The sequence below is a fragment of the Fringilla coelebs genome (assembly GCF_963513975.1).
Source record: "Fringilla coelebs genome assembly, chromosome: 18".
Lineage (NCBI taxonomy): Eukaryota > Metazoa > Chordata > Aves > Passeriformes > Fringillidae > Fringilla > Fringilla coelebs.
Genome location: NC_140044.1, coordinates 6998014 through 7054666, shown reverse-complemented (window position 1 = coordinate 7054666; position 56653 = coordinate 6998014). Strand labels below are relative to the sequence as shown.

Sequence of the window (56653 nt, the reverse complement as noted above, 5' to 3'; positions counted from 1 at the left end):
CTGCAGACCACCATCGCCATCCTCCAGATGTCTGAGAGCTGTGATGAAGCCTCTGACCTGTGTGGATGGACGAGGACACTGTGCTCAGCTGGGAGAGTGGCTCTGCAGGTGGCAATGCTAAACCTGACCCTGGGTGAGGCTGGAGGGGCCACTGCCAACCCCAGCTGCAGTGCCACAGGATCACGGTGCCACTGGGACCATGATAGCCCTGGAGTAAGAGCCTGCCCCAAAGGGGTGCACTGGCTGCAAGCCCCTGCCTGCCTCCCTGGCTGCTTTTATCTAGGGTAGGTAAGGCATGACCCAGAGGGATCTGTTACACATTAATGACGCATATTAGAGACTATTGTGCTCTCCAGCAGTAGCAGCTAATGTACTGTAATTGGTACTGATGAAGAATTGTTAATGCCACAGTATTAATTCATGCTAGATTAAAATTTAATTTAAATTATCTGCACCATCGTGTGTCGAGCTGTCTGCATTCCTTGGCTGCACAGCCACCAGCTCCGTGAATCCTCCCAGTGCCCTGGCAGTGTGGCAGGGAACGGGATGGCAGCTGCCCAGGACGACAGGGGCACGGTGGGACCTCAGCCAGCCCTCGACTCTGAGACACGGGGACAGTCCCTTATTGCATCAGGGCCACCGAGAGCGCACCGAGGAGCGAGGACATGCCAGCCGCACAGGTAGGTGCCGGCCGAAGCTCTAGGGGGAATGAGGCTGCGAAAAAGAGCTGATAACTGCTTTGCCAGAGCCCCGCGGGGAACCTTTTCTTTCCCTTTCCCCACCCGCTTCCCCTCCCTTGCTCCTCTGCTGCCCGGTATTCCCGTGGGTGCCACCGGAGCAGCGCACAGGGACGGCACTGGGAATGTTCCCGTGCTGGGAACAGCTGCTGGTTTGTCTGACACTGCACAGTTCAGACCTCTGGCATTCCAGACACGGTGTGTCCCATCCCTGTCACCCTACTGCCGACGGAGGATTTCATGGCACTCAGGGGAGCTGCAGTTCTCCGAGCACGGCGTGCCCAAGGACACCCTGGGACATCCCACTGCAAACACACTGTGTCCAGGTGGTGCCACAAATGTCCCAGCAGTGCTCTGCCTGCTCCTGAAGCTGGGATAAGGAGGACTGGCAAAACGGGAGCAGGAGAAGGCGAAGAAAACAAAGAGCTTTGGACAAAAGAGGAAAGAAGCAGAGGGGAGGAAAAAGCGAAAAGAACACAAAGGGAGGAAAAAGAAAAGCAGAGTTCGAGCTCAATCCTGTGTTACCTGGAAGAGCCCAAGGCTCCAGAGCCGTTCCTCCTGCTGGAACACCTTGGAAGGATTGTGGCAGGGTCTGGCAATACCAGCATTGAGTCCCAGCCTCTGTGGCTGCTCTCAGCACATTCTACCTGTGCCAGGTGCCTGCCAGTGTCCCTCCCCTGTCCCATTTCCATTTGAGTCTTCAAATACCAGGCTTTGATTTGGAAAACCCCCAAGCTGCATCCATGCACCCCAGGGGCCAAATACAGACCTGGTGACCCAAGGGATGAGGAATCAGGACTGTGTGCTGGTCAGCAGAGACTGACCCCCTCTTGACTAACGTGTGATTATACCTAACAAAGGATGTGAACAGCTCTCCCACACTGAGCAGATGCCTCCTCCCACACAGGTACAACTCCACAGGTTTGGATCCTGCACATGGTTCTGGTGGAGAAGAACAATCAACCCTCCAACATCTCCTTTCCTCACCCCCAAAAATTTCCTGGAAATACCATCAGGACAAGGCTTCTCAAAAGAACTGGTAACTTTTGGAATAGAATCACTCAAAACTCAGCACTGCAGCCACACTGCTGCTTGAGCCAAGAAGGGGGAGAGAGAACCCCCCATCCTCTCTGCCCACTCCCTTTGCCCCTCCAAGCCCTGGGTGATTCTTCTGCCAGGATTGCAGGCACAGCATCATGGAAATGAACCCCAGCAGAGCTCTGGACAGCTGCTCATGGGCTCTGAAACCACTCAAGGGACAAGAGGGACCTGCAGCCATGTGGAAGCTCCCCAAAATAACACAAGTCCAACCACAAGCCACTCTCAGCAGTGCTCAGGGAGTGTTCTTAAACTGTTGCTTTTGGGGGAGCAAGAGCGATGCCCTGATTGTGCCCACGCAATGGAAGGGGGATGGCAACCCCGGCAGCCCTACCTGCCGCTGCTCCCCGTCCCGCCGAGCACCCGCTTCGCCAAGTCAGGACGGCTCGTGGCTGATGGGTGTCCCTCCACGGACGTCAGGCTGTGCCAGTCATCGGTGGCAAGGCCACACTGGCAGGTAGCCCCACGGTGCTGCCCGGGTTGCCCACCGGACTCGCCGCCGGCTGCCTCTCACCCCGCTTTTATGGCCACGGAGTCTCCTCCTGCGGCGGGGCCCGGCTGTGCGCGGCGGCAGAGCCAATCGGGGCGAGGGAAGCTGTGAATAATCAGCCCCGCAGCATCCCCGCCACCTCCCGAGCAGGCTCGCCCGCACCGCCGAGGCCTCCCCGCAGCCCCCGGCCGCCCCGGGGATCGGGGTGCACATCCCACCACTGCAGCTGCAGCACTCGGAGACAGCCGTCGTGCCCGGCCTCGGTCCTCGGGGCCAAAACGCGTGCCCCAGACAAGGAAGGTGGCAGAGGACCGGGATGGGGTCTGTCCATCTTCCCAGACAGCTGCGTCCCAGACGGGTTTGGCTGCTGGGGGTGTGAATCCCCTGGACCGAATTCAAATTGTGTCCAAGAAGGGTGGAGGGGGAAAGATGAATCCGTGACCTGCTCTCAGCCTGCTCCCCGGCTCGGGAGAGAGAGGCACCTTCCTCGTGGAGAAGCTGGGGAGAGAAGTGAGCCCATCCAGAGCTGCTGGGAAGGGAGAGAGGGTCTTCATGCCCTGGCAAAGGGAAGTTCCCAACCTACCCAGCCTAGCTGCTGTCAGTGAAAAAGCCTTTGCACAGAGACCCCCCCAACCTCTGCAATGCCAGAGCTCAGAGCCCAGCTGCACATCTCCCCGAACCCCCTCCTCATGAGGGCAAACACTGAGATGAGCCAAAGAGGCAGGGGGAGCTGGGTGGGGGGAAAAAGACAACCCCCACTTTCCCCACTCAGCTGTGATTCCTGTTCTCACACATTTCCAAGTCTGCTTTGGGGATAAAAGAGAACAGCACTGGGGCAATGACAGGCAGTCCCTGAGCCCCTGCACCTCTGTCCCACTGCACCATGTCGCAACAGACGTGTGGGATGGGGGTCTGAGGCACAGACCCCACAGGACATCCTGCACTGGCCCCACACCCCGGTGGGTGCAGACACATCCCCTGCGTCGCTGGCAGTGCAGCCAGTCCTCTCGCCTTGAAGATGGAGCTATTTTTATCGGAGCTCAAGAGGGATGTTTCCCAGCAACCTGCTGTTCTCCCAGCTCGAACACCAGCGGCTGGACCTGGTGCCCCCTTGCTCAGCCCTCCCGGCACTGCTGAGGGAAGTGGGGACCATCGACACGGCTGGGACCCTCTGCTGGGCGCCCAGCAGCCACGGCAGCCTGTGCCCGTGGTCCTCCGTCAGGGCTGGTGATCAGGTCCCCCCGCTCCTTGAAAAGCAGGCGGGACCCCACGGCTTTTATCTGGAGGTGGATTTTAACTCATCCAGGCTGGGGCTGTGCCAACACGGAGGGACCAAGGGAGCAGGGCATGGGGTGGGGGGCGAGGGCAGAGCCCCGCATTCTCCTCAGGGCCAAGGGAGGAACCCACCCCTCCATCCCCGGGGCTGCAGCGAGGGGGGATGGAGCTCCGGCCCCGGAGGGGCAGAGGGCGGCCACGGCCCCGCCTCGCTGTGTCGGGGTGCGCTGGGCTGTGCAGGCTGAGAAGAACAAAACGCATCTGCAAACGACCACAACACCCTGGGCGAGGGGCTGTGGGCAGCCCTCGGGCAGTTTAACCCTTGCTGCTGGACTCATGGCCTGGCCGTGCGGGCACCACAGACACGGCGGGGTGGAGCATTTCTACACCAAAGACATTATTTTTATATGAATATGTGTATATGTATATATGCACCCAGCGGCCTGGGGTGCAGTCACCTCCCCGCACAGGGTAATTGCACACGAGGGAGATGTGTTAGAGACTGAACAAATCCCCAGGACGCAGAGGGAAAGTCGTTTGGAATAAGGCTCCTTCCCTTTGCTCCGGGTGGGAGGTCGAATTACTCCTGTCCCCAGAGCAAAGTGCCAGAGATCTACTGAGCTGGGTAACAGGGTCCTCCACGGGTCCAGGGCGTGGAGGGTGACAGGGTCCCCCGGGAGAGGAGTTGGAAGCCAGCCCACCCACCAGCAACTCAACTTAATATTCATCTGTCTCTTCCTAATGGGAAAGTGTCTCTGAGTCACACTGACATTTCCCTGGGACAATGGTAATTAAGTACCTGGGTAAGTGAATTGTGCGGTAATAGAAAAGTTAACTTTTCCTAACTACATGAGTGAAAGGCGCGTTCGGCGAGGAGGGGGCCGAGCGTGCCAGGCACCCGCGGAAGCAGGTGGGAGTTAATGCCAGCTCGCGTCACACGGCGATGCCACTCTGTCCCTGAGCCCCCAGGTCCCCCCCCGAAGGACTCTGCCCCAGACCAGACAGGGCTCCCCATGCCGGGGGGGGATAAATCGCCCCTGCAGCTGGTACAAGCTCTGCCAGCCGCCGGGGCTGTCCCCAAAGCAGAGGGACCGCGATCCAGAGCTGCCGGCGGGAGCTTCCCCAGGAAGGCAGCGGCTACACTGCGGGTCCTCCAGCGCGGTCAGCTCTATCCCATTCAGGGACAGGGCTTTCCCAGAGACTCCCACAACGCTGGCACTCCTGCCTGGCCTTGCTGTAGGAGGAGAGGGAGGTGTTCAGAGGCGGGACATGGGGAGAAACGCGGGGTGGGCGATGCCCGGGGTTCTGCTCCAAACCGGCCGCGGAAGCTCCGATCCAGCGCGGAGCGAACCTCCGCCAAAAGGAGCGCCGAGCAAGGGGGCCGTCAGCGCTGCGGGCACACGGCGACCTCCCTGCGAGGGCAGGAGGCACAAGTGCCACTCCACGGCGGTACGAGAAGCGGCGCTCTCGTAAACACGGCGAGTCACGCCGCTGCCACCGTCGCTCCGGGCTGCCGAGCGGCACCGGGGGCACGGAGCTGCGGCACTACCCCCGCAGCCTCCTCGGGAGGCGAAGCGGCTCCATTTAAAAACAAATTGAGGTCAAACCACTTGCAGGAGCTGCAGCCGGCGCCGTGACACCGCAGGGCAGCCCCGCAGCTCCGGGGGTCGCCGTTCCTTCCCCGGGGGGACCGGCGTGACGCAGCCGGGAGCTGCTGGGGCTGCGTGATGGCAGCGGCACATGGCTCAGCAGTGGGTCAAGAAATCTGGGAATTTTGTGAGTTCCCCCGTGAACCGGCTCTGCAGACGCAGTCTTTGACCGGCCGCAGTGAGCGCTGCCAACGGCACCGCGCGGGGGGCAGGAAAAAGCGGGAGAGGCGGCTGGAAAAGTACATTTGGGTTGGATCGTTATTGCCTCCCCAAATCCACCGGGAGCGGGACGGCGGCGTGCAAAGCCCCGAGCCCGGGGGCTGCCAGCAGCGCCAGGAACAGGATGAGACCTCCGGGCAGCCCGGAGTGGACGGATACTGGCGATGCCCACGGCCCGGGGAGTGAAAAGCAATTTTGGGACGGTGCGTGGGCCAGGGACGTCTGTGGTTCACCCCACCTGCTCGCAGGAGAAATGCCACCAAAACAGCCAAGACTCAACCCCGCGGGGACACGGCCATCCCGGGGGGACACACTGCAGCCCCGCGGTCTCCCCCGGCCCTCGCCGCCCCTCGGGGTCCCGGCGTAGGGCGGTCGCCGTGTCCCGCTCTTGGTGACCAGCGCCCGTCCCACCACGCGGACACTCGGTGGGTGCCGCGCCACCCTGGGGTACACCCGAAACCCTCGGTGCCGGCCCGCAGGATCCTCTCGGGATCGCAGCCACTTTCCCGGGGAACTTCCAGTTGGAAACTCCCCGGTGATCCCTCGGGGTGGGCGCGGCGCCCGGAAGGGGCCCCCGAATGCTGCCGGGGCTGTGAAACGGGCCCCGAGCCGCATGCCCGCCCTTCCCGAGCGGCAGCACAGCGCCAGCTCGCCGAGCATCCAGCACCGCGCGGCTGCCGCCGGTGCAGCGCGTCCCGGGATTTACCGGGTGCCGAGGATTTATTTGGTCCCGGGGCACCACCCCCTCCCCGGGGAATCACCTCCCTGACGGCATCACCTCCCCGCCGGGTCATCACCTACAACGAGTGCACCGCCCCCCTCCCCGGTGCACCGTGTCCCGGAGCATCACCCCCCCCTTGGGTATCACACACAGCCCTCTCCGGTTCACCCCAGTACCGCACAGCTACCACCGGTGCACCCCCTTCCCCCTAGCCCATCCCGGGGCATCCCGCCCTCCCGGTGCACCGCCCGTCCCGGGGCGGTGGGAGGGGGCTGCTGGGGGCGGGTCACCCCCCGCCGTTACATAAGGGGTTACGTCAGGGCGCACGGCCCCGCTCTTATCCCACCGCCGCCGCCGCCGCGGCTCCCCCACCCCGCCCATTCACACGCCGCCGCGCAGCGCCCGGTCCGGAGCCCCCGCCGCCGCTCCCCAGGTGAGCTCCGCGGGCCAGGCCCGAGCCCGCACTGCCTGCCCCGGGCCAGGCCCGGAGGGAAGGGACGAACGGGGGAGACCCGCGGCGGACGCCGGGGCCCCCCATGACCGGCCTGTTTACACCGGCGCGGCGCGTACCACCGTGGCGGGGGAGCGGGAGGGGCCTGCCGCCGCGCTGAGCCCCAGCCACGCCGAGCCGCGCTGGCGGCGCCGCGACCCGGTTACCGCGTCCGGGGCGGCAAACCCGGACCTCTCTTTCCGAGTACGGGGCCGGCACCGAGGAGAGGCCGAGCCCCGTCGCGGCGGCCGCCGCCCCCCCCCGGCGCCGCGGTGGTTCGCCCCGCGCGGCCGCGATTGGCCGAGCGCTTAAAGGGGCCGGCAGCGCGCGCTTTTCCGCCCCGCGGCGCGGCGGCGGCATCGGCGCGTGCCCCCTCGCCCGCGCGGCGCTGCCCGGCACGCGGGGCGGGGGGGGCCATGGACGGCGGCCGCCGCGGGACACAAAGGATGGGGCGGCGGCGGCGGGCGACGCGGCGCGGGGCCATGGCGGCGGCGGTGGCGGCGGGGCCGGGCATCGGCGGCGGCGGCAGCCCGCGGTACAGCCTGCTGGCCGAGATCGGCCGCGGCGCCTACGGCGTGGTGTACGAGGCGGTGTCGGGCCGCAGCGGCGCCCGGCTGGCGGTGAAGCGGATCCGTTGCGACGCTCCCGAGAACGTGGAGCTGGCGCTGGCCGAGTTCTGGGCCCTGACGAGCCTCCGGCGGCAGCACCCCAACGTGGTGCGCTTCGAGGAGTGCGTCCTGCAGCGGCACGGCCTGGGGCAGCGCATGAGCCACGGCAACAAGCGCAGCCAGCTCTACCTGCGCCTCGTCGAGACCTCCCTCAAAGGTACCGGCACCCCCGGGGCAGCCCCGGCTCGGCCCCAGCGCCCTCCTGGGCCGCCTCACCCACCCGGGGCCTCCGGGGGCCCTGTCCCTGACACCCGTGCCACCCATCCCCGCCCCTGAGCACCTGGATCTGCCAACTCCCTGCTGCCATCAGTGACCCCCACAGCCAGATCCTCCTGCCCGCTCCCAGGTTACACCCCCAGAGCAGGTGGCTGCTGGGGTGCCCCATGCAGGACATCCTGGTTTTGTCTCCTTTCTTCATGCACACCCTTCCACAGTACCCACGCCACAGTGCCCTTCCTTGCTACCCATCACCCTAATGCTCAAATCCTTCCTGGGCATTGCCTGCACTTAGCAGCACCCAAAGCTCCCCCTTCCTTCCACAGCTTTCACAGTGCCCTTCCTCCCACCTTGCCTCGCTGCATTTCCAGTGTAACCACCCCAGGCTCTCCCCACTATGCCCCTGAGCACCCATCACCCCTGCACACCTGGGGTCCTCTCTGGGGTATCTGCTCTAGGATTGCTCCATCACCCGTCTCTGTCCCGTCCCTGCAGGGCTCCCTACAGGGTCCCTTTGCTGCCACTCACCCTGAACACACCTGAGGGACCCTTGTTCTGGACTCTATCCCCCCACGCTGTGCCTTCCCCTCCACTCTCCCTTTCCTGTATGATGCTCCCAGGAAACCATTCCCTAAGCCCCACCCATGTCTTGCAGCAGTGTCAGTGGGGTCCCTCCATGTGCCCTGCAGTCCCTCCCCCAGTCCTGAGGGGCCCTCTTGCTGCCTCCAGGCTCAAACCTAACCCTTGGGGGACATCCCTGTGTGCTGGACCCCTGGCCAGCACTGACTTGTCCTCCCTTACACCCCAAATCCTGAGGTTCCATCTGCTACCCTGGCCTGTGCCACAGCCCACACCCATCCCCTTGGGGACCTTCACAGCCTGTGACTGTCCCCAGTCACACCAAGGGGACATCTCCCCCCCTCTGCCCACTGTACTGTCCCATCTCTGAGCACCCCAAGGCTGCAGCCTGTTATGGCTCAAACTCTCACAGCTTTAGGACTGTCCCTGTGTCCCCCCCATTGGTGGCTCTATGGAAACAGCCCTGGAAGCACTAATGCCTGTAGCCTGGGCGGATACCTCCACTTTCCCCTGGGGGTCCCTCAGCAGCATCACGGGGCTGTCAGGGGTCACCTTCTCCTGTCACAGTCGATGGTTGTGATGGTGACATCTCCAAAATGCTCCCTCCCTCCCTCCCTTTGCTCCCTTGGCTGCTTGTCAGACCCAGCTTTGCCAATGTGCTGTGAAGATGTGGAAAAATACAGGAGCCCTGTGCCCTCGCTGCCCCTGTGCTGCTCAGCCTGCTGTGAGCAGAGCCAATCCCCCCAATCCTTCCTTCCCCAGCTTATGTGCCAGGACACCTGTCAGCTCCTTGGGGTGCTCAATCTCCCTGAGCCCCCAGTGTAGGCAGCCCCCAGACCCTGTGCCAGGCACAAAGTTCATGCGAAGCTCCTGAGATCCATCTTCTGAGCAAGCCTGTGGCTCTGACTGTCCCTACCTTCCCTGTCCCCTCTGTGTCCCTGGTGGGTGGACATGTCCAGACGTGCCTGGCTCTCCCCATGCATCCCAGCTCCTGCTCCTTCTTCACACAACCACCCAAGGGAGGCTCCCTGAGAAGGGCAGTGTCCAAATTCCTGTACAGCCAGGGCACACAGCTCCCTGGGAGAGGAGCCAGCTCTTCCCTTTGGGTGTGTCCAGCCGTAGCAGAAATGGGGCGTCCTGCCCCCCTCTGTCATGTTGCATGCTCTGAGGAGAGGTGGCTTGGCTTGGGGAGAGCTCTTGGGTAGCTGGAGCTGCCCCATCTCCAGGTGGGGAAGGAGACCCATAGGTGCCCCATCTCTGGGGGGAGGTTGAGCCCTCTGACTTCCCAGCAGTGGGGGGGGCTTTGCCTGCCCTGGTCCTATGGCAGCCCCTCAGAGGGGAGCAGAGCTGGGCTCTGCATCCCCAGCCTGGACAGGAGTAGTTGGACTCCCAAAACCAAGCTGGAGCACATCCTCCTTCCCGTCTGCCTGGCTGCCCTCGGGGCTGCGTTGTGCCGGGCAGCCTGTGCTCGCTGCCTTCCCAAGCCTTGGGTCTGATAGATGTGGATAAATATTTTCAAAACAAAGGGCTGGAGATGGATGAGCCCTGCAGGTCTCCTGCTCTCCCTGCCTGGCGGTGGCCGTGGCGCTGTGCTCCGTGCCATTCTGCACGACCGCAGCTGGGCTATTTACGGGCCAGCGCAGATGCTGTGCCAACGTGCCGGGGCTCAGGGCACCGCCAGGATTAATCTGAGACTTTCTGAATTGGGAGCACAACTGTCGGGATACAGGCGGGGTTTGCTCTCAGCTATGGCGTAGAGGCTGAGCCTTTACCATTTTAACGAGATGTGGAGTAATTAAATTTAAGGGCAGGGTGTGAAAAGGAAGGTGGAAGCTCGGTGCTGAGCTGGAGAAGAAGCACCCGTGCAATGTGCTCAGAGCCCTGACGCAGCAGCACCTCCAGGGCTTGTGCACATCACATGCCCCTCTTGTTCCTAACCTAGAGCAGTGACAGAGCTTCCTTAAGTGAACAGGTATAAGGTGTTGCTTCCTGTTCCTCCCATGTCATCTGTGGGGCCAACAACCTGCCACCAGCACTCAGCTGCACTCATGGGCTGCCCTGGCATCACCTACGTGTGTTGCCATCATTCCAACTGCCTGGAATTCCACGCTGCCAGCTCCCATCTCTCTGGTGCAGCCTCCTTGCACAGAGGGAATCAGAGGTTACATGTCCTGGTGGGCACTGGGATGCTGCTTCTGCTCCCACTGGATTTTCATTTCCCCTGTGAAGCTAAGCAAATTAGCACACTGTTAATGAGCTCCCCAGGATGGAGTGGGGGAGGTGTGTGTGTGCTGCTGGAAAGATGGAGTGTGAGTGTGTGCCATGCTGTGTTTGGGCAGGGAGCACATGGGGATGCTGGCTTGGTGATAGAGAACAGGTCCAGCCTGTCATTGGCATCTCCTCAGCTCTTAACTGCTTGTCTTCAGTTTGCTAACATCTCATCTTTAGGGAGCATCTTGCCAGCTCTTTATGTTTAAAGCTGTTTGTTTTGAAGGCAGGAAGATGATTTAACAACTAAAACACTTTCAGATTATAGAAAGAAAATGAGGAAATATTACTTTTGGCTTATGCCTCTACTCACAATGCTCCACCCAAGGTGAAGTGCCTGGTGCTTACAGCTACTGCTGGATCCCTGTCATCTTTCCTGCGTTTGCTGATGTTCAGGGGCCAAGTTTTAAGTCAGACCCTTCCTTATGCTAAAAACAAACCTTGGCTTGTCAGAGCTAACAGGTTCTGGCTGCTGCTGAGCCAGTGTTTGAGCCACTTCCTATGGGAAGGGGCTGCCAGCAGTGCTGTGTGGATGCTCCCACCTGGCTGTGTGTGAGGGATGTGGGGCTCTGCCATGCTCCCTGTCATGGTTTGATTCCTGCAGACAGACACTCCTGCTACCTGTGTTGGGGTTGTGTGGCTGCAGAGGGGAGCAGGAAGGCCAAACCCTGTGTCCTGCTGTGATGTCGCTGAGATTTAACAAATCAAAGTGATGGCATCTGTGTGAGCTGGGGCCATCCTGGCTGTGCTGGGGTCTCTGCTCCCATGGTGTCATGTCAAAGGTGGCTTGCACCAGAGAAGCTGCTTTTCCTGGTCAGCATTTTGGTCTCCAGAGCCAAGCTGTCCTGTGCTGCTCCCAGCTGGTCCTTGGGCTTATGGTGAGCCTTCTTCCAGCCAGATGAGACCCCCAGAGTACACCCAGTACCCTGTGTAACTCCACCCTGTTCTTTCATCCCCTAGATCTAACCTTCAGACCTAATCTCAGCAAAAGATTGCTGAGGATGGGGAGGTGCAGCCAAATCCTTCTGTTGTGCATATTTCCATTTCCATAGCAGTAGCCATGGATACAGACTGTTTGTGCAAATAACCAATATTCCCACCCACACTGACTGCTGACCAGTGCAGCCCAGGGCTGGGTGGCCCTGGTAGTCCTTGGCTTTACCTGCTGCTGGAAGTTTTTTGCTTTCCCAGATGCTCTCTAGGGCTTTGCTCAAACAAAACCCAACTTTGTCAAATGGGTGGAGTTATTTAACTGCTTTCAAAAACACTTGAGTTCAGCTGTGGGACTTTTTAGCTGTGGCAGAGGTGAGTGGTATCCTCCAGCTTCTCTCTTATGGTGCTTGATGATAGGAAAATCAATTTCTAGGGCAAAATGATGCTCTGGTGGTGTGTGCAGGCTCTGCCAATCACCTGGGTGCTCTCTGGAGGAGACTTGGGGTCTGACCCTGGGTTTGCATTTCTGGCATCAGCTAATGGAGATGGGTCTGTTGCCAATGCTCCCTGGGGCATCCTGGCATCCCTGGGGAGCACCAGTGGCAGACTTGGCCCCATTAGCTGAAATGATGCTGTTGTGTTCTTCACATGTCTAATTGATGTGCAAGAGAGTCCTTCCTTAGGCAGGAGTTTTATGGAGTAAAGCCTGAGATGCTCTGAGCTTGAGGAGTGAAGGAAGAAGCTGTTTGGGGTGTAATACTAAGTAGTAGGAGTATTTATAGTCACAAGCATGGCTGAGGTTACACTCAGCAAACATTTTGCAGCTTGGACCTCCTTCTTTTCATTAAAGACTTGTTGGCCCTTAATGAAATCTGGATGAAGTGGCAGAGTTTCCCCAGCACAAATGCAATCCTTAAATGCCCAAATTTGTTCTGGGAAGACCCAGTGGGCCATAGGGCTTGGACACTGGTGTGACCACTCTTGGCAACTCTGTGCTGGCAGTGTTAAGGGCTGTGATTTACTCCCTGTGTGCAGTTCCAGTAAAGTGTATGGAGTGAGCCAGCCTTTGCTTCCTGCAGCAGAGCTGAGGTGGGAGAGGAGGCATTCACAGAAGTGATTTTTTTTTTTTTTTCCTGTAGACTCACTGCTAATTATGCTTTTAGCCTCTGCTACTTTGGCTGTCAGAGCCTGGGGAGAATGGCCTGCTGGTAGGACTGAAGATGATGTGTTCTCTGCACTTTGCTGGGAGGAGCTGGTTCCCAGCAGTGGGTTTGGATAAACATGGTGCTGGTGTGTCCTGCTCAACAAGATCCCAAAGCACTTGAAGCCACAGCAGTGCCAGCATCACTGCTGGTGCTCTGCTGTGCAATAGGTCCCAGTCACATTCCCAAAATTTTTGTTGTCTGTATAAACCAGACCTGTTCCTCAGCCATCCTGGGTTAGTGTGGACTTTGAAAGGTGTCTGAAAAACCCGCTCTTTTATCCCTTTTGATCAGGTGAGAGGATCCTGGGCTATGCAGAGGAGCCTTGCTACCTGTGGTTTGTCATGGAGTTCTGTGAAGGAGGAGACCTCAACCAGTACGTGCTGTCCCGAAGGCCCGACCCTGCCACCAACAAGAGCTTCATGCTGCAGCTGACCAGTGCCATTGCCTTCCTGCACAAGAACCACATTGTCCACCGGGACCTGAAGCCAGACAACATCCTGATAACTGAGAAATCTGGCACCCCTGTGCTCAAGGTGGCTGACTTTGGGCTGAGCAAGGTCTGTGCTGGCCTGACTGCTCGGGGCAAGGAGGGGGCGCATGAGAACAAAAATGTGAATGTGAACAAGTACTGGCTGTCCTCAGCCTGTGGCTCTGATTTCTACATGGCACCCGAGGTGTGGGAGGGACACTACACTGCCAAGGCTGACATCTTTGCCCTCGGCATCATCATCTGGGCCATGATTGAGAGGATCACCTTCATTGATGCCGAGACCAAGAAGGAGCTGCTGGGAACTTACATCAAGCAGGGGACCGAGATTGTGCCCGTCGGGGAAGCGCTGCTAGAAAACCCAAAGATGGAGCTGCACATCCCTCAGAAACGCAGGACTTCCATGTCTGAGGGGATCAAGCAGCTCTTGAAAGACATGTTGGCTGCTAACCCACAGGATCGACCTGATGCCTTTGAGCTTGAAACCAGAATGGACCAGGTTACATGTGCTGCTTAAATTCAGGGCAGGGCACCGCTGTGCTTTGCAGCTGGGTAAGTGATTCGCATTTTTTGTCTCAATTCTGTCGCCTGTACTGGCCCAATAGTGCACTTTGTAGTGACACAAAGGAGTCTTTTATGTTCCTAGAGCTATTTCTATAGTGACTCATCAGAGCACTGCTTCTGAGGTTGTTTTCACCTATTCTACTGCAAAAATAGAGGTGAGAAATAGAATTAGCAGCTGCACATCCTGTTGCTGCCCAAGGGCCCAATGGAGCTGAAAGGTCTGGGCAGGAGCCTTGCTCCTCAGAGATCCTGGCCGGTGGCTGAGACGGGCTGGGGCACAGCAGAGACACCTGCAAGCACTTGGTATAAGCTTTGGTGACATCTGTCTCTCTCAGGGTCAGGGAGGGATCTGCCAGTTCTGCCTCCTCTGCTGTGTGACGTAATTTCCACAGTCTGTGCTGGAGCTCCCTGTCTAGCACCATCCCCCTGCCCTGTGACACTTGGACAGGACACCTTGGGGCCCAGCTGGCTCACTGAGTAGGCACCAAGTGGCACATCTGTCTTGGCACAGAACTCTCTGCTTTCACCTACGAGGCACATGGGTCCATCTTGTGGCTCTGTTTCATTTCCCTATTAAAGGCAGGACTTCCCTTTGATGTGAACGTCAGTGCCCAAACCCAGGAGATGCTTTGGTCTCCAGCATCTGTGTTTGCAGACCTGTGTCTGCTAAGGAAGGAAGCTTAAAAACAGCTCTGTTCAGAATGAGCTCAGCTCTGTCCAGAGTCCCCTCCCTTCTCCCCCCCTCTGCTAAACAGTCTCAAGCTCAGAGGTCCTGATCCTGAGGCCTGGGTGGTCACACATGGTCTGGAAGGACCCCAGGGATGTGGTTTAGCTGGCAGTGTCCCTCACCAGTGACACAGAAGGACTGGGAGGTGTTGCCTACATGGCAAAGCTGTCTGTAAACAGAAGCTGTTACTAAGGATTCTCCCAGCCAAACATTTCAATGAAACTGAAGAATTACAGATTACCAGGGGTGAGGCTGACATCTTTCCAGCCCACATCCTTTCTCAGGCTCCTGCAGAGCTGCCTGCCCATCACTGGTCCCAGGAGATCTTTGACAGCCTGCCTGTGTCAGGTGCTGGCATCACAGCTTGGGCCCAGCCCTCACTTCACCCCAAAACCACACACAGCCAGCCGGACTGGAGCTGACCATGGATGCAGGAGGGCAAAGAGGGAGGAAATTATGTTCCTGGCCAGCATGCACCAGCCCTCAGCTGATGGCTGTGTGCTTGTCCAGCTCTGAGAGCAAGCCCCCACCAGCAGAGGGGAAGGTGGAGGTATTTTGGCAGGTTTTGCTAAATCCCCTAATTGCTGCCACCCGAAGGTTCCTGAGCTTATGGAAAAAGCTGTGGGGCCTGACCCCCCTCTCTGTGTGCCCAGGTACATTCTGTGCTGTTTGTAGAGAAATAGGGATAGAAATGAAAAGACCCATTGGGTGGGTCTTGTTCTTCTCTGTTGGTCTGTCCAGACTGGTCCACAGACCATCCCCCCTGCACTCTTCCACCCACAAAATATTTAACACCCATCTCAAGTGCCAGTAGCTGATTCAAGCACTGCTGCCTGGGGCTGGATACTGGTCCCAGTGCAAGTGTGGGCTGGGGATTAGGGTGGGGGAGTGAATCTGTGGAAATGAGAGCCCTTAAGACGGGTGTGCTCCCACCCCGGGGCAAGAGCAGACACCCTGCCCTGTGCCCCGGGGCGAGGCGTGGGGCCGGTGGGGCTGTGGGAGCAGCTCAGCCGCACGTGGAGGGTCAGGCCGGGCTCTGCCATCTGCGCTGGCTCTGTGCTGACACGATGCTGCTGCGTTATGCAACCAGCCCTCTGCCCTCGGGGGAAAATTCATCCTGCGCAGATCTGCGGAATAGTACATGAAGGGATAACAAACACCGAGGGGACAGTCCTACCCCGCGGCTGTTTGCTCAAACCCAGCTGCCTTCTGCAGCCCCCACCCCCCCCACCTCAGTCCATCCGTGAGTCTGCACCGATGGCTCTGTCGTGACACAGCTGATGCAGCCAGGGATGCTCTTACATAACCCAACCTGGCACATGGAGCGTGGTTGCCTGGCCCAGATAGAGCCCAGCACCAGCCATATGTTCCTGCAAACCCAGAGTGTTCCTCTGCCTCACTCGTGGGGCAGCCAGAATATATGGTGCACTTTGCTGTGTGGTTTTCCTGGTGTACTTGTGTATTCAAATCAGCCTTCTTCTAGCTGCTATTAAATGCAAATCTTAAATTGGAAACCTGCTTGAGAAGCTTAAAATGGGATTTAGAGCAGAGCCTGAATTCTGCTCTCAGGTAATTTTAGTTGACCGAGAAACTCACGTAACCTCTTCCAACTTATTTGTGGCACTGGCGTGTAGCTTTGCTGTGCTGGGTCATGCAGCAGGTTCTTTCCCAGGACAGTTCAGACCTGCTCAGCCTTGGTTCTTGTCATAACCTGGAAAACTGTGACCCTCCCTGACCCAGGGAATTGGATTTTTGCTTATTCTTTGCTATGTCACTTACCTCTTTCGATTTTGCTTCATGTCTCAGCAGCTTTGGCTTCAGTTGTGCCACAGATGCTGCACGTGTTATAAATAAGAAGCTTGACTAGGCTAATATTCAAGCAACAATCAATTTATTAATTAATTATGGTAAAGTATGAGCAAAACAGCACTGGGTACAGTGGAGGCAGTTTTCCCTCCAACTGCACTCTGATATTTGGGCTTACAGGTATTTATAGGGGTATTCAGAAGCTTTCTCAGCAGTTTCTATTTCTACTTGTTTACATCACAATTCTATACACTATTGTGATTTAGTTTTTCTCAGGGTGTGTCCCAAAAAGGAAGATCCCCAGATGGTGGTGGCAGCCTCTGCGATGTTGGTCCAGTTTCTGCAAGAACAATGACGAATCCCATCTGGTGAAATCCAGCTCCCCAGATGTGGGTCCCCCTTGTTATTACAAGGGATATCAGTGATGTCCAGCTTCCCTTGGTGAAGTTGTAAATCCTTGAGAGGATGTCCATCTTCCTTTCTCAAGCTGTTTTTCTCAGTTTTGTTAAGGAGTGAGATAAGCATATTTCCTTTCTATATATTCCAAAGCTATAGTTTCAAGGATACAAACAATATTTTAAAATTATACTTAAAAATGTTATTATTGCAGCACTCTTTAAGGCCTGACTACAAGCAAAGAGCAACATTCTGAATGCTGTAATTCAAATGCTCCTAAATCAATCCAGGTTAATTGCAAACAAAGGCTAGGTTCAAGGGCCTTCTTCCATGCTTTACTTTCCTCAGTTATTATTAGAATTTGCAGCTGTCCCATGGTTGGTGTCCACACATATCACAGTCACAAATACACACATTTCCTTTCTGTGCCAGACACCAAACACAGCTTTGTATTTCACACATACACCTGAGAGCTTCATGCTCTGTTACCCTTCCAAAATGCAGATAGGAAATGTCAGTTCTCAGAGAGGAAAGTGTGTTTTTGGCTTGGTTTTTGCTGGACACCGGGCTGCCTGAGGTGGAGACAACTCATTATCTCCATGCTTTTCCCACTCCTAGTGGCACTGGTGCAAATAGTTCCAGCAGAGATGGGCAGCATTTCTGTGGGAAAAACAAAGGTATTCTCTTTTTAATTTGAACACTTCTTCCCTACCTTCTGCAAATGTTTAGATAAAGCCAAGTTTATCTACAGCTCTCTAGAGTTGTTGGCAAAAGCTGCCTTTTGGGCAAAGAGGACAAAAGCCCTTCTAGTACAATTAGGGAGTGGCTAGGTTGTGCTGGGGTATCTGCTGATGGGTATCTGCTGATGGGTCTCTTTCTGTGATAGCCCAGCACTAACTGCACTGCCCATTGGGGAGTATTTCACCCTTCCTTCCCAGTACTGGAAAATTGGAATGATTCTTCTTTCCTGCAATGTGAAACATCTTTCTTTCTATGTCACTTTTGTAGTTGCCCCCCAGATTCCCTGGGGATAGTGAGGGGCCTCCCGGAGATGCTGCTCTGGTGGGATCCTCTGATGGGGTGGCTTTGTGCAACCCTTAGACAGGTTGTAGAGGAAAAAGGTACAGTGGCAGTGTGGTCTTTTGCTGCTTCCTGCAGTGACACAGGGGCCTTAGCCACAGAAACACAAAGGGTGAGTACAGCATCACCCACCACTGACAGTTATGTGTTTAAGAAACTTTGCAGTTTTGATTCACACAGGACATCAAACTGCAATGGTTGTGATTAGTGTAGAGGCAGCTTGTTCTGGTAGATTTGTATTCCTTTACATGTTCACTGTGGATAAAACAGTTGGTCTGATTTTGGGTGGATGCTCAAGATGAATGGCAAGAATCTGTGCAGGCTGCAGCATCTCAGGGGGCTGTCATGAGCAGGAAGGTGTTCAATAGCTGTGGCCAGTCTGGTTCTCTCCAGCACTCCTCTCTCACTGGGTTCGATTATTCCAGTTTCAGCTGAAAGTGGCTGATTGTATTTGCATTGTTCTGCTCTTTGCATTTTACACGTGCACCAGGAGCTGATGCTGAACAAGCTTATCTGCTCACCCTGCATGATGCTGTCTACCCTGGCCAGAGCCCTCTGGTGCTGTGCCCAGCCACCCCCAGCACTGCTGATAAACTGCTGCCCTGTGGAATTTCAGAGCTGAAGGAAGAACAGGAATCAGGGACACAGCAGCAGCTCTGAGAGCTGTCAGTGAGCAAGGACTACTGCATCAAGTTAGATCTTGGCTGTTAGTATCACTTAGTTCAAGTTTTACTCACTGGCATGTTAAAGTACAGCAATTTCATTCCTAAAACAATGTTGGTTTTGACTTTGGACTGTTTTCAGTGTGGTTTGTGGATCTTGGCATGGACAAAAGCCGCAGGACAGTAAAAGCGAGGTCTGATCCTCTTAGCCATAGCAGTGAATGCAGCATCACAGGGGCCACCCCATGGAGTGGTGACACCCTTCTGGACAGTGTTGATTCTGCTTGGTGTGAAACGAAGCCCTGAGAGTGACCTGGACCATGTCAGCTCTGGCCAGTTGTATTGGTGTTTGTGTTTGCTCACTGTCACCCCTCATTGGCCTTCTGGGGGAGGTCACTGCAGTTGGATTTAAGGGTGCACCCAAGGAATGTGTCACAAGTATAGGTACAGAGCATGAGGGAAGGCTGAAGAGATAAATCAGGCACTCAGCTCCGTTCCCTTGCACTCTGTGTTCCCACACAGGGGCAGATGACATGGTTAACACGAGGAGCTGCTGGGTTATCTCTCCCTCCTCTGCACTGAGTCCTCTCTGCCATGCAGACCCTGCTGCCACCGCCCCTCTGTGACCCACACATCGGTGTCATCCTCTGTGCTGGGTGAGGGCTCCATGGGCTGCTGGTTCACATCCTGCTGATGCCAAATGAACATTCGAGCTGATTAAAGCTATAAGTGGTATCAGTGGAGGGATTAAAAGCTCTTGAACAAGCCCCTGCAAAAACATGCGTCAGTGGGGCGAGCTCTCCTGTCTCAGAGCAGTCAGCTCAGGGCTGCTCAAGCAAGCGCCTTCCCTGATAATGTTCCTACTCCAGGGAAGCACAAACAGAAACCCTGCCCTACTTGCTAACGAAGCTGCATAATAGGAGAAACCTTCCAGAAGAATCCTTGTGTGTTTGCCCTGACCTTATGTCTGTGTGCCTCTCGCCTCCTCAAACAGAAAGGCTTTATTCTGATGGCAGCCTGCAAAAGCGGCATCCCTTTGGTTAACCTCTCCTGGAAAGGAGTGTGCCTATGACCTTGCCTTCTGCTCTGAGCAGCCTTGTCCTTTAGAAATATGTTCCTCAGGCAGGGATTTCTTTAATGAGATTTCCTAGGGCTAAGGTATTGGAGTAATTTGCTGGGCAGTAGCATTTTTTTTTTCTGCAGCGGGTCTTTCCCACTGCTCCCTTGGTGTCTCTGCAGAGACCCTTGCCCATCCCTGGTGGACTAGGACCTGTCACTGCTGAATAGAGGAACTAAATCTACCCCCCACTTTTTTTTCCCCATTTAACTGTCTGAGTTTAGAGCTCATGGACCAGCCCTGCTGCTTCCAGCACAGCTACTGCCCTCAGCTCTGCTGGTGCCTTCTTGAGTTTGGGACATCCTAAAGGATGTGTTTTCAGTACAGAAGTGATATCATGTGTACATAGATATGCTGTTCTTCTGCTTCCACAGGGAATTTTCTGGGTTGCAAACAAACTATGTGGAAAATGCTGGTTTGCTTATGTGCAGCATTGAGCATTCTCATGTTCCTGAGTTCAGAGGGAGAGGAGGGTGCCAGGGCTGTGGATGAATGGGTGCAGCACCACTGCTGCTACAGGGACCATGGGGGTTGTGTATTGAGGCTTTGGCCAAAGCAAGGATTGGTGCAGCAAATCTAACTCTAAAATCCCGGCACTGAGCATCCTTGTGGGCTGAGCTGTGAACCTCACCTGCTCTGCTTCCAGTTGCACCAGCCTGGATTTTACTCAGCTTTTGCAGAGCCACTCACAATGCCTGAGCTGCTGCTGACGCAGCAGGCAAGTGGTGCAGGGCATCTCTGGGCTTGCAGCCTGTTCCACCTTTCCTGATGGAGTGCGTGGAGCCAGCACTCACAGACACATCACATGGACTCTCAAGGCCAGGCTCTGCTGTGGGAACACTTGTCCTTGTTCCAGCAGGACTGTCACTGCAGGGAGCTGTGTGGGATGGGGCTGTGTTGTGGGGGTGTGAGGAAATGCTCAACCACAGCCAGCCTGTCCCAGCTCAGCCTCCGCCCTGGGGCAGCTGGATGTGTGCTGTCCTTGGCAGTGTGCTCCATGCCCTGCTGTCTGAGTCCTTCTGGGATAAAAACTGGCTGTAAACTGAGCCCAGTCCCTATCTGGATCAATAGCCGAAGCACTGGGCAGTAGAGAGATGTGCAGCACCTGTTTTGGGCTAACTGGGATAAGTGGGCAGGTGGCAGGAGTGGTGTCCTACACCCCTTCCATCCAGGAGCCAATGCCTGCAGTCACAATGTAGTAACTGAGACAAACCACTGACAAACCTGACCTCTCTTTCTCCTCTCTTCTTTTGTCTTGCAGATTTTTTTACCAGGGACCCATAATCTCCATTATTTACGTGCAAGAAGGAAGTGAAAGATAAGGGAAGATGACGATACAGAAGATCCCTGGTCTATAGGATCTCTGGCAATGTGAAATATTTGGGTGTTACTTTTTTGTGTTGGGAAAGGTGTTGTGGGGGTGTGGGAGGGGGCTGCAGGTGTCCGTGGAAGAACGCAAGCTGGCAGCTGTCACTCACAAAACTTTGAAACAAGATCCAGAGAGCAGAGTTGCCCTTGCCCAGCCCTCCCTGTGTCTCCTGTGCTGCTGTTTGATTCATTAGATGTTTCTAGGGATGTGGTTCCATAAGGAAGTGGGAATCAGCAGCCTGATGGAGAGGTGTACTGCCAGGCACCAGCTCTAAGTCCAGCTGGGCACAGTTTTGGGTTCAAAGCTATTGATTTTGCCTAGGGAGCAAAGTGGTGGGTAGGTTTGCATTGGGAGTGCAGTGCTTTAGGAAAAATGAATCTCTTGGTCCACATGTTGCAAGCAGCTAAATAACTTCATAGCCAGGCAGCTCCTGAATAGGTGGTACTGCCCAGGCTTGTGAGCAGCTGACATTAGGATAGAGTAGGATAAACATGCTGGAAAGCCATTTGGCAAAGCAGGTCTTCCAAGCTGGATTTCATGATCATCTTTGTTACTGTCTTTCTATACAGAGGGAACTGGGGAGCTGCTGAGTACATTTTCAAGTTGACATCATCTGAGTACAAGAGAAACAGAAAGCAGTCAACTGCTCTGATCCATTTAATGCCAAACTTCAGTCGATACGAACAATGCTGTGGAGAGAAGGAGGTTTGGCCTAATGGGTCACGGGCTGGATTTTAGCCTCCCACAGGACACTTTTCCCTGCTAGCTAATGATCTCCAGGAAGCAAAAGGCAATGCTGCTATCAGGATAGGCTACAGTATAGTACAGCTCAGGTCAGGAGATTGGAACCTCAGGCTGAGCACTTAAAACTCGATTTCCTTGCCTATATTTTAAGCAAAACTCATTTTCTGGGGCTGCCCTGTGTTGATGATCCTTAGACTTTGCTCACTGTAAATGCAATGTAAAGCACCACCTCTTCTCCACTCTGCAGCTTCTGAACCACCTAAAATCTTTCTCAGCAGGTGAAATCACCAGCAGTGGTTTGGGAAGTGGGCTGGTCTGACCCAGCATCACTGCTGAACCGTCAGGGTGCTCAGTCTAGAGCTGGCCATGGCCATGAGCAGGACCACTGGTCCCCTCATCCCTGGCTGTGGGAACTGCTCCTTGCCTGCAGCTTTCCTCTGCCATCACTGGAAGGTTCCTAACTGGCAGCACCTCCATGTATCTCCTCAATGTACTATGCTGACCTCACAGGAATGAATGGAAATGGAGGAAATTCAAGTGGATTCAGGCAGAGCAGGGAAAGGATGAAGGGGATTCTTTCTTCTCTTCCATCTTTTCCAGGACACAAAGATAAAGCTGTGACTGCAGGAAGGCCTGGTCCTTCTTAGGAGGACCAGGAAGCTCCAGACTGTCTGTCTGTGACTTGTGAAGGTTTGGACAGCACAAATGCACTGCCAAGCCCTTGTTCTCACACTGTTCTTGTGTTTGTCCCTAGGGATGCTTCTATGGGCTGCAGCTGAGTGGGATTCCTGCAGCTTCCTGTGCTGCATCCCACAGGAAGGGGAGAGTGAACCATTTAGCTCACAAGTGCAGTGTTAGTGCCCTGATCACTGGACCATCCTTCCTCCACCTGGCAGAGCCTTTGCTCCTGACTGTCACAGCTGTTCTAACTGAACCCTGGCCTGAACGGGTGCAGTGAGAGGGCAGGAGGTGAAGCTGGGAGGCAGTGAGTGGATTGCCCTGTTCTTCTCAGGACAGGAGTGAGTCCAGCAGGCCCTGGGAGGGTCAGCCCTCTTGGTCCACTGCTGTTTCAGGCCATCTTCAAACCACGTCTCCACCTCAGCTTTTGCATTGCAGATGTGTTTTTCAAGCAGCTTGATGTTAGTGAGCTAGACCGTAGTGCCTTACTTAGGATTTAGCAAACACTTCCAAGGAGGAGTCCTAGGGCTGCTAGCCTTTGGCCAACATGGATGTTTCCCTGAAAAGTTTGTCCTTTTAAGAGCATTTCTCTCTGATTTTGCTGCTGTTTGTGCTCAACTCCCCAGACTATATAGGAACCTGCCTTGTGTTTACAGCTCCCCACATCTCTCCTTCAGTTACTTTGGCCCAGACCAGCACTCCCTCTAGAACAAGATGGGAACAGCTCAAACCTGCATATGCTGTGGGATGGAGAATGTTTAGTCTTTTCCCAGGTGGGTCTTTGTGTCTCATCTGCCCAGCCCCTGCAGGCCAAACTTCTGCTGTGGATGTTTGGCACCAGGGTGCACCGCTGGGAAAATCCAAGTTTAAGAAAGCAGCCCCAAGCTTGTGGCCATTTCCCAGCCCAGGGCCATGCTGTCTGTCTCTTCCTGGCTGCACTGAAGCTGAGCATCCAGGTGCTGGGGGTAGCTGGTTGGTGTGGGGGGAGCCAAGCCCCCCTTGCAGAACTCTCTGGGCTTGTTGGCCCCAGATGGTGCCCACGCCCAGGGAGTGATTGTATGAAACTGTTTACTTCTGATTTTGCTGTTTACAAGAGGGATGTGGGGTGGGTGGGGGGAACAAGCCAAGCCTCAGGAGGATTGGGAACTGTGTTATCTGCACCAGCCTGCAGCAAAGCCGACACCACCGGCATCGTGCAGGTGTCACGGGGATCTCCCGGCCAGCTTTGGTCCATGGGGAGGAAAGCAGAGGTGGCTGTAGCCTAGAGGGGTTAGATTAGCTGCCCTATATCCCCTTGCTGCTGTGTTTGAGGTTCAGCAGTGCTAGTGACAGATAAGAGTTACCCCTGTGGTCTTCCTCTACTCCTCAGGACCCAGCTCCTTCACATATCACAGGCTCCCAGAGCCTTTTTGGAGCAATAAGATGTAAAACAAGCGTTACCATCGTCGTGGAAATCCTCTGTTGTGTGCAGTGTCTGTCTCCTCCATATGCAGTACGAGTCTGGGTTTAAGCCTGCCAAGCATCACAGGGGAGCTGCTGCAGGGCACAAACTGGGATTTGTTTTCCTGGGCTCTCTGCAGGTCGGGAGAACAGGGAAACGCTGCTGCTTTCCTTCCTTACCCCAGGCCTGTGCTGCCCAAGCCTCACACTACAGCTGCCCAGGGCAAGGATGCTCCTGGTCCCCTTTTTGGCAATGCTGGCATGGGATGGATGAGCAGAGCTCTGCTCCACTCCTCACAGCCCCCATCCCATCAGCCAGGACAGCACTGGGAAAGCAGAGCCCCATTTCTTTTGAACAGGGGTAGGAGTTGTGCCAGTGGCTCCTGTGTTCCTCAGCTGGTTACAGGCACATCCAGTGAGTGGGCCCTTCATGTCCAGAAGCATTTCTCAATTCAGGGCCGGGTGTCTGGTGGGTGAAGCTGGAAGGGAAGTGCATGGAGCTGCTCTCTTCCAGCTGTGATCTGCCAGATCATTTCTCTGCAGCCTGCACAGATGCTTTTAGCCCTGAGGGTGTCAAGGCTGCTGGAAGAGCTCACAGGGGCCACACAGGAGTGCCTGGTGGCCCCAGCCTGGCACCTATTCCCAGCAGCTGCTCAGGCCAGCATGGACCTTCAGCTCACTCACCCAGCAGAAAAGAGTAGCTTTGCAGGGTGAGCTGCTTCACTACTACACCAGAGGCATTCTGGGTGAGCCCCAGGATGGGGGCTCATGGCTGCCCCAGCCCTGCTGAGGGCTCTCCCTGCTCCTCACAGCTCCTCTGCTGAGCTAGCAAGAGCAGAAGGCTTAAACCCAGACTCCAAACTAAAGATAATATTAGTAAATGAATCTGTTTTTTTCTTCTTTTTTTTTTTTTTTTTTTTTTTTTGCACAGAAGCTGGTTATCTAGGACCTATGTGTGAACAACTTTATATAAATATTTTTTGTACTTGGTTTCCTTGGGTTGGTATGAAACGTTCTATTTAAGTTTTTTGAACACTGTGGATCCCCTGATGTGTATGAATGGCAGAGGCTTTGTAAATTAATGGACGTTTGTGTGAATAAAGCTATTTGATGGGGTTGAAAAGCCACACACAACTTGAAACGTGAGCTCTGTGTGTTTGTCCTTTGCTGTGCTGACAGCAGTGCGGTTGAAAGGGTGTCCCTGGCAGCAGTGGGCAGACCAAGGCCCTAAAGCACCTCTGACTCCATCCTGCAGGGCAGGTCCAGCTAAGCCTGAACTGGAACTGGGCTAGCTGGACTGACCTCAGGGCTTAGGGCACTAAACCAAGGCCTGGCCAGTGCCAACCAGAACGTGGCTCCCTGACATGCGGCACTTGAGGCCCTTTATCCTTGTCCTGGATTAGGATTAGCCCCGTTCTTGATGCAGACACCAAGTAGGACATTGTGATTAGTGGGACAGACAAGCTTGGCCTCTGCCCGTACAGAAACACCTTCCCATCCTGCCCCTTCCTCCCCATCTGGCCACAAGCTGGCAACCCCATGGTTCAGGAGCCAGAAAGGACCAGCAGCCCCTCACCCAGCTGCCTGCCCACTCTGGAGGTGCCTGCAAACCCCTTAAGAAAATGCCCAGCAGAACTGCCACTTGAGTAGCTACAATCAGTTCCTCCCTTTACACAGATCCCCTGCCCCAAATCCCAGATGACCAAGCTGGTCACAGCAGCTGGGAGCCCCCGGTGCCACAACTGCCATCCACGATGAGAAAAGCATCACGAGGCTGAGCCGCATCCTGCAGCCACGGGAAGTTTTCCTGTGGGTGATGTCCACAGGAGTCCAGCAGCCTGGGGCCACCCCGAGCCGGCGTGGGACACAGGATGTCCCGGCACCGCCAGCCCTTGCGTAACGGCCCCGCAGCCTCGCACGACCCGCGGCAGCCGCGGCGCCCGCGCTGGGACGTGCAGGGCAGCCAGTCCTCCCCTGCGCTCCCCCTGCGGCAGCCCCAGCGCCGCCGGCCGCGTGGCCGTGGGCTCCCCCCGCACGGCCGTCAGCATTGTGCGCCTTAATCGCTGCCGACAGGCACCTAAAATGGATGTTTTCAGCCCAGTGGGGCCGCAGGGAGGCTGGTCGACCGCAGCCGGAGCGATGCCGAGGGGCTGGCAAGGGGGCCCCAAGCTGCGCTTCCTCCCGCTTCCTGCTGGGTTATCTCGGGCATTGACTGCGTGGCACGCACTGTCAGGGGCAGCCTGGGGGGCTCAAACGTTCCCCACCCAGTCCTGCCCAGAGCATCCTGCCTGCAGGCAGGGAAGTGGCTGCATTGGCTCCAGTCACACTGGCCCACAGTGTGGGACAAGTCCCAAGATTGTCCCTGTCCTGGTGACAAGCGCAGTTGCAGAGACCCGCTGTGCTACACTGCTGTTCCCCCGCTGCTCACCAAATGCAGGCACCCCCAAAACCTCTGTCACAAACGCTAGGGCACCTCCAAGAGCACTTCTGCTCTTGTGGCTTTCCCCTGGTTTAAGCTACACTGGTGACAAGGATCATGTTGACTCCAGGCTCACGGCAGCTCACTCATCTCTTTGACCAGACACAAGATGAGCTCCGTGAGATCCACAGCCCCTGACTCCCAGCTCAGCCCCTGCAAATGGGATGACACTCAACCCCAGCAGGAGCTTGGGGTTGGAGCCTGGCTCATCTCTCACGTGTGCTGCAGGTGAGGAGCTGGTAAGGGCAGGTGACCACACGGCGCAGCAGAAAAGCACCATTAATGAGGAAGTTGGTGTCAGTCACCAGGAGAGATGTTTCACTCTGGATTTGCTCTCTGGAGACCTGCTATTTCATATGCAAAGATGTTTGCTGAACTCCTCAAAGGTGCTTCAAGCATTTGACAGCTGACAGAATCCCCCAGGAGCCACCAGCCCTGTGCTCCTCAGGGACCAGGAGTGGGGCACGTGCTGGGGCAGAACTGCACGTGGCAAAGGCCACAGCCAGGCAGCAGGGCCAGGGTGGGAAAGGCAAGGACAGCCCTGGCAGCCACTATGGCCGTGAGGCCAGTCACAGTCCTGAGTGCCAGCACCAACCTCACCTGGTGGGATTAAACCTCAGAGTAAGGTGAGGTGCTGCTGCAGCAATGGCTTTGTTCTCCCTCCCTCTGCTTGCACACAAGAACATTTTCAAGAGCCTCCTCTCCACAGAGGCTGTGTTTTACAGCTGAAGCACTAAGTCATTCATCATGAAATGTAAGTCCATATTTCTTTTAAGATCTCCTGAGCTCCTCAAGCAGCAGCCACTTCAGCAGTGCTCGCTGGGCCAGAGCGACACCAGCTCAGATGGAAACTACTGCTTGAGCAGGTGGGAGGAGAGCAAGGTCCATTGTATTGGCAAAGGACATTCATTTGCCTCATCCCCACACTGATGAATTGCTCCACTTGCCCGTGTCAGGCTCCAGCACAGCAGAGGATGAACAGCTAAAGCTGCACTAAGCCCACACACTCCATTGAACGGGAGATGACTCAGAGGAGGCTCTCGGTGCGGTGCGGGCGGAGGTGACAATGAACACAAGGGACAAAAGCTGAGTGAGCAGGGACTCTGCTCTCCCCACTGACCCATTGTGAGGCAGAAGCCTGGACGCTCCTCACCCTCTGTCCCCCTGTTTAATGGCAGGACAGTCACGAGGGACCTCAGACAGCCCAGCCCCAGTGCTCTGCCACACGGCAGACAAGGCTGTGGATGGCACCAAGTTTCAATGCATTTCATCCCATTGCACACAATATCCCAGCAGCTCACCAGCTCAGACAGGAGCAGTGCAGCCCCCCAAGTGTGAGGAATGGCTGTGGCCCCCGCCCCTCCTTCTGCAGAAGCCAGGCAGCCCAGCCCAGGGGATCCTGGGGATGGAGCAGGGGGAGCAACATCTCCCAAACCACCTCCTGATTCCACCTAAGACTTCAAAAAATGTAATTTTTGCCTGCAATCTGTTTCAAATGCATTGTGCAGTCTGCCCACCCCACGCACACCCCACCTGCCTCTCCCCACAGTAGGGACTGCACGTGGCAACAGCAGCAGCAGCTTCACCCAGAGCCACTTCGGGTCAGTCTCAGTTCCGTGAACAAAAGCTGCTTCCCCAGCTCGTTTCCTGACAGAGCTGATGGCCTGTGCCCCTCTGGGGACCCAGAAATTGCTGGGAGGCAGCAAGGGAGGGAATTAAGAACTATTTCCTCTGCCAGAGATAAGATCTCTAAACAAGCTTCTCAGCCAAGAACTTTAATTTTTTTTTTTTTAATTTTACAGGTTTTGCAACGGAATCTTATTCTCCAGAATTGCATCCGCCTCCAACCCCACTTAGAGCTGCCAAAGCCTGCACTTCCCCCGGGACCAGCCTGCAAGAGGCAGAGATGGATGGGATGACATGGGCATGACTTCACCCTTCTGTCCTGTTGCTGGAGCCAGGGGCTGTCAGGATTCCCAGAGGGACCCCCCTGCTCTGGCTCTGTGCTCCAGCCCCTCCAGCCCCTCTGGATCAACCCCTCAGACCATGGGGTGCCACAGCCCCTGCCCCAGCTGAGGCCCCAGGGAGAGCATCCCTGTGAGCAGCAAGACAACATCAAAGCCCAACATCGCTCCAAGCTCTGACTCTGCTTCCTCTGCACAGATCCAGCCCCACAGTCCTGTTTAACCCAGGAAGGGCCAGTGTCTGTGCTGTGTGAAAGGTGCTCGTGCCCTCCTGAAAAGCTTTCTGGGAATCAGTGAGGGCACTAAACTGGCTGTGCAGAGTTCACCTCCCCTTCTCCACAAACCCAAGCAGGTCATTATCTCTCTGTGAGCCTGAATCCCTCCGTGAGGCACAGACATGCCCCAGTCCTGGCCCTTCACACAGACAAATGTTCCTGAAACCACTGTTGCATTCAAGAGTTAAAAGCCCTTGCCCTGTTCCTGCCCTGGCAGTTTGCAGTTCCCTTGCTTGTAGGCTGTTGTGGGATCAAACGCTTCAGGCTGATTTATCCACGGGAGATGGAAGCCCAGACAGATGGGAGGGAGCGCAAGCCCAGCCGGGCGATAAATCACAGCAGGGCAGCTCTGCCTGCCCGGCTCTGCGGCTGTGCCGTCAGCGCGATCCCAGCGGGATCAATGCTCGAGCCCGGAGCTGTGTCCGTGTCCCATTCCCTGGGGAGGCCAGGCACCCAGCTCCCCAGGCATGCTGCACCTGAGCAGTGACATGGGGACAAAGCTGCAGGCTCAGCAAGCTTCCTGCTTCCCACTTTGCTCTCCCACATCCAAGGAAACGTGACCCCCTTGGGAAGTCTGGAAAAAGGGGAATCACGGTCGCTGCTGGGATGAGGCTGCCAGCGAGGGATGTCTCATGGGATCCAGGACAGGACAACCTGCCTTGAAATTACGCTCAAGGACGTCTGTCTTGCAAAGCTCAGCACAGCACAAAGAGATCCGAACGGGCTTTTGATGAGCTTCCAGCAGGATAAAGGAGCTCCCCTGACCCTGCTCCATCTCCCTGAGCGAGATCATCAATAACCCAGCCCCGCTGCAGCCTGTGGCTCAGATGGGCTCTCGACTCTCACGTCCACACGTGCGTAAATTAATGTCACCGCTGGAGAAAGGAGGGGTGACCACCCCAGGGGTCCCCTTTGGTGCCAAGTCTTGTCTGGGTTGTCCATCCATCAGCAGGGGAGGAAAGCAGAGCCTAGAAGGCAACTGCTTCTGGGGCCAGAGAAGATTTTTGTCCCAAACCAGCCTCCAACCCCTAAAATTTATTGACCTGCTTTACACAAACAGCCACTACAAACTCTGGCACGTCCAGGATTTGGGGCTCCCTCCTCGGGTGCCATTAGTGGGTGTAATGAGCTGGAGATAATTGCTGCCTCGGGGACACAATTAACTCTTTCCTGCCCTGGTCCAGCTGGGGCTTTTGCATCCCACAAGAGCAATTCCCTCCCTCCTTCCCCCGGGTTCCTTAGAACACTTCAATTCCTCTTCCTTCTCAAAGTGAGCCTCTGAATCAGAGTCTGACGAACGCCACGAGTTCACTGATGTGTGGCTGTGATTTAGAGTTGGAATATATTTGGAATGTATAATTTATTTCAGGTATCTGAGGCACCAGTGAAACTGGGAGCGAGCAGTGAGTAAATCAGTCATACCCTTGTGATGATGGGGGCTGGAGCCTTTATGTTGCTCTGAAAATCCTGCTTCCACACAGCCAGGTGAATATCATGAAGGATGGGTAAAATTTGGGGCTGCAGGGATAACTCAGGCACCCTGGAGGGGGTGATGTTGGGAGATTTAATGACAGTGCTGCCATTGGGACACAACCTCTAGCAGAAAGGTCAGTGTTGCACAGCCCTCTGTCCTGGAGCAGGGATCACATTGAACCGGGTGCTGCCCAAAGAGCTGCTCCAAATCTGGCATCCACCTCCACCTGCCAGGTACCACCTGGAAACAGCAGAAGAGGAACCAGGCACAATGTCTACCCTCCTCCCTACCTCTGTGGTTGTTGCCTTTACAGTGAATCTCTTTCTCAGAAATGCAGATGTGAAGTATGAAGACAGAAATTGTCAGTGACTTTTAATTTGGGTTCTGCCAATTTTTCTGTTCCAGCTATTGATTTTCCATAAAGATTAATCCTTGCTCCCAGCCTTCTTTGACAGGCACTATCTGGATGTTTTGCTTACCCTGTGTGTGGAAATATATGTTTTATTAAGTGTCAGAACTCACTAATGAGAGGAAGGAGGAAAATCAATTGTCTGCTTATATCTTGATCTCAGACAGGACTAACAAGTTCTTTATTTTGATGCTGTGGACAAAACAGGCAGAGTGACAAACAGGGTGACAGTGCCTGTCAGCTCTGTTACAGAGACAGCTCAGCTGATGAGGGGGGCAAAGGGTTACATGGTGTTGGAGCCTTCAAACACATTTGTGTGTGTATTAATTCAAAGAGATTCATAGAATGCTATCAAATCCTATAGCTGAATTGATCCCTGTTGCAAAGGGATGGAAAACACTAAAATTTCAGCTTCAGACTCTAAGCAGGTTTATTCTCCCATTACTAAAACCAAGAAAACAGCTTGCCCAGCAGCTCAGGGTAGGGGCAGCCAAAGGGATTCCCTTTTTCCACGCTAAAGTTGGGATTCAGGTTAGTATTTATGGCAATAGAAGTACAAGCAAGCTCAGTGCAAGTGTCTCAGTGCAATAAAGCCTATTTCAAACATGCACTGTGCTGTGCTCAGGTGGAATGAGATGAGCATTAAGGCCCCTTCCAGACCAAGCCACCCTGTGATTCTATGATTCCATGATTCCTCCCTGGGCATCTGGCATAGGGCCCAGCTGGAACAGGAGTCAGGGTAAGCTGGACCTCCACAGGATTCTGCTCACAAACTCAGACCACCAAGGCTGATTGGAAGGGAAAGCTCCATTTCCAGCATGCACAGTCCAACCAACAGGATCAAGACCCCTGACAAGAACACGAACATTCTTTTCCCACAGAAACTTTGTGTAATTATCAAATATTAATCTCTGCTGGCCCTCCTCTCCAAACAAAGCTACCAGCCTGCTTTCACTGATATTTGTTATCTCCCTTGTCTGTTAGAGGATCACACCTGACAGTTGCATAGTTAATCTCTTGGCAGCTGTGAAATGAAATGGTAAGCTCTGGCTGCCTTGAGAAGATGCATTGATTTCTTAAAATGACACATCGCCTCCTCCCTTGATGTTCAAGCAGGAGCCCAGGGCTGGTGTTATGAATCCTGCCTGTCATTCAATTATAAAAGCTTAGCAGAGATGCTCCAGCTGAGCACACCAGACAGCATTAAGGCTAAGCCCTGACCCAAAGATTTAATAACAGGGAATACGAAGGCACCTGCAGCCCCAGAGGCTTGACCAGTTTGCTGATGAGTTCACCAGTTGTGGTACAGAGCTTGCCACCTTGAACCAGACAAGCCATTCTCTTCTCCACAGCAACACAGCTGACTGGGCAGCCAGGTCCCATAGGAAAGCAGAGCAGGAAAATCCCTTCCTTCCCAGAAGGAAGTTCACTTCACTTAATGGAGCATTTTATATCCTATTTCAACACAGCTCCTTCATAAGGATTACGAGTTTAACAAAACTCTTGACACTGTGAAACAGCCTCAGTATCACTGAGTGAAGCACTGATGTCTGGCCTCAGATGGACTTTGCAAGATTCTCCCCCAAAAAGCCCCCATTTGCAGCAATGCCATAAAGCCCAGAGGGCTTTATCTGAGACTTAGATGGGATATTAGGAAGAAAGTCTTCCCTGTGAGGGTGGTGAGACCTTGGCACAGGGTGCCCAGAGAAGCTGCGTCTGCTCCATCCCTGGAAGTGTTCAAGGCCAGGCTGGACAGGGCTTGGAGCAACCTGGGATAGTGGAAGGTGTCCCTGCCTGTGGCAGGGGGTGGAACAGGGTGACCTTCCAGCCCAAGCCCTTCAGGGAACCTGTGATTTCATGGTTCCATCGTGCAGCGTTCCACCTTCCCCGGTTCCACCATCCACGCCATTGTGATGCAGCGGCGGGCGCCGAGCGCCGCGGGGCTGCCCCGTGTCACCGCCGTGTCACCGCTCCGCAGACGCCGCGGACACATCCGGCTGCTCGGGCAGAGCAGAGCCGCTCTCCCCAGGACGCCCGGTGTCACCGAGCCTGGAGCCTCCGAAGGTCCGAGGGACGGGGAGGGGGAGAAGCGGCTGGGAAGGAGATTAGTGGGATTCACTGCCGTCGCTACCCGCGGCTGGGGCGTGGAACGGGATGAGCTTTAGGGTCTTTCCAAGCCAAACGGTTCCGTGAATTACAGAGGGGAGGGTACGAACGATTCCTGGGGCCGTCCTGGCTCGGCCGCGGCTCCCCAGGCCGAGGGGTCGCCGTGGCAACGGCCGCGTCCTGCGGGCCGGGCCAGGCCGGGCTGGGCCGCGGGGGGATCCGGGCGGGCCGCGCCGGGACCGGAGCGCCTGGACACAGCTCCCGGGGGTGAACGGCACCCGGACACAGCTCCCGGGGGTGAACATCACCTGGACACTGCTCCCGGAGTGTGAACGGCACCTGGACACTGCTCCCGGAGTGTGAACGGCACCTGGACACTGCTCCCGGAGTGTGAACGGCGCCTGGACACTGCCGCCGGGGCGAACATCACCTGGACGCTGCTCCCGGAGTGTGAACGGCACCTGGACACAGCTCCCGGGGGTGAACGGCGTCTGGACACAGCCCCCGGGGTGTGAACGGCACCTGGACACAGCCCCCGGGGTGTGAACGGCACCTGGACACTGCTCCCGGGTGTGAACAGAACCTGGACACAGCCCCCGGGGTGTGAACGGCACCTGGACACAGTTCCCAGGGGTGAACGGAACCTGGACACTGCTCCCGGGGGTGAACGGAACCTGGACACTGCTCCCGGGGGTGAACGGAACCTGGACACTGCCCCCAGGGTGTGAACATCAGCTGGACACAGCTCCCGGGATGTGACAAGGTGGGCCGGGGCCCGAGGGGGCAGTTCCTGCTGCCCCTCTGACCTCTCCAAAGCCCGGCCTGGGTGAACACAGAGCCCCCTCCCTGGGTGATGCAGCTCCTCCTGGCTGCAAGCAGAGCAGCAGGGAATACAGCCAGCCCTCCCTGGCAGGAGGAAAAAATAGGGATGTAAAAACATGGGAAAAAGCAAGGGAAAATAAGCACAATGACAGCTCGGTCTGTGGGCAAACACATGGCTCGGCAGAGCCAAATCCCTCCAAGAGTGGGGAATGTCACCTGGCACATGTGCTGGTCCTGCTGCTTCATACACGATGCCGGGAGCTGGCACTGCTTTGGTTTAGGCCGGGTTTTTTTGTGGAGAGAAAAAAGTGAAAAGGAAATACAGCTTGTTTTTCTTCAGTTGACAGCTCTCTTGGAAGATAAAGTTGCAAATGAATGACTTACTATAAACTGTGGTGCAGCTCAGGGCCAGACAGCTGAAAGGTTTACAAATGCTTGGAATTCCTATGAGGAAGTGTTATTAGCTCTGTTATGAATTTAGGGAAAATGAGGCCAAGAAAAATTGCTTTGTTAAGTAGATCTCACCATCTAGCTTTCTTACAGGGCATGTAAGAATTAAGACATCCCAATTAGATCTTGGTTTCAGAATGCTATATTTATTTTGTTTTCAAATCAAGTGTATTCAGCTTGTGAAAGCCACCTAAATATCCATCTGGGTTTTCATTGCAGTATCACTGACAACAGGGACACAGGCATTTATTTAGCTAATTGCTGTTTGTGGTACATAAGCTGTGTGAGCCACAGGCACTTCAGCTAAAGCACAACACAGAAACACCTTCCACCTTGGCACAGATGGCACCATCAGCCTGGGCACATCTTTGCCAGCAAATGAAGTATAAAATCATCCCAGAATGGTGTGAGTTGGAAATTTCATTCCAATGCCCTGCCATGGGCAGGGACACCTTCCACTAGACCAGGTTTCTCCAAGCCCCATCCAACCTGGCCTTGAACGCTTCCAGGGATGGGGCAGCCACAGCTTCTCTGGACAGTCTGTGCCAGAGCTTCACCACCCTCAGTAAGAATTTCTCCACAATATCCAATCTAACCCTGCCCTCTGTCAGTTTGAGGCCATCCCCCCTTCTCCTGTCACTCCAGACCCCTGTAAACAGCTAAGATAAAGCCAGCAGAAGTGGTGCTGCAAGAACCACTGCCTAAACACCCCCACAGCAAACTGTTACCTGTTTAGAGGTGCTTTACACGTGTGTCATCCTCTTGCTGTACATTGCAGAAAATCCAAGTAGACCTCATGGTCTGAGATGATTCAAACTAAACCCAAAGATAGGGAAAGCAGCACATCACAGAAAACACTGTCAGGTTATGACTGTCAATCCACTGGTGAAGGTAGAGGCAAAGGAAAATGCTGTCATTCCTCTTGGAAGCTGTCGTGAGGTGGCACTCGGTGGATTGTGTTGTTCTGCCTGCTGCATTCCAGCTCGTGTGGGGGCAGAGGGTTAATTTGAATCACCAATGTGATTATGTAGAACTGGCTGAGAAGATGGGCCTCAAACCTCAACAGCCTGGCAGATTACAAAGAGAGAAAAATAGGCATCTCCAGAGAGGCAGAAGAATGGAAAGAAATTGCTTACAGGAGTACAAAGGCAGCTAATTAGAATGAAACAAGATAATAAGATAGGGAGAAATTTTGGCAGAGTGTATCAGAGAATAGTTCCTGTCAGTGAATCTATTAAGTAGAGGTAGAACCTCTCAAGGGCGGGTAGAGGGAGACCAGTTGGAACACATAAGTAGAGGATACAAAACATTAGACACCAGACAAGTATAAAGGAAAAGTTCCTCTGGAACTACATCTAGTCTGACAGTTCTTTATAAGCTAAGCTTTAATTAAGAAAGAAGAGTCATAGCCATGATTGTACTCGCTCACAGCTGCTTTTCCTTTGGTTCTTAATGTTATTTTTGTTGCTTTCCTACACAGCACCCAAGCTTTGGAAACATGGCTAAGGTTTTGCATGAGAATGAAACCACTCCGGACAGTACCCCACCCAGAGAAGAGCAGGATGACAATGCCAGCATGAAGCAGTACCTGAGAAACAAAAACCTTGTTCTGGATTTCCTGCGCTCTGACTTGAACCCCCACCACCTCCAGTACCACTGGAACAAAGTTCATCTTCTGAAGAAGTGTTACTTTTACTTGAAGTTTGAGCCCAGACACGTGTGCGTGAGAGACCAGAACAACATGATGATTTTTGCTGACATCTTGCAAATAGCAAACCCCTGCCAACTCCAGAAGATCAAGAAGGTGGGAAAAAAACAGACTGAAATCCAGCTGGCGCTTTTAACAGAGCTGTTGGAACAGCTGGAACGAGGCCGAGAGGAGCTGAGCCGTTACGTACAGATCTGTGACGTAGAAGCTTTCCTCTCCCAGTGGGACTTGAATATAAAGAGAGTGCTCAAGCTCTCCATGTTTTTCAATAAGCTCATTTCCTTGGAAGAGCCAAGGAAGCTCCATGTCAAGCACAGTTTGGTGTCACAGATACATCTCGGAGGTGCTCTACACCCTCCCATTACTTTTTCTCTCTACACGAAGAAGCCGCCGATTTTTGATCGGATAGAGTCGTTCGCGTGCCAGACCTGGGCCCAGCTCAAGTGGTTCACTGAGAGTCAAGAGTCTCACCTGGAACGATGGCAGCTGGAGATCAAGCTAGTGACAGACGACAGTCAGACAGAACCAGGATACGGTCGGACCCAGGAGGTCATCTCCAACCCGTGCGTAATCAACCACCTGCTGCCTGGCAGGTTGTACGAGTTCAAGGTGAGGAGATCCGACACTCACACGCTCGTCTACTCGCAGTGGCACGACTGCATTATATTGAAGACAAAAACTCACCCTGCTGAAGACACCAAGGAAGCCCCCAACCGCAGCCTGATGAGGCGGCTCACAAGACCGACTCCCTCAGTTTAATGGTTTAATGAAAAAGATGAATAAGAGTAATTAAAAAGAAATTGTTTAAACAGTTTGCTTTAAATCAAACTCGTTCTGTTTTCAACAGCAATTGTACAGGTGCCTTCCCAAAATCTCTCCAGGTTAACAGTAACCCATTTGAAATTTCTCACAAAAAATAACATCTTTAGGCAGCATTTGGGACTCAACAGTTTTGTCCCACTGCCAGAGGCAATGGTGGGAGCAGCCAGAACCAGAAAATCTTGCAGGACTTTGCAAGACTCCGCTCTCTGAAGCGAAGCACAGGAGATAGAAGCATCTCTACCATCTAGTGCTTTCCATCCACTAAAGGACGCTCAAGTGTCAGCTTCTTTCAATGCTGTTTTGAGTCTGTATTGTCATTCCTCCAAAATACCTTAAACTGAATTCTTAAGCTCTTCAAATCACCCACTTGGACTTAATGTCCATCACTGCTTTCTCTCACCCTCTACGCCCTGTGCCATATAGGTACCTAAGCACGACTTCACCCCTCTATAGTGCATTAAAAGATCACTTAAAAAAAAAAACCAAACCAACCAAAACCCAACAATAAATAATCCCCAAGCCTCCCAACAAACAAGGAAGGGTAATACATCAATACGTAAAAAATTATTTTCTGCCAAAAACCTGCAGTTAATGGTAATTTTCTTTTTTACCATTTGGTTCAGTCCAAACAGAACTTTCCCCACACAGATTCTAGTCAAACCACCACATAAACAGACCTTTTAGTAATAAAATTTATTATTTAAATAAATTCAAATAATTTTTACAATTATGGCTTAAATATCAAAAAAGGAATGTTGAGATTCATTCTTATGAACAGTCAAAGCAGATAAAAATATTGGTATCCAAAAGGTCATTTGAGGTTTGCTGCAAGTCACAGACATACAAAAGATAAAAACCTGCCCCATTTCAAGTTCCTTAATTCAGACTTCATGACACTTGACATTTCATTTCTATTTTTAAAAACCCCACCGATTTATTGCAGTAAATTGATTGTCCTACACAGATCTGTCCAAATCCTCAAAAACAGTCCAGCCCCCTGATGCTGGGCTCACTCCTGGCTGCCTGCACAGGTTCCCCTTGTTCAATTTGTGCTCAAGCTCTAGTTAGTGCTGAAGAAATTAAGTTAATGCTGTTGGATGAACTGACATTTGTGTCCTGCAGCCATGTGCTTTTGTCTTTTAGAGTGGAGAACACAGAGCCTGTGACTGGACAGATGCCCTGGGCACCACGCTGCCAGGGTGTTCCTATTGGGATCACCAAAAGTTTGGTATTTTAAGAATATTGCTAGAACATAAAATTCTTCCAAAAGTAAATTCAAAACTCTGCATGCAAATGAAACCAGGTTAATTTGAACCTTTTTTCCTCTATTGATTTCTATGATTCACTCCATGAGCATAAGGACAAGAACATGATACTCAGCCACAGTCTATAAAAAGTTTAATTGCACTTTCTGCTATCCCTGACTATTGCATGACCAGCTCTCCAGGAACCTGCTGACAGCACCAGCAGCCCGAGGGCCCAGCCTGGCTGTAACTGCTGCTTGGGTGCATTTCCTAATCACCAGTTATAAAATACATCCTCAGAGGAAAAAAAATAACATGTATATTGTCTTGCCACACACACTAAGAAAAACATTTCATTCTACCTCCATGGAGCAGAAATAATTTTTTTTTCCCACTAAGGACAAAGGGAGTTGCTTTATGCGGATTTTCTCTTGGCCAAACCCCCCCCCCAAGAGCACTGATCAAGCCACTAAATCTGGGGTGAGTCTCCTTGTTTGTGTGACATGTATGAAATAACCAGCACAAAACCCAGGGGAGAAACTCTTCACTTAAAGGAGATAATGAAAATGAGACCCACTGGTTCTAAAGGAACCAAGGTGGCTTTGTTAAATGAAGCTGGCACCATGCTAAAGTAGTTATCCCAACAATTCCAGCATTTTTTGCAATTCTCCATAGTATCTTTGGAGCCAGATGATTTCATTTCAGTAGTCCATAGAATGATCCACAGACGATCTTATTTTGTAATTGCAATAATATTTGCTAATCAGGCTGGTGCAGAATTTTTTAAGATCCCACACAGGATGACTTCAAAGAGGAATGATTAATTTTACACCTTACCAGCTTTTACCAAGCATCTTTAGAAGCAGCAGGAGATACTTCCTATGGGTTTTTATCCTTCATGGAATTGCCAGCCATATGCCCACTATTATGCTTCAGTAGGACAAGAGCAAGCCTGGGTGGTCTTTGGCATACAGCTCAAATCCCCCAAAGGCAGACTGCAGGAAGGTAGTTTAAACTAGGAAGAGAACAACAAAACCTCTCCATAGGTTCTGGAGGCAAGTCTAACACATAGTCATGAGAAAAAACACAGAGTTAAATTGTTGTTTACAGACACAATGCTTTCCTATTGCCATTCCTCCACATGGGAAAGAGCCACACTGGATTTCAGTTGCAAACAGGACAAAATTCCTCCTGCCATAGCGCTGTGACATCACAGGGATCCACACCAGAAGGAAAACTTGTGTGATTGCATCTCAGCTCCATCCCACATGAACACCTAAGGACAGCCAAGCATGTGGTTTGGGGAGAGCTGAGGCAGGCACTTCATACATTCAGAATTGAAATGAGATAAAAGACACCCTCCCTCAAAACTGTCATGCTTCCAAAAGCAGCTCCATAAATTTCAGAGGCACCATTCACCACAATACATCTCTACCAGTCACTGGGTGAAAACAGCCTCTCTGGTGAACCACAGCTTCCAGCTCACAGCAGTTTGGCTACAGAAAATATAAAAATACATTATACACATACGCTCCTTCACTGCTCTTAAAAACTCAGGGCATAAGGCTGTGAAACAAATTCACAGAGTTAAAAGTTAATAAATTAAAAGCAGCTTTAAAAAAAGTGGGGTAGGAAAGGGAGGGGCAATCAACAGGAGATTTCAAATAAAATTCTGAACAGTTTAAAATGGGCTGACAAATCCCAAGGTTTCCTGGTAGGAGAGGTCCCCGCTTTTTGTTGCCTTTATGCTGGTGAGGACAAGCTCCTTTGTACAAAGAACACGTAAATCTATTTACAAAATCACCTTGGCCTTGCCACTGCGATATTTACACGCTCAGACAACATCATTTTGGCTAGACAAAGAGTGGTGCATGCATCTCTCGTTGCTTTCCTCCTTCACTTAAAAAAAAGAGTAAAAAGTGAAAAGTCTTAAAAATCTCCTGTCCTTGGATTTAAAATGAGAGGCAGTACTCAGAAGCTTTGGTCCTCCATGGCTATCAGCATCTTGCTGTGCTGCTCCGCTGCGTCCAGTCGTTCCCCCCTGATGAACAGACTGAGCATTTGATCCCCAAAGTGCAACCCTGACAGCTGGAGTAAATATTTGGTCCCCCCAACCTGCAGCTGCAGTTGGATGAGGGTTCTGCTGAGCAGCTTAGTTACAAAAATAGTATCATCATCAATAAAGTCACATGCCCATCATCTATTTCCAATGCCTTTTTGGTTTGCTAGTATTGAAAGTTCCTGCCCAGGATTGCACTGATTAAAAACACCTCAAGATGCTGAAGCAGACGCTGAAGCTGAGTTGTCATGGGAAGCTCCCAGATCCCCCGCTGTGTTTGGCTCCGTGGGTCATTGAATAATGGAAAGATTTGGTCCTTCCCAAGGCACACACGATGCAGTTCAGGCAGAGAGGGCCCATCCTCACCGGGAGAGGGCTGGGGTCCTCCTGACACGGATCTCCTGGGCCGCAGTGCAGCTGTTGTGGTGGTAGTAATGCTGGACCAGTCTCTTCCACAAAGGGTTGCACTCCAGGAGGTACCGGTTCCCTGTGGGCAGCAGGACGGGGACAGCAGGTGAGTGGCTACAAGAGGCTTGGTTGATACCATTTGTGTCTATAACCTCTAGCTAAGGGGGCTGGGTCACTTGCAGGGAGATATCTGTGACATCCCAGCTCCCTTTTCCATGCTGTCATATCTGTGAGCAGCTTCCCTACACATCACTGCCTACACCTGCGTGATTAGGAGCAAAATGAGCAACCAGATTTTTGTTAGGAGAGAGTTCTAGCATGAAAGCAACAGAAACAACATTGTCCAAAACAAAGGGTGAGAAAAACTAACTATACTTGCTGTATTCAAGCTGTGAGTGAACACTGCTTTGCCCAGATTTCCCAGTTTCAAAATCCCAGACTGAAGGGCAGAAGAATAAAGCAAGATCACTGGTTGTAACAGTTTGGGTAACCATCCCTTTATCCAAGAAATCCCCTGAAGGCTTGTGCGTGTTCCAAGGATACCAACCTATGATGCAGAGCCCTTCCTGAGCTCGTGTGATGCCAACATTGACCTGATTTGGGTCAGTAACAAACCCCAGGTATTTCTTCTGCCAGCTCTTTGTGGGCTTCCTATCGATCTCAGACCGGGGGCAGGAGCGTACAGTTGACAGGATCACATATTTCCATTCACTTCCTAGAAAGTGGAAACAAACCAGATTTTCTTAGAAGGAAACATCTGGCCATTTCTCTACCCCACAGAACACTAATTTCTCTACTGTCACCCGCTGAGTTTCTCCAGCTTTGGAAGCCTTTGGATTCCTGGTCATTGCTTTCCAAAGAGAACAAATGTCTTCTGGCAGTTCTCTAACACCCTTCTCAGATACAGAAGCACAGAATCACAGAATGGTTTTGTTTGGAAGGGACATTCTGTGTTCCAACTTCCCTGACATGAGCAGGGAACCTTTCACTAGAAATCTTCCACTAGAGATCCTTCACCTTCCTGCCTTCAGCAGCCTCACCCTGCCCAAGCACTCCAGAGGCTTTCAAAGGATTTACTATAATCACAAATCACCCAGAAATCTGGTCTTCCATGGCTGCAATGACCCTGGGGTAGGGTTTGCTCGAGGACTGTATCCGTGAGCAGCTCCTCAGGAAGGCAGGAGGGGACAGACCAACCCTCCCGCTGCTGTCCCCTCACCTTGACTCTTCATGATGGTGCAGACGGTCACCCCGCGGATGCCCTCCCTCTGCAGGCTCTTGTTGATCTCGGACACCTGGGCGCTGTAGGGGCTCAGGATGGCGATCTGGTCCGGCCGGATGGTGCCATCTAGTGTCAGCTGCTTGGCTATCCTCACCTGCAGAGACCGGCGTGCTGCTCACCTGGGAGCGGCGCCGGAGGGGAGAGCCCCCCAGCACCCCTCCCCAGCCACCCATGGCGCCTGCCTTGCAGTCACATTGCCCTACACCTGCCTCTGCCCAGGGGCGTCCTGGTGTATCCAGACCCGGCAGGCACCGGGCAGACACCGCTGATCTTTATATCCTTATCATCCCTCCACAGTTCCAGCCAACAGCCTCCCTTCTGCATCCCCAGCAATTCCCCAGGACCCTGCTCACCGCCTGTGCCACTTCCTCCAGGTTAGCTTTGGAGTTCTCGTTTCCCTCCTCAGTGGAAATCATGAGGGAGTGCTCCTTCCCTTCCACGTGCCCGAAGATGATGGGGCAGCAGTTGTTATCTCTGTGGTGGAGCACGCTGGGTTTCCGAGTGAGCTGGGGACACGTTCTCAGCCGCTTCTCATAGAACTCCTGGGATGGGAACTCGCAAATGCTCTTGTGCTGGCAGAGAAAAGGAGGGAAACTGAGGTGAACAAAACCCAATGGACTTCTCAGCCTGCAGCATCTTTCTGGGCGGGCTTCAGCCCAATGCCATTCTGCTGGAGCTGGCACTGGCATATTCCTACATATAATCCTGTGTCTAGGAAGGGGAAGCACTAATGGAGACCATCTGGTGCTTAAGGCAAGCCTGGATTTTCTGTGAGGGAGAGAAGACAATCCACTGGAGGGCCTCACCATGCGGTACTGCGTGTCCAGCATCCAGGCCTGCTCCTGGTAGCGCTCAAAGAGAGACGTCTCCATGCCAAGGGTCTTGCAGACATCATTGTTAACCACCGGCCTCAGCTGTTTGTGATCCCCCAGCAAAACAACCTGGAAGGAAGAGCAGACACCTCGGCTGTGACATGGTGGCACTGCAAAGGCCATCAGCACTTTGAAAGGCTGTTTGCACACAGATATTTGGTGCTGCTTATTTATGTTACACTTACAGCAACCTCAGCCAAAGACCACATTGGACATGGCATAAAGATCCTGTCCTAGATAATGCTTCCATCTGACGGGAGGAACACAAAGAACTATAGAATTCTAGAGTCACAGAATAGTTTGGGTTGGAAGGAACATTAAAGGTCATCTTGTTCCAACCCCATGCCATGGGCAGTGACACCTTCCACTATCCCAGGTTGTCCCAAGCCCCATCAAACCTGTCCTTGAGCATTTCCAAGGATGGGGCAGCGACAGCTTTTGTGGGCAAACTGTGCCAGAGCCTCACCATCCTCACAGGGAAGAATTTCTTCCTAAAAGCCAATCTAACTCTGTCCTCTATCAGTGTAAAGCCATTCCTCCTTGGCCAGTCACTCCATGCCCCTGTCCAAGGCCCCTCTCCATTGCTCTTGGAGCCTCTTTAGGCACTGTAAGGGGCTCTAACGTCTCCCTGGACCCTTCTCTTCTCCAGGATGAACAGCCCAAACTGTGTCTATGCTTCTTGTCATGTTAATACTTTGTACCTGGGCCAGAATATGTTTTCAGTGCCAGCGATACCCACCCCATAAAGAAGCACAAACCTTAAAATCCAAACAGGTCTTGTAAGAGCAGCGTGGTAATGGATGGAAAAGGTTTGAGAGCCCTGAGCAGCTGTCCCAGACTCACGTCTTTGACAGGGACATACCTTCTCAGCACGGCGGTGGCAGACCAAGGGGATGAGGGTCTCGGGCTCTGTGGACATGGCACACTCATCAATGATGATCTGCTTGACATTGAGGTGCTCCAGGGCACTGGCAGACGAGACAGAGCAGGTGCACAGGATGACATCGTGACACGCCAGCTGATACAAACGACCTTGTGTCAACCAACCTTTGTACCTAATGTTGATGCAGAAAACACCAGGTTATCGTAAGGGAAACACCTCCAGATTCCTCACGTGGGAACCAGGCAGAGGCTGTGCTTTCCCAAATGATTATGGCTTCACCTCCCTCCCCAGGATGAGCTGGCGTTTCCAGAAAAGGGAACACTGGATGGACACTGTAGAAAATGTACTTTGTCCTGAACTCAACAGGGCAGGGGGTCCAGGTGAAGGATTCAAGGGCCACACAGGCAGAATAGGAATTTTGGTCCAGATGGACAACAGCACCACTGCAAAAGTGATTCAGAGGCTCTGTGCTGTACCTGTAACCTCGAGCTCATCACTTTTTATCATTATTCTGAACACACAGTTTATTAATCTGTGCTTCAGAGGTGGCACACAGCCAAAGTCAGCCATCTCTCACCAGGGTCTCTTCCTACTCACTCCTTTGTTTCTTCTTCTGTGATCTCCTCTCCGTTCTTCACCCGAGTGTCAAAGTGACGGATCCTCTGCCAGAAGGGGCTCGGCGCCCTCCGGATGCGATGATGCAGGATTATTTCACTGAATAAAGAGTCAATATATAAATATTTTCCCTCAACACTGAGACCTGAGTAATTTCTTCTGCAGTGAAGTAGACCACACCACCTGCCTATGTGGAGAAACCCCATTAGCTAAAAACTCACAGCCAAACTTTCATCTTTGTAGACCAAATAATTCAATCTCAAGGACATAAAATACAACCCTTTAGCAGCTGCAAGCAGGAATGAAGTCAGAGATGTTCAGGGCTGTTCCAAAAGGAGATGAAAACACCTAGAGACTTTTCAACAACCTGGATTTCCTTCCTGACTAGGTGCCACATTAGAGTGCACACATTCATTTGAAAAAATTAATCATAAATTAATTACAAAGCAGGTTAATAGTGCTGCTCTGCAGTGGTGGAATGAAACTATTTGTTGTGGTTTGCTCAGTGTCACTGAAGCAGAAGCCACGTCTCCCCAGCACCCTAGGAGCCTGCAGGCCATGCTGTCCTACCTGAGCTCACGTTTTGGCTTTGCATCCCGTAGGGATTTACGGGAGATGTTCCGGTTGCTCCCCGGGTATGGGAATTCCATCGTCTCAATGGCCTCCCCATAAACCCTCAGTGGTTTCAGCTTCTTCATCTTCAGCAGCATCTCTGGAGAAGGAGGGCAGGTCTGCTCAGACAGCACCAGGCACTGGTGGTGCTCAGGCCTGTCTCTCCCTGTCCCTCTCTCATCCTCCCATCTCTGGTCCTCGCCCTGCAGTGCAGGGTCTTCTGTAAGGACCAGCCCCACTTTCAGCCCCTCCACATCACGTGTTCTCCCTCCCACCAGTACAAGCCACTTCAGGGGCCTTAAAAGATGATAGTTACCAGCAACAACATCAACAGACTTGTTGGATGGGCCACAGTACAAGATGCACTTTCTCTTCTTGTCCTTTTCATCTTCCAAGCATGGTGTTTTGTCCTTCTCAACACTCTCCTCATTCAGTTTGTGGAACCAGTAGACAATGTGAGTTCCAACAACGGTCTTCCCTGTGCCTAGAAAAGAAAGGAATATGTTGAGAACATTTTACCCACAACACTCATGCTCTGGACCTGCATCCAGCTGATCAGCCATGAAATAAAATCAAGAATGGAGGGGATTGCCTTGCACAGCTGTGGGCGATGCCAACCCACGCTCCCTTCTCCTGGCTCACCAAGGGTCCAATGGAAAGCAGCAGATCACCTCTCACCTGCCATTCATACCACAGCAGGTGCATTCTGCTGTCCCCTCTTACCTGGTGGGCCTTGGATGAGCATGAAGGATTTTTTCAGAGCATCCAGAACAGCCTGGTTCTGACTCTTGTTAAGTTTCCAGTTGCTGCCAGGGATATCAAAGGATTTTTGCTGCAGTATTTTGGATGTTGTCACTGTTACAGCAAAGAGCCAAGAAAACAAATTTAAAGAAGGTTACTGAGGGCAGCACAGAAGTGATCCAGCAAGAGGGTGCAGCAGGTACCTAGTGATAGTGGTCCATTACAAGACCACCTAGAAATAATCCTTGTCCCATACCAAGATACTCTGCCCATGAACCACCTCTGTGAGTCCTGGGGATGACAATCTCAGCTGTGCCAGCCACCAGCTGGGCATCCCAAATTACACAGCAGCAACACCCCTATCACCCCTGTGGGCAAGGGTCCACAGAAACTGCCAGGGCACCTGCCTGGCCAGAAGTGAGTAGCCACAAGGTAAGAAAGGTTAATATTTGTACTTACGTTTCTGAGGAGGTTCGTGGCCAAGGGCGATGCTTGTAGCAAGGTGAGAGGCATACTTGAGCTTCCAAAGTGCTTTTTCTTTCCGTCTGACAAACAAGGAAAAATAGGAATGAATGGAATGTAGCATAAAATAGCAAAAGTTGTAATACAGCTTTGCTTAACTGCCTTACTTATTCTTTCTCTCTGCTTTGTTGTTGCATTAACTCCTTCCATAAAGAACTTAAACCATGAATAATGTAAACTTATTCTGCTCCTCTGCATCTGGGACCATTTCTCAGCTGACTGAAGAGCTGAGCCTGCAAAGATGTTGAGAGCAAGGAACACAACTCCTGTCCCAAGTCTGTTTTGTTATGGTTTTACTGGATTAGCTTCCAATGTTTCCTAAAATTCATGATGCAAAAGGAAGCACATTCTGCCCTGAGAATGCTACAGCACTGGGCGTGCAGAGCAGCCTATGCTGTGTACAAGGAAGGGCAAACCAGACATCAGCTCTGATTTAAAAAGAGCAGAACTTGCTTTGCAGCAACAAAGGGGAATGATTTGGAAATCAGGGAACTCTTCCACTAAGCAAATCCCACTCCAGGGCTTCACTTGGCCTTTTAAAACACATATTGCAGTAATATAAGAAGCAGGCGCTCAGGGAAATTTCACCACCTTCCCCTATCTCCCCATTCTCAGGGACAACCAGAAGAGCATGAGACCCTCTGGAGAACAGACACGAGGGGTGCTGCCACCCCTCCAAAGACCCACAGCCCAACAGGATGGCCAGTCAGAGTAAGGATAAGGGCAGGTTTTTCACAGGATCAGCCACAGCAGTGAGGAAAGCTCCTGGGGGTGCAGCAGAGGGGTCCTGTGGGAAGCCAGGTTAACCAGAGTACACTGCTGAGCCCACTTACATGTCTGGCAGCATCTTTGGAACGAGCTCCACCGTGAACCTCGCAGAATCCTGTGAGATCTCCACAGGGATGGTCTCCATAGACATATAGTGGATGTAAAAATTCATAGTCTGATGACCAGACCTGTCTGACTTCTCATCATCGTTGAACTCCTCAGTGACCCCGTGAGCCACCCAGGTGTAGGTATCGGGATCGACCACAAGTCTCTTCTCTGATTTGCCATTATCAAGCAAAGACAGGTTCTGGAGGCCATGGCTGAGGCATTCCTCATCGCTCTGAGGGCTCTTGGGAAGCTTCAGCCCACCTAAACGAATGCACAGGTAACAGTGGAAGAAGTCCACTTCAATGGAGCAGTCCTCCAACCACTTCTTGTTCAGCACAAAGCTCCCTTGCAGCTGTCCTTTGCTCGTCCTTTGCTTTGCCCACTTTATTTTAATATCATGGAGGACAATTGAGTCATTCTCGGCCACGGCACACGACGCAGACTCCATGGCACTCATGGGCATCCACACCTTGTTGTACTCCGTCGTGCTCTTGTACTTGTCCTTGGACTGCAGCGTGGCGTAGGCCGAGAAGCAGTCGATCGGCTTCTCCATGTGCTGCAGGCAGACCTCAAAGCCCGGCGTCACACACCACAGCTGCACGAAGGGCACCAGGAAGCCGCGGCTGACGTCGGTGGTGAGCTGGAACCACAGCGCGTCGCCGGCGCTCAGCTCCAGGGACAGCTCCATGTAGTGGGAGCAGGAGCTCTTCCGCACCCAGCCGATGTGCCGGTGGTACAGCTCCTTGCTCTGCCGCAGGAGGGACGCTGCCCTGTCAAACTCCTCGTTCCTGATGGCCGTCAGCACCTCCTGCCACGTCTGGGTGCGGAAGAGGGTGACACTCTTGTCACAGAGGGGTCCTTCCCGCAGGCTCTGCTCCTTGGTCTCTGCAGAGTACATCCTCCTCTTCCAGGTCAGCCTGATGCTGTTTCGCTGCTGGATGAACACAGGCTGCTCTATCAGCTGAAGGGACCTGTAGCTAATTCTCTGCGGATCTGGAAGACTCTCATTGTTCAGGGGAAACAGGGCTTTAAAAAACCTGCTCATCTCTTCGATATCCACCACAAAGGCAATCTTCTGCAGGACTTGGTCCTTCAGCTGGCTGGCCATCTGCAGGGAGTGGGCTCTCTTCTCATACGTCATCGCCTGGCTATTCTTCCTGTTGAAGTCGTGACAGAGAAACTCAATGTCGTCCGCGGAATAGACGAGGGGCTTCTTGCGGAGCACAGAGTGAAGGTGCCGCTGCACCACGACGTCCACGTACCGGCGGATGGGAGAGGAGGCCCAGGTGTAGGAGTCAACGTGCAGGGAGTAATGGCCTGCCTTGGACTGCACAGTGGAGTTGGAGCGACAGAAGTAGGAGCGGCTGAGCAGTCTCCTGAACTCCAGGACCACGGGGGCCAGCTTTGGGTGGATATCATCAGTGACAACGAGGTCGAGCATCTTCTGGAAGTCGCGGGCATTAGCAGCTGACTGCAGGTGCTCCCAGATGGGGCCCAGAAGACTGAACTCCACATTTTTAGGGGAGTCTTGACCAGGAGGCATTTCTCCAAGGTGATGCAAGAGATGAATGGACAAAGGAATGATGTGGCTGTACTTGTTTTTCATGTGTGACAGCTGTGCAAGACTTGGCTCACACTGACACCGGAGAGGAGTGACATTTCTGGTCACCTCCTGGTTGGTGAGGAACTCAGCCACGAAACTATTGAACATGATCATTAACTCCTCTATCATTTGATGGGACCCCCTGTTACCTGGGGAACTTTCCTCATCCAGCCGGTCATAGAAACAGTCGTCCTGTAGCCGAGATTTCCGATGGATCCTGGAGAAGTGATAAGCCACAGCGATGCAGTCCTCCAGGGTATCAAAACGAAGGGCCTTTGCTGCTCCCCTGTAGCAGTTCTTAATGCAGAGCTCTGCCTCTTCGTAGGACAGCTGCCTGTCCGAGCGGATCACGGAGATGGTGAAGATTCCCTTTAACATCCGATCAGTCTCCTTCTCTACGGTGACAAACAAGGAGATCACCCGTCGGTCTTTCTGCGGCAGGAGGCTGCAAACATCTTGGCTGATTTTGGGTGGGAACATGCACAGAGGCTCCTGCTCGGGAGCATAGAAGGTGACACCCCGCTTCTTTGCTTCCAGGTCCAAGGCACTGCCTTTGGGAATTATGCCAGCCACATCTGCAATGTGGATCCCAATCTCGTAGTGACGCCCAAGATCCCTAACGCTGATGGCATCGTCCAAATCCCTGGCACCTTGGGGGTCAATTGTGAAGGTCATGTAATTCCGACAGTCCTTCCGAGTTTCCTTGGTGAGGTTTATGTTGCTGTTGGAGGTGTATTTGGCTAACTCTTTGGTGACAGCAGCTGGGTATTTGTTCTCCAAACCATACTCCAAGGAGAGGATCTTTAAGCCTTCTTCCAAAGTCAGTGCTGCCTGCAGGATCTCTGTTATTATCCCCAAAGGGTAGTAAAACCCTTCCCTCCAGGAGATGACCTGGACACAGAAGAACTGGCTCCTCCTTGTCTCCTGGTTGATCTTCTCACAGCTGACCACTCTGTACTGCCCATTGACAAGCCTGCGGATGGGGATGACATTGGGTTTCTCCTTCAGCCCCGGGACGAATATTTTGGTGACAGTGGGGTCGATGGGTATCATCACACGGGGATCAAACTCATCCATCATGCAGATGAAGGTCGGTTCTCTCTCGGCGCGCTTCAGGATGCCCACCACCCTCCCCTGTGGGCGGTGGCTGCTGCTGTCACCTGTGCTGTTCTGCAGGATTTCCACCAGCACCTCGTCCCCAGTGAAGGCTGTCCCACAGTTAACTCTGCCTTTGATCTGGATGTTCATGGCAGGGGACTCATTGAGGGTGAAGGCAGAAGCTCTGTCGAACCCCTCTTTGATCAGCTCACACCTCTTGTACATTTGGGGGTGCATATGCTGGTACTGCTGCATCATCTGAGAAGAGAAGCTGACATACTCCCACTTGTCTTTCCACTGGTTTGAAGCCTCAGCCTTCACATTCAGCAGCCCTTCGTCAGACACTGTCACCAGCATGTTCTTGCTCTCATCTAAGAGCTCCTGGAGGATGGGATCATCAGCATTCATGCTCTCGCCCTCGGAGCTCAAGGAGTCTGTGTCGCTGTCCTCCTCGTCCCCCTCCACGCTCCTGCTCCAGCTCTCCTTGTCACACGCAGCCTGTTTGATCTGAGCCATTGTCAGGCTCTCCGGGAAGATGCTCCCCTTGTCGATGCACTGCTGGATGAACCGTTTCCACACCTTGCTGCACTGGCCGTGGGAGCACAAGGCCACGGCGTCCCCCACCACAACCACCAGTGACTGAGCCCGGGTCATGATGGTGTTGAGCACTCTGGCCTCATTGAAGAACTCGAGGTGGTGGGAGGCTGAGACGCGCAGGCTCTCGCTGGTGTGGACCGTGCTGATCATGATGACTCTAAACTCACGCCCTGCACCAGAGGGGACAAGGGAAAAGTCACTCAGGAGAACCCAGCAGGGAAGACCTCGCCTGGCTGCCACCTGCCTACACTGTGTCACATGGCCATGGACTGATGTAACCCTGCTTGGCTGAAACATGGGGGTGACCTCAGGGGGATCCTTAGATCCTCTGTGCTGAACCAGGATGGACATCACAAGGCACCACCACCCACACACCAGGCAGGGAAGGACAGCTTGGAGATGGGATAAAGGCAGAGCACTGCACCAGGGCAGCCATGAGAACCCATAGAATAGCCCAGCATGCCCAGTGCCACCAGCAGCCCCTCCTTGCAAACAGGGGTAGAGTTTGCTGTGAATCTCAAATTCCCTGAGGAACTGAGGGTGTTGCAGGAACAAGAGCAGTGATCATTTGCGAGGATCCCTCTCCCCTCAGGAAGAGCTCTGCTGATCACAAAACAAATAACAACCAACAAGAGGCATCCTAGTGATGTCAGAGCTGGGAAGAGGCTGCAAAGAAAGCGTGTGGAGATCACAAACACCCCCTGGGGTCAGTTATTCTCACCACAAGGAGTCCCAGCCACACAATATAAGAAAAAAAAAAAAAAAAGAAAACACAGATGAGTCATAAATTAAGTCCTTGAGGACAAAACCAGCCTTATCCCTCTCTTGTCATCCAGTGCAGGAGACTCCTCCTCTAGTGAGCTGTTCTGTGATTGGAACCCATCCTGGTTTCAATTCCCTTCTGTCACTAGCCTCCCTCACTGGTACTTAGGGCTTCACATGATTCACACATACTCAAGTCTCTGGGATGGCACTTACAGGGTTTCTACCCTCCTACAAAGCAAAGTCCATACATTTGAAATGAGTAATCAGCTGGGCACAGATTTAATTCAGTGTGAAAGCTTATTCACTCAGGAAAAGACAAAATCAAAGCTCTACCAACCAGAAGGGTACGGAAATCAGCCAAAGGAGTTCCAGGCACTCCCTCCTAATTGGGACTGTGGTGGTGGCAGAGACACTGAGAGGGCAGGGGAGATCTGCCTGGCAGCACCTCCCAGAAAGGTATTTTTCCACAACAATAGCCAATATTTTGCATTTTAACAAGGAGGAAAATGTAAAGATGTTGGAAACTCCTCTGCTAATGCCCCAGTGTCTCTTACCCCCGCCTGTTACCCTGTGGCTATAGTTGCTCTGGACCCTCATGTCCACCAGCAAAACTGCAAAAGCTGTGTATGACTCTCACACAGAAGACCCCAAAATGCATCCAGGCATGAGGGACTGTTGCACAAGACACAAACCTGGCAAATTTTCATAGTTTTCCACCACCACATCTTGTAGCTGCTTTTTCCTCAGCTCTTGTCTTGTTGCAGAAACCTGGTAAGAAAGAGACACAACTGATCTCAGCTCAGAAACGCCACCCACCAAACACCAGAGTCCCTCATCCTGCCCAGCTGCAGGTTCCTCAAACTACTTGAAAGCAGCCACATATGTGGGCCAACTTCAGCCAGAGCTCCCACTGCCCTGTAATTAACCTGCCTAGAAGATGCTGATAGAAGTGTTTAACTAAGCCATCCCACCATCTCTGCTCCAAACACCGAGGACACTCTACCTAAATGGAGAGTGCTCAAAAAAACACTGAAGGCACATAACACCCCAGATTTCCTATTTTTACCAGCACAAATACAGATAAATAGATTAAAAGGGTCTTTCTTAGGGAGTGTTTAGTCAGCAGTGCAGGCATAGCCCCCTCAGGTGGAACGCAGGATTCCTCTAGGTACCTGTGTCCCATGGGAGACCACACAGATCTTCTTCAGATCCCGGACACCCCACTCATCTGGCCACCTCTGATAGATCTCCTTCACTTTCTCAACCACTTGTATAATCTCAGAGATGTTTTGCCAAGAAATCATGGAGATGTCCCTTTCAGCCACACCAGACACATGGCAGAATACGAGGGGATAAATTTCGGGGTGGGGTGGGATGTTCCCACTGGCTTGGATAGCGTTGCCCTTGCCGATGTAGAAGTGCTTGGAGATGAACTCAATGATGCCGGCAGTGGAACGGTAATTCTCATTGAAGATGATCCTGCTCTTCTTGGCCACCTCATGCGTCTCCTTCTGGTAGAACTGAAAGAGCCGGTTCAAGAGGGTGTGATCAGCAGATTGCCCACCCCCAGCACAGAACAGCTTCGGGGTTATCTGCATGTGGTCCCCAGCCAGGACAATGCGGGTCTCAAAAGTGGCGTAGGAGAGCGGGACCAAAGCTTCGCACTCCAGCATCTGCGCGGCCTCGTCGATCATGATGTGGGTGAAGTAGCCAGGGGCCACCTTCAGGTCCTTGGAGAGCATGGAGGTGGTGATGATGATGCGGTGCCTGTCGAACTCGTCCTGCGTGGGGCGGCGGAAGGAGCGCTGGTCTGGCGAGAGGCAGCAGTACATCTGGGTGATGGGGTCCGTGGCGCTGACGGGCCGGTCGGTGTACATGATCCGCAGGGGAACGGCCCAGGGATGGCCCGTGGTCACATAGCTGTGAAAATACTCCCGGATGTAAATGTCGGCAGCGCTGGAGGGGAGCAAAAGGGAAAAGCATCAAGGAATCGTTGGTGCTGTTCTTAAATTCTGTGACACAAAGTTCTCTCTCATCGTTCTGCAACACTCATCCAGTTTCTCTCCTGGCTCTGGTGACACCACACTTGTCATAGCAGACATTCACAACTGCACAAAGGAACGGGTGCCTACGCAGCCACCAATTCCCAGCCTCTTTCAACAGCGTGATTTAAAATAGGAATTGGTATTTGAGACTACGACATCTCTTGACACTCTTATGGAAAAATGTGATGTGCTCCACAAAAGCTGATGCTGTGCAGGGCCAAGTGACAAGGAACTCTCCTCTGACAGCAAAGCATCCCCATTCCCTGGTGAGACAAGACCTACAGGAGAAGCTTCTGTGCAAGCAAACAGCCTGGAACAGGCTAAGATTAGCAGTCACCATCTATTATGCATTAAAAACTGAGGCAGTAACAGCGTGCAGGATCAGATGTGGACACTCTTTTCAGTGTAACTGCTCTAATTTTAACAGTCTTGGCCTGGTTTCTCTGAAGGCAGATCCAATGGCATTCAGACCAGATCTGCATTTTATCTTCCCCAAATTCTCCCTGGAAAAGTCAATTGATTGGCACGTACACAGAGCCAAACAGCCTTCAAGGGCAACTAGAGCACAACATTATCCCAGCATGGTCAGGCAGCAGCTTTCTACTTCTTCCAGTAGACAGTAAAGGCTGGACAAAACTGTCTCTCCAGCCACATTCCCATTTTATGATGAGGCAGGAATATGTGAAGTGCTCAAGGCCAGGATGGACAGGGCTTGGAGCAACCTGGTCTAGGGGAAGGGTTTGGAGCAGGACAAGCTGTAATGTCCTTTCTAACCCAACCCACCCATGCCAGGTTTCCTCCTAGCAGGAAGTAGAGCAGTTTAAAACAAATTCAACAAAAACTAATTTATTTAAGCAAGCAATTGAAGTGCACACTGAGAAAAGGGCAGCTCGGCTCTGGTTCATACACCTTGGCTCCCTTTCACCCCCTCAGTGAGCAATGCACCAGCTTGCCCACAGTTCTCATGGCCTCTTCCCTGCTAACCTGTTTGTGTGGGTGCAGATCAGCACGCGGGTGTTGGGCTGCCTGAGGATCTCCAAGGTGGCCATGGCCAAGGTGAATGTCTTCCCTGTGCCAAAAGGCCCATAGATGAGCAGAGGTGGGACCTGCCGTTTGGTGGTCAGCTGGCCTGTGATGAAGGAGATGGCTTGTTTCTGCTTGCTGTTCCCCCTCTGTGGGGACCCAAGAGAGTAGGGGATGGAGCAACTGGCAACATCTGGCAGGACGAGCTTCTCATCCAACAGGCTGTCCACAGCCTGGTGCCACTGCCGGAACAGCAGCTGGTCTATTTGGAACTGGATCTCCACCTTGTGGGAGGTGTCTGCCTTGAAGTTCAGCTCTGAGCAGCATCTGCTTGGTATCTGTAGCCAGATGGTCTTCTCTGTGGTGGCTTTATGTTCCACAAAAACTTCATAAACCCGATTGTTCACAGGTGGGTCAAGGGCCAGGAAGGCGGTGGGCACAGACCTGCTCAGCAGGTACCCCTCATCCGTGTCTGGTGAGAGGTTGTAAGGGGTAGGCACTTCAGCAAACAGCTCCCCAGAGAGAGCAAACTTCGCCCCCATGGAGAGGCTCTGCAGCATGGGGGTCAGCGAGATGAGCACACGCAGGTTGAGTCTGAAAGGAGGAAACACCCAAATGAAGAGCAGAGAAAGGATCTGTCAGTTGCTGGGCCCTCCTCCATGGAGAGGGGATTGCCACCTACACCCAGGGAGGGTCTGCAGCCCCCCAAGCACATACAGACAGAAACCATGCTCTAGCTAATCCATGGCCACAGGATGAGACCCAGCAAGCCATCCTTCTTGGCAGGTTTCCAGTTTTCTGGGAAGGCACCACAAGACCCAACCCAGAAGACCCCAGGAGCAGCACGTCCCCAAGGGTTAGCAACAGGCTTGTGGTCCCCAGCAAAGGGGAGCTCCAAAAGGGTTCACACCTGGCACTTACTTGGCAATCAGAGCCTGCTCAGCTTCTTCCTCACGGAAGAGGAAGCTGTGCATCCTCTCCCGATAGTTGAGCCGGGTGATGGGAACAACTGCACTGCTCTCACTTTGGTAATCCAGTGCCAGAGCGGGAGGTTTGTACTTTGCCAGCAGCACCACATCCTCTGCAGTCCTCGGCAGGCTGGGAACGATGACGCGGTTCCCGCGATCCCAGCGCACAAAGTTGACGGGGCGGCCGCTCTCCCTGGCGCTGGGGACGTGCTGGGGGGTCTCCCGCCGGCCCACCTTCACCTTGAGCTTCTGCATGAGCACGGGGCGCTGGCCGAAGTCGAAGACCACCCACTGCTCGAAGATGCCCAGGATGCAGCACTCCATGCTGACCTCCACCAGCGCGACGCGGGGCGAGGAGGACACGGTGGCCACGTGGTCCCCACAGATGTACTGCAGGCCCCGGGACAGCCCATTGCCCGAGAAGTAGAAGTTGACTCCAGGGTCCCGCTTCAGCAGGGCCACGTGCTGCAGGTGCATCTGCCATTGAGGAGAAGACAGGGATACAGTGAGGGCAGCCACGGGAAGAGCCCAGCAGCTGGTGAGGTGCTCCAGCAGCATTTTGTAGAAAAAGCTGCTAAAGGAACCAAACTATGTCAGCCTCACCGCAGCTTATTCCTCATGCAATAACATGGCAATTACTCGAAGGTCTCAGAAAACCTCAGGTTTCAGTTTAATATCAACCAGTGTGCAGTAAATGGGAAATCTACTTTGGAGAAGACAGGCTCTTGCCCCCAACATCCACAAAATCCTGGGCAGGAAAGCAGCTGAATGCTGTTATTTGTGATGATACAGGGGAGGTGTTAAGAGCTGCCAGGTCTGCCCCAGGACCACTGCACAAGACAGGAGACACAGCGGCTGCATCCCCTGCACACAGCCCCAGCGCAGGCACCACCTGAGCAGCTCCTGAGTACCCAGCACATGTTCTCATTTAAACATCCCAAATCCCCATCCTTCTGCCCCTTGCAGAAATAATAACTAAAAAACCCCCCAAGCAAACAAAACCCTGCAAAGGACTGAGCTAACCTTAGAGTGGACCTTGAACTGCCACTGGTATTTCTTCTTCCTGTCCTCCAGCTGCACATGTAGAGGCTGCTCACACACAACTTTGACACCCTCGACGTGCTCAGCCATCTGTGGGGAGTCATGAGAGGAGAGGGACTGAAGACAGCATCCCAGGGACACACCTCAAAGCCCTCCACAGTGCCATCTTCATCCTTGCCTTTACGCTACAGCCTCCCAAGAGGGATCAAGAATGCATCCTCATATCCATCCTCACCCACTGCTGCTCCACGCAGCAGCCTTGGGAAGCAAGAGGACCCACGGCATAGCTCAAGTATCCTGAGCAGGCTCTCAGGTTGCTGTCTCCAAAGAGATGAAGGAAGGAGGATGCCACATCCCTTTTTGCATGCCCATTAGGAAGGTGAGCAGTGGGCTCCATTCCCAAGCTCTCACACCAGAGGATTCCTGCGATGCGCTGGACCAAAGCGCTCCCACCCTGTGCCCACCACTCACAATTAACACCTCGTTGGAGCACTTCTGATACTCAGCAAGGAGCCGGTCCTGGTAGGACAAGAGCCCATCCTTCAGGGCTTGCTTCTTTTTCTTCACAGAAACCTTCACCCTCTGGATCCACTCCTGCAGCTCCTCTTTGGAATGAGCCTTGGTGCAGCTGTTCCCCATTTCACACACCTCCGCTCTGTCAGGAGAGAGGCGTTCCAGGTGCCACCCACGCCTGGTGGCATGGGGATCCTCAGGGAGCCGGCAGCTCCCTGCTGCCCCTGCCCTCTTCCCTGTTGGACGCCTTACCTGCTGCACAGTGAGAACTTGGTCAGCCCGAGCGGCGGTGCGCGGTGGACCCACTGCATGGAGCTATCGGCTGAGAGCATCTGCACGTGCTCGATGGAGGAGCAGTGGTTCTCAAAGCTCTCCTGTGAGCTGCAGGTCACCAGGCAGACGTGGCAGTAGAAGTACACGGGCTCAGGCGCTGCCGGCTTGCTGTTGGTGCTGCCGGTGCCCAGGGGCGGCAGCAGGTCGGAGCGCAGCAACCCGCGCTCCCTCTCGGCCTCCCACACGGCCATCTCCACGTCACTGTGGGCGTACTGGCAGCGCTGCGGGCCGTGCCTGCAGGGCTGGCCCCGGGACACGAACCGGCAGTAGGAGAGCGTCTCGATGAACTCGGGGCAGGGCCGGATGGCCGTGTACTGCTGCTTCTTCTGGCTGTCCAGCACCGCGTGCACCAGGAGCGGGTCCCAGGTGCGGTGGGACTCGCAGAGCCACCCGCAGCCACCCACCGTGATGCGCTGGGGGCGGCCA

At 53.4% G+C, this 56653-nt stretch overlaps 2 protein-coding genes across 2 annotated transcripts; one reads left to right on the top strand and one right to left on the bottom strand.

Moving 5' to 3' along the window:
• Nucleotides 1-35095: 35095 nt before the first annotated feature.
• On the top strand, nt 35096-36064 carry FNDC11 (fibronectin type III domain containing 11; the record flags this gene model as incomplete). Its single annotated transcript, XM_084217790.1, has 1 exon — nt 35096-36064. The coding sequence occupies one exon, from the start codon at nt 35096-35098 to the stop codon at nt 36062-36064; it is 969 nt and encodes a 322-aa protein (XP_084073916.1).
• A 2819-nt stretch (nt 36065-38883) lies between these two features.
• Nucleotides 38884-56433, bottom strand: HELZ2 (helicase with zinc finger 2). The gene is made up of 19 exons (XM_084217727.1): nt 56147-56433; nt 55853-56036; nt 55364-55471; nt 54294-54817; nt 53334-53966; nt 51477-52260; nt 50997-51072; nt 46199-49709; nt 45303-45388; nt 44826-44957; nt 44419-44586; nt 44061-44202; nt 43473-43589; nt 42855-43047; nt 41927-42061; nt 41474-41692; nt 41058-41214; nt 40386-40553; nt 38884-39917 (listed from the first exon to the last, which is right to left on the bottom strand). Exons 1-19 carry the CDS (start codon nt 56416-56418, stop codon nt 39793-39795), a joined length of 7734 nt encoding a protein of 2577 aa, XP_084073853.1. The 5' UTR covers nt 56419-56433; the 3' UTR covers nt 38884-39792.
• Nucleotides 56434-56653: the final 220 nt, after the last annotated feature.

What these genes read in the sequence shown, in the direction of transcription:
- HELZ2 (XM_084217727.1), bottom strand. Translation starts at nt 56,418, where the DNA reads ATGGCCGTGTGGGAGGCCGAGAGGGAGCGCGGGTTGCTGCGCTCCGAC. An exon ending in ATCTGCACCCACACAAACAG is followed by an intron (nt 52,261 to 53,333) that starts GTTAGCAGGGAA and finishes GCTCCCCTCCAG; the next exon opens with CGCTGCCGACATTTACATCC. An exon ending in ACAGAAGAAGAAACAAAGGA is followed by an intron (nt 43,048 to 43,472) that starts GTGAGTAGGAAG and finishes CATCAACATTAG; the next exon opens with GTACAAAGGTTGGTTGACAC.